The sequence below is a fragment of the Cryptomeria japonica genome, chromosome 11 (genome assembly GCF_030272615.1).
Source record: "Cryptomeria japonica chromosome 11, Sugi_1.0, whole genome shotgun sequence".
Taxonomy (NCBI): domain Eukaryota; kingdom Viridiplantae; phylum Streptophyta; class Pinopsida; order Cupressales; family Cupressaceae; genus Cryptomeria; species Cryptomeria japonica.
Genome location: NC_081415.1, coordinates 2,286,491 through 2,358,579, shown reverse-complemented (window position 1 = coordinate 2,358,579; position 72,089 = coordinate 2,286,491).

The following is a 72,089-nucleotide window of genomic DNA, read 5'->3' as shown; positions in this document are numbered from 1 at the left end:
ATGGCTCCATAAGCAATCCAAATTAATCCATTGGTAAACATAATAAAATATAGACCAGGATTTATATAGTTTTTCACACTCTTCTCCCCAATAACTTCTATCTGAATAAAAATAAAGTTAATTTTCACTATGAAAAAGGCAAAAAAAAATAAAAATGCTGCACTTACCATAATAGACAATGGTGACACACATTAACACGTTATATAAAATGCACATAGCCCCTACGATTGTGTATCGCTCTGAGTGAGTATGAAATATCAAAAGTGAAGAAAGTGCAACAGTCGCAAAGAATGAAGATATCAAAATGATTACCATCACATTCTTTATCTGTAATACAAACAGAACAGAACATGAATGAATCATCCACTTTGCAATATCTTCTGAAAATTTAAACAGAAACCCTACAAAATACTCACCCTTCTGTCTTTATCTTTACAAAAAATAAAAAAGATAGTGGTGTATATTATCTGCATGCCGAGACCTATGCCATTTATGGTAGACACAAGTATGCAATTCGGTTTTACAATAGGCAAGCCGTACAAAACCCAGAGTGCACAATTCAAAATCCTCGTAACATATGGAAACCCTGAATAGTCTCGTGTGCTTCTCCATTTGCAAATATTGCAGAATATTTTACTAGTTGGGAAGGCCTTGACAAAGATGGATAACAACTTTAGGTTTTCTAGTTTTATAACCATTCACATGTATGTGCTGAGAATGACGAGGCACGTACGGTAAACTCACCGTACGATGGTTGTTCACCGTGCGGTGAGACACCGTACGTGATGTGTTGTGAGACACCGTACGGTCATATGGTGATGTGACAGTTAAAGCACTAGGTTTCATAATGGATTGCAGTGTGTATAAACTGCTACAAGTTTCATTGGGAAAAAGTCTTTGTGTATATGTGCATGGTCTTTATATGCACTCTATTCTTCTGCGTAAGTCATCTTAAGATTCTGCAATTAGGAAGTAGAAAGATATTGTTGCTTACATCCTCGCACAATAGCTTTCCTTACAAGAGGTATTAGAGCCTGGCCAAATTGAGATGGCTGGCACATCAGGGAGAATAGACATTGAAAAGTTTAAAGGCACAAACTTTGAGTTGTGGAAACTTAAAGTTGAAGACATGTTGGTTGACCGAGATTTGTGGATCGCTGTGTCTGGTAGCAAGCCTCCAGGCATGAAGTAGGAAGATTGGGATCTAGCGGATCGAAAGGCCAGAGGACTGATAAGATTGAGTCTTGCAGATTCTGTTCTATTGAATGTTCATGAAGAGAAAACCGCACATTCTTTGTGGAAGAAGTCGGGAGACGTTTATTAGGGCAAATCCTTAGTAAACAAGCTCTTCGTGAGAAAGAAGTTGTACTCTCTGAAGATGGACGGAGGAACGTCTATGGCAGATCATCTAAATGCGTTCAATATGGTGATTGCACAGTTAACTTCTTTTGGTGTGTCCATTAGTGAAGAGGATCATTGTATGTTATTGCTGAGTTCTTTGCCTACTTCGTGGGATCACCTTGTGATGGCCATCAGAAGTACTACTACCAAATTTAAAATGGATGAAGTAGTTGCTGCACTTCTGTCAGAGTAGATGTGAAAGAAATCCTCTGAGGTGGCTAAAGAGGCTCTCATTGTCCGAGGCAGATCTAAGGACAAAAGCAAGAAGAAGGACAAGAAGTCAAAGTCACGGGAGAGATCCTCTACTCCCGGAAAGAAGTTCAAGGCAAAGTGTTGGAATTGCGGGCAGAAAGGTCATATCTGGAAGGATTGCAAAGAGGAGAGAAAAAGAAGAAATGTACTTTTGACACTAAATCTTCTGTGAGTGACGCTGATGCCTTTGTAGTAGCCTTGGCAGTGCCTGTATCCGATGATGTATGGCTAGTCGATTCGGGATCATCATTCCACATGACATCTCATAAAGAGTGGTTCTCAAAGTATGAACCGTATGATGGCGGAAAGGTGTTTCTGGCAAGCGATTCCACACTGGAGATCGTTGGAAGGGGAAGAGTCAGAATTTAGTTCCCCAATGGTAGAGTAAAGGGAATTGATGGCGTACTTCATATACCTGGTCTGGCTCGAAACTTACTCTCGGTCAACAAACTGAATGATGCTGGAGTTCAGGCAACTTTTGTGCATGATGGTTATAAGATGACTAGGGGTTCTATTGTTTTAGCTAAGGGTGAACACATTGGAACACTATATAGGTTAGATGCCAAACCCGTGTGCTGTAATACTGTCTCGGTAAAGTCCAATCAAGCTGCTATGGTAACACATGATGTGAATTCAATGGAAGTTAAACTTCCAACAGAGAAAACAATGCTCTGGCATTATAGACTTGGCCATATTGGCGAAAAAGGTTTAAAAACCTTGAAGAATAAAAACCTGGTTGAGGGGTTGATTGACTATAATCTTGAGTTCGATTATTGCAAACATTACATATATGGAAAGCAAAGTCGTGTTCAGTTTTATTCTAGTTCTCAAAAGTCTTCTGGTTTGCTAGACTATATTCACTTTGATGTATTTGGTCCTACGGATGTTCCTTCTTTGTCTAAATCAAGATATTATGCGTCATTTATAGATGATTATTCAAGAAGAGCATTCGTTTATTTTGTGAAGAGTAAATCAGAAGTGTTTAGTCGGTTTAAGGAATTTAAAAGCCTTGTAGAAAATCAAACTGGGAGAAAGATTAAATGTTTAAGAACGGATAACAATGGTGAGTTTTGCAATGCATATTTTGAAAAATTTTGTGTAGATCATAGAATTAAGAGGCATAAGACTACACCTTATACTTCGTAGCAGAATGGAGTAGCTAAAAGGTTGAATCGATCTTTGATGGAGAGAGCAAGAAGCATGTTGAGCAATGATGGTTTGGAGTAGAAGTTCTAGGTTGAAGCAGTGGCTATGGCGTGTTACTTGTTGAATTGTTCTCCTACTGCAGCACTAGTCGACAAAATGCCTATGGAAGCATGGTCTAGTAAGAAGCCCTCATTGAGACATTTACATGTCCTCGACTGTGAGGCATATGCTCATGTACCTAATGTGAGAAGGTCAAAATTGGATAACAAAGCAGTGAAATACATCTTCATTGGTTACGAAATTTGTGTGAAGGGATACAAATTGTGGAACCCTCTCACTGAAAAGGTGTTGTACATCAGGAACATTATCTTTCATGAGATGAAACCTGTGTCTACAGATCTGCAACCAGGGAAAACATAAAAAGGAAAAGAAGCAGTTGAAATCCCTTTCGGTTCTAAAAGGGAGATATTACAAACCCCAAATGTGTTTGAGACTGAGGACTTGAATATGCTTGAGGATGAGGAGAGCATGAGTGGTTCTGTAAGTTCAGAAGAACATGATCATGAACCTCATGTCGAACCTCATGAAGACTCACCACAGGAAGTAAGGAGATCCACATGGGAGAGACGACAACCTGATAGGTACGGTTATTCACCAGAAAGGTTTAATTACTCAATTTTGAATGTTAATTGTGCCTATTCGTTTCTTACTGATGTTGATGAGCCTAAGACTGTGAACAAAGCAATTAATGTGCCAGATTCAAATTCTAGGTTGGAAGCCATGAAAGATGAAATGAAGTCATTGGAGAAAAATGGAACCTGGGATCTGGTACCCTTGCCTAAAGGTAGAAAGCTTGTAGGCTGTAAGTGGGTATTTAAGAAGAAGTATGGTCCAGATGGAAGCATTGACAAGTACTGATAGACACAATGCACCACTGAGAGGGGGAGGGGGTGAATCAGTGGTTCTCAAATCTTTCCCTTTAGCTATCCTATGTGAGCATACCGGTTAATAGATCTAACTCAATACAGACTTACAGGTTAGTGGGGAGACCAATACAAATGCAATCACACAAAAGGGGACATCACATAACACGAGCATATACGAGGAAAACCCAAGATGAGAAAAACCTTGGTGAGCAATGCCACTAGAGTCTATTGCTCCAATCCAGCCTCACAATCAAAAAATCAGTTACAATGTTTAGGACACCAACCCAAGGAGCTACAACCCCTGACCTATTTATGGGCTACAACCCAAAGGAATTACAATCCCTGATATAGGGCACCAACCCAAGGAGCTACAACCCCTGACTTTAGGGCACCAACCCAAGGAGCTACAATCCCTGCACTGAGCTTCAACTCAGTGTTCACAATATAAACATCAAATACATAAGTAATTATCTTGTTACAAGTGAATCTTGCAACCTTATCATATATCTTATACTGCTGGTGAGATACCTTTTCTACTTCACCGACTCACTCTTCTTGCTGCTCTTCACTTGCTGCTTCTTTGACGATAAGTCATACAGGTTCATTTCTCTTCTGTTCTGCTCTTGGTGAATCTTCTCCTCACTACACTTCTCTTCACCTATTCTACTCTTTTCCGGTTCTCTTTCTACCTTCTCTGCACCCTCCTTCACTCCACCTCTACCGGTATGAACAATACCAATTCTTCTCTCCAACTGGTTGAATGCTTCAACTAAGTTCTCTCTCACTCTACCACTCTCTTCTCAGATGCTCGTTGAGCACTTAGCTGATATGCTCTACTTGCAAAAGTCTTCCACTTTGCAATAGCATGATATCCTTCTATTCAGCAGCAACAAACAATATCTTTTGACTTCACAATTACAGCCGGGTTTTCCTGCCAAAACAAAATTCAAAATCCAGGCGGTTAGGGTTTCCTCACCATCCTCGAGGAAAACCAAATCCAATCAGATCTTCTTGACATCCATCTGCAAAAGTCTGCCATCAACGCGCCTTCTAGAACACACCTTCCTTCTTCAGCAACCTGCATCAATATGTCAGCTACTCTGATATGCTCAATCAGTCCATCCTCGATCCTCTCTTGTCCATTTGATCTCGAGTCGTGCACTTCTGGTCTGATCCACAAATCACGAGATCCAAATTTAATGCACACCTGTTGAGATACCTAACTCCACATGAAACTTCTCCAACCTCTGCGAGCTTGCCACCTTGACACCATGTGGCATCCACATCAACCAATTACTAACGTGCCTCTTCAAGTTGGTGTAGATAGGATCATCTATCAAACATCCTACCGGGTCCTCCTTTCTATCGGTTTACTAACGCTGTCATTATCTCACATTCTACCGGTTAACTCCTTATGTCTGCACTCACTGAATTGCCGGTGGAACACCTAAACCGGTCGCCAGACATGTCTAACGTAAGCATGCACATTCCCATCAACTGGGAAGTCTTCTGCATCTGCACCTTTCTTATATAACCGGTGGACTTACATACCGGTTACCACTCTTGATGACACCATGTCATCTGTTAGGTTCCAGAGACAACTGAGAGGGGGGATGAATCAGTTGTCCAATAAATTCAAACCAAAATCAACCTACCAAAACTTAATGCATAATACTTGTAAACCAAACTTTATGCCGGTAAACAGTTTTATTAGTTAATTGCAGTACTGGTAAAGATTAATGCATGAAACAGAAAGACAATAACATCCACAACACATAACACAAATATTTGTACGTGGAAACCCTGTAAGGGGAAAAACCACGGTGGGAAACCTTACCTACAATCAGATGCTACTACTGTAGTTAGTATGTGTGTACAATATGTATTCTGCACATGCAGAAAGGCCAACTACCTAGAGCTCACTGCTCAATCACAAAATGGGAGTCACACTGACTACAATTGGATGGTTAAATCCAATGATAATGTACTACTCAAGATAACATCTTCATATGTTGGATTTAGTACCAGTTTAGCTTTGATTTTCCTTCTTCAAACATTTCTTCAATCTTCAATGATGCCTGTGTGTATAGCTCTTTTTATATTCACATATACCTTATTAGAAACCTTCTTCCAATCCTATATCAATCTCACAAATGAGATCTTACATTTATACCATAACCTAAGACCAAATGAGTAGGCCGGCTCAATAAGAGATATTACAATAAAATCAATTACAAGTGAATCAATATCCAATGCATCATGTCGGCTCAATGCATTTACAATAATAACAAATCATCTTCATGACGTGTCATGCTGATGTGGAGTAGATATGCTTGCTAGTGCATAACCTGGACCTATTTGCCGGTAACAACAAATATGCAAACCCGAATAGACCAATGAACAAATCACCAAAACAAAGTGTCCAAACAATGTCTTCGACATAACCAAGTAATCTCTAAGTCATTCCAAGTGCTGGTGAACAATATAATCTGCTGGTAAACCAGATACCAGTGACTGTGCATAAGTCACTGAAGATGCCGGTGATCATAACCAAGAATCTCAAGTGCTGATAAGTGTTGACAAGTGTTGACATCAATGAAAAAACCATATCAACATACCCAAAATACCAACAATCTCCCCCTTTGGCATTGATGGCAACACAAGATGGAAAAACCATCAAAGTGCCAAAACAGAAATGCCAAAAACCCAAAACCAACAATCTCCCAAAGAGATTATTAACCAGAAATCAAAATACAGAGAGTAATAATCTCTCCACCAAAGCTAATGCATTTTTCCATAACAATCTCTCCCCCTTTGACATCAAATGCCAAAGAAATACAAAAACCAGATTCAAATAGTTCATACAAAATACCAACTCATTACAAAATACCAATTACTCCCCCTGAGAAGCAGCTCTCCTCATCAAAGTCAGAAAAAAATATTTCTCTGTTAATTCTGTTGGTTGATGACAAACATCAATTGTTTAAGTCTCTACCGGTGGGCGTATAACCCCAACCTTCTCTCTTAGATATTCAAAAGTCTCCTTAGGCAAAGGCTTAGTAAAAATATCTGCAATTTGCTCTTTAGTATTCACATAAACCAATTTCACTTCTTTTGCTTCAACATTCTTTTTCAGAAAATTTAATTTGATAGAAACATATTTAGTTTTTGAGTGAAGTACCAAATTTTTAGATATATCAATTGCTGCCATATTATCATAGTAAATAGTTATAGGTTCCTTGCATTTTACCTTTATGTCCTTCAACATTTTCTTAATCCATAATAACTATGTGCAATTAGTTGCTGCAACAACATATTTTGATTCTACTGTTGATAAAGATGTGCAACTTTTTTTCTTGCTCAACCAAGAAATTAATCTGCTACTAAGAAAAAATGCTCCATCGGTGGTACTTTTTTTATCATCTACATCTCTTGCCCAATTTGCATCTGTGTATGCACATAAATCAAAGTTTTCATCTCTAGGATACCATAAGCCAAGATTTGTAGTACCTTGTAGGTCCAGAAAATCTTTTTCACTGCTGATTCATGATTTTCTTTAGGATTACTCTGAAATCTTGAAACAATACATACTGCATTCATAATATCAGGTCTTGTTTGTGTCAAATACAGTAAACCTCCTATCACAGACTTGTATCTAGTCAGATTAACAGGTGTTGATTCATCCTTCAAAGATAATTTATCAGTTGTAGTCATAGGTGTGCCTACTAGTTTAGAGTTTTCCATGCCAAATTTCTTTAGTAATTCCTTCAAATACTTAGATTGACATAAGAATATACCTTTACCAGTCTGTGAAATCTGCAATCCTAAAAAGAATTTTATCTCCTCAATCATAGACATTTCAAATTCTTCCTGCATCTTTTTAGAAAAGTCTTTACATAATCCATCTTCTCCTCCAAAGATTATATCATCAACAAAAACTTATATAACCAAGATGTCATCATCAGTCACTTTGTAATATAAGTTGCTGTCAGCATTACCATTAGTTAGACCAATCTTCAAAAGATATTTATCCAATCTAGGCATACCAAGCTCTAGGAGCTTGCTTTAGTCCATATAATGCTTTCCTTAACCTACAAACCATATCTTTGTCATTTGTTAATAAAAATCCATCAGGTTTTTCAATATAAACTTCTTCTTCAAGATCACCATTCAGAAAAGCACATTTAACATCCATTTGATATACTTTATAGTTCTTGTGTGCTGCAAAAACCAAGAATAATCTGACTGCCTCAATTCTAGCTACCGGTGCAAGGGTTTCATTATAATCAACTCTTTTTTTCTGTGAATATCCCTTACACACTAGTCTTTCTTTATTTCTGATTACCTTACCATCTTCATTAAGTTTATTTCTGAATACCCATTTAGTTCCAATTACATTTTTGTCTTTAGGCCGGGGAACCAATGTCCATGTGTTATTCTTTTCAATTTGTTCCAATTCATCTTCCATAGCTTTAATCTAGTATTTATCTTCACATGCCTCATTAATTGATGCTATTTCAATTTGCGAAATAAGACATACCTCTTCATTTGCTAGTCTTCCTCTAGTCGTAACACCTTGATACTTGTTCCCAATTATTTGACTTTCAGAGTGGTTCAATCTTACATACCGAGGTGTTTTTACTTGCTGCTGTTCTTCAGTCACTGTTGAATTTTTAGATGATGCCGGTTTAACTGGATCAACATTCTATACTGGTGTACTCATTGTAAGTTCATTTGATATTATCTTTGTTGTCGGTTCAGAGTCCATGTACCTTGAATTACCTCTAAACTGTTCATCAATCTTCACATTTGCACTCTCAACAATTTTTTGCAATCTCTTGTTAAAACATCTATATGCCTTGCTCTTAGATGAATAAACAAGAAATATTCCTTCATCACTTCTAGGATCAAATTTTCCAATATACTCATCTCTTCTAATATAGCATTTACTTCCAAATATTCTGAAATATTTAAGAGTAGGAGTATTACCAAACCATAGTTCATGAGGGGTCTTACCGGTTTCACCTTTGATGTGAACTTTATTGAATATGTAAACTGTTGTACTCACTACTTCTCTCCAATATACATGAGGTATATTTTCTTCTGATAACATACTTCTAGCTTCATCCAAAATAGTTCTGTTTTTCCTTTCCACAACTCCATTTTGTTGGGGTGTCCAGGGTGATGATAACTGTCTTCTGATTCCATTGACTTCACATAATGTATTAAATTCTTTAGATGTGAATTCACCTCCTTGATCTGATCTCAGACATTTGATTTTCTTACTGGTTTCATTCTCTACCATCACCTTGAATAGTTTGAATTTCCCAAAAGCTTCTGATTTCTCCTTGAGAAAAGTAACCCAACACATTCTAGAATAGTCATCAATGATTAGCATAAAATACCTATCTCCTTGTAAACTTCTAGTTCTTGCTGGACCACATAAATCGGTATGAATTAAGTCAAGAACATTATTGGATTTATCTGGTATACTCTTAAAATATGCTCTAACTTGATTTCCAAATTGACATTCCTTACATACCGGATTGTGAGGCTTAACAATCTTAGGTAAATCCCTTACTGCCCATTGGTAAACAAATTTGTCACTGCGGTCGTTCATCTGAAACCGACCCTGTTTGCCCTATGTGCAGTGACAAATGTTCCAACAGTTGGAGAGATTATTTTGTGAAACATGATCTTTCTCTGCGTTTCAGAGGGGTAGCTCCCTCGTATGATAGGGGTGTTTAGGATTTTCTGTACTTTTAACCTAAAAGTACATAAAGGAGAAAACATAAAACTAAAGAGAAATAAAGATAGAAACCCCAACAATAGACATACGACCATCGATTGAGATTTCCCAACATTAGCAACAAATTACAAGGGGAATTCATAAGGTAATATGCTTAGCCATGACATGACGATAAAGAAGAATGACAAATCTCAATATACGGAGAGATAAGATACTTCAACACATTCAAACTGAGATACCAAAGGTTGCTTGTGCATCATCACATCAACCATACAAATCACATATGCATAAAAAGACTACTAATTTGACATACGAGAAATCGACAATAATAACACATGAATACATTTAGAACATACGAACTAAGACGTATTCTTCATTATCCTTTTCGAAATATACGAGTCCAAAATCCTTTCTACACATTGTGCAAATCAAAATATCATTACAAGTTTCTCCTACAATTCCAGCAGAGTTTTCCATCTGTAAAAAGTTCTCGCCCTTAACATTACAAAAAGCCTTGCCTTTATAGGCTTGTAGGATAACTACTTTGTAACCAACTTCAATCCTGGTTTAATAACTAACTCTTTTCTGCGTAAATTTCAATGAGTTAGTAACTTACACTTTTATGCGCAGAAGAAGTCAACTTTCTAACCTTGGGTTACAGTATGTGACATAAGTCACTTTTTACAAAAATAATATCAAATCTATTACATTGAAGAAATAACTCATTGTCAATTTTGTCGAGGTGACCTCCAAGTCTTTATCTAATCTGCGAGTTGCTTTCTCATCAATAATTTGATCTTCAAACACAAGTGATTTGACTTCATCTACTGATCATCTTTTCCTCTCCGAAATGTGATGAATTTTTGAAAGATGAGGCACTTGAATAGGACATCATTACTTTTCACATACTCATTTTTGTTGTATCTAATCAACCATGTTTGATGGAATTTTTATCATCTCAAAATATATTTCATGTCGCTTACACTATTCCATGATCCCTTTAACACAATATTAAATGAGAGGAATCATCACCTCTTCACTGAATGAAAAACCCATATCCATCAATACATTCTTTACAGTGGTGGCATCTCATGACTCATCATAAGCTGCAACTATTAACCTATTTAATACATTGACTAATGTCTTCTCCCACCTTCTAAGAGATTAAATGATGGCATCCTTTGTCATATTGATTTAAAAACTTTAACTTAATTCTCAAAAGATGTAATTGGCATGACTTTGATCCTCGATCTATTCACTTTATGCCAAAATAGATATTGTAGTGTGAAGCAAAAATAAATAAAAATAAGCTTACAATACACCCCCATGAGAAATATACATTACATCCCCCCATATCAATATCTCACAAATTTAATATGAGGATGGCCATGGTGTACATCTTTATCTTCTAAAACCGAACTAAGATGAATGCTCGTTTCATATAGGAGGTTTTTCTCATTTCCTTGTGTAATGCTTTTGACTGCTCATACTAGGGCTTGATAGCTTGTTGTCTCTGCCAAGGCGGGAAGGATGCTAGTAAAGCTTGTGGAATTTGGCTTTACACCCATTAATTGAATTAGCTTGAAACTTTCTAAAGCTTTTTTTTGATCATATTCATTTCCTCCACATTTTGCAAGCATATTGGCCATTGCGTTGACATTCATATTTGGGTATCTAAAAACCATGGAAGCATATCTTGCACACTGTAAATCAATGGCGACCTTGAGTCTCCTCACGCTGCTAATATTACTTATTCCGATTATCCTTCTCGCTGTTATGTGGCTCATAGTTCAACCATGGTCATTAAAGGTCCTGATCAATGGCCGCCATGTGTTCATAACGGGAGCATTAGCGAAATCGGCTTGGCTCTATCCCACGATTTGTAGCATCATCCCCCAGAGTCGTTGCAACTACAACTGACTTGTCTCGGCCTAGCCATCCTTTTTTAATCTAACTGTCCCATCCTTTCACGCGATCGTATAGTGATATGTGTCGCCCAGCTTGGCTTTATCGTGAAACCAGTGATTCCTTTTTTTAACTAGATAGCAACCAATGGAATAAGCTGCATCTTACGCGGGTATGTATTCTTGCCTCTGCACCTGGTAATGCTTTTGAAACACCCATTCCCATTAATGAATCTACTATTTAGTGCCCCATAACTTTGTAGGGTGTAGGCGCCCTGTGAACACCCGGCTAGACCCCCTATCGATAAATGGCCAGAACCCCCGAGAATCATAGGGTTCAACCCCGGGTGGCCCCCAAAAATCGTAGTCTCCGTATAATCCGGGCACGCACTTAGCACAATCATCATAGTAGCGGGCTAAGGGTTATGATGGAAATGGCAGAGTCAACCTGATGGATTCTTCTCACCTAATGAAGAGTGGTTTGGTATATGCGCCCACCCAGCCTCTATGGATTCTGTGCCTCGTCCCTTTCCTGCCCCAGTGGTAATAGATCCATTGAGCAGATTCATCCACTGGCTTTATCCTGCTCCTCCAAGCGCCTTCTACATCAAACAGAAATCCTCTAGCTTCTGCGATTATTGCATGTAAACAAATCCCTTTTGTGGATATCCTACAATCATCGCATTCCATAAGACCACATTTTTGTGATCATCGCATGCCATGAGATAACGTTTCTTTGAGGAATTTTGTCAAACTGTTCACATGCGTTGTCTGTGCATCCATATTTCACATGATTTGCAGCAGTTGTCACAAACAAACCCTGTTGGAAGCGATGTTTATAACTATCCACACGCGTTGTCACCTTTTCATGCCTTATGACCACGTGACCATGAGGGACTCTGTCAAACTATGGTGTGCGCTATTTGCAGCCAATAGCTAAGACCATGTGACTGTGAGGGATGACGCCAAATAGTTTATGTGCACTGCTGATAAACTCGGTATTCTTTGAGGAACTTATGCCAAACAATTAACATGCGTTGCCTATGCATTCCTTATGCTTCCCCGATGCATTCATATCTGCCACGATATTCTGTCAAATAGTTCACATGCATTTCCTGTGCATCCATAACCTGCAGGATAAATGGTATTCTTGTCAAGCGTCTCATGGATATTGTCTATTCTTCCTCATTCTGCAACATTCAAACATGTTACGTGTATTGGCTATCAGAGTAGTCGCGACTACAACATCTGATGCAATTTCCTCTCTTCTTCAATGCTTTGATGAACACTCATAACCTGTTCTTTGAATCCTTCTTTTATTTATTGTTTTTCTTTAATATCTTCCCTTTCTTTGATAAAATCAATAAGAGGTTAAGAATGATCAGAAATTGAGCATTTCTAACCTTCTTGACAAAGTGGGGCCCAAAAGGTTAAGAAATGGGGTTAGAAATGCTCAAATTTTGAGCATCCTTAACCTTTTTGAGATAGGTTAGAAATATGGGTTAGAAATGCTCAAAAAGCGAGCATTTCTAACCTTTTTGGCAAAGGTTAAGAAAAGAGGTTAAGAATGCTCAAAAAGTGAGCATTTCTAACCTTGAGCTTCATGAACTATGCTTTAGACCTTAGAAACCATTGATCACAGAGAGGAAACAAGGAAGAGTGCAACTGATGCTTTTGAACAACTTTTTAAGCACAAAAGATCAAACATATTAAAATAATTTAAAATATTAAATTATTATTTGAGAAATAATTTAAATATTTCAAATATATTGCTTTGGCCGGAGAAAAATGGCATAACTTTCAAATGGTAGGGATTTAGGTCCTAAAATTGAAACACGTGTTAATGAAAGAAAAAAAGGTCCACATGATTATTTACACCTCATGAAGAAGCCTAGGATGAGATATTTAATCATTTTTGGGGCATCTGACATGAAAAATGGAAAGTTTAAAATATGACAAAGTATGAACTGGGCTTAGGTGAATGTTGGCCACACGACATAAAATGACGTTTAGATCCTGACTGTCAAGCGATTTCCCTCAATTTACGGTAATTATCAAAATTCTTTCATTTTTCAGATTCTGACTAGTAATGACCTTGGACGACGCGCTTATTACTTACGCGTAAACACTCATTGGACCTTTTCTCGACACTGAGACTAATTTGAAGTTCAAATTTTAGGTTGGCCAAATATGGGGGCGACAACTGGCTCTGATTGGGGACAAGGACTACAAAGGACGCAGAATGAACTCAAAAGCTCTGGTTCGCAGGCTAGTGCATTATTCATTAGGCAACAGACTCACAGAGGAAACAATATATGGAAAAGCTAGAGAAACTAGACACAAAACAAAAATGGGACGAACACAACAAAATTGCAACTAAAGTATGTACATGGTAGGCAAAGCCCACCTCAAACTTCTCCAGGATTATCATACAAAACCATTCACAGACTGTGAGAAATAGGCACCTTTGCGGAACAGTGGAGTGCATCCATGTGATACCTGTAAGCTCAGTAGGTTGGCAAGATCAACATGTAAAAGATGAGAAATGTATTTGAGCAATGAACCAAACAACCATATCTTATCATAAATCTGCAAGCTCTATTGAAAGATTTGGGTACCATTTTGAACATTATTGGCAATTTGTTGAATATTTCCAAGTATACCTATATCCTCTATCTGAAGATCCCTTTGATAGTCTGGTTTGGAAGAAATCAAGCCTCAAATTGGACATCCTTCATATAATCTGTGATGTGAAGAAACTTGAGTAGACGCAACCATTGAATCAGGTTCATGACTATCATCTTGAAAATCACTTGTAGAAATACACTCATCTGAAAAAAAAGGATTGAGGCACACACTTTCACCATAGAAGAAGTCATCATTTGAAGCCTTCAAACACCAATCTGGAATACAATCATTATGAGAATCAACTTCATGGGCTTCCTTCATTAGATCATCCATTACCTCATTTATCTCTGCATTCTTGGTATAGTTCCCAAAACTATCCTCTTTGATAGGGGAGTCTCCTTGATTTAAAGATTCAAAAGGAAGATTGCTTTGAACCCTGGAAACTTCACAAGGCATAGATTGCAATTGCATCAAAATAGGGACATTTGTTGTTATACCTTCATAGATTTCATTTTCAACCTGCTCATGAATATCTGCATTACTTTTTGTGTTTTCTTGTCCCAATGATTCCTCTTTATCACACTCTTCATGGAATTTGAAAACTTCATAGTCAGGTGGCATGCATCATAAAGGGTGGATACTTGATATATATAATCTTCATCATCACTTTCACCGTCATTTTCCAACTTTCCTTGGTACCAAACCATTATTCTAAATTCAATATTTCAGACAGAGTCACCAACCTTCAATCTGAAGAAGGTACCTTTCAATTTCGAAGGAACAAAGCACACTAGCATGTCGATCCCCAGCAGAGTCGCCAAAAATCTATTGGTAAACCAATTTGTCACTGCGGTCGTTTACCTGAAACTAACCCTGTTTGCCCTATGTGCAATGACAAACGTTCCAATAGTTGGAGAGATCGTTCTGTGAAACATGATCTTCCTCTGCGTTTGAGAGGGGTAGCTCCCTCGTATGATAGGGGTGTTTAGGATTTTGTGTACTTTTAACCTGAAAGTACATAAAGGAGAAAACATAAAACTAAAGAGAAATAAAGATAGAAACCCCAACAATAGACATACGACCATCGATTGAGATTTCCCAACATTAGCAACAAATTACAAGGGGAATTCATAAGGTAATATGTTTAGCCATGATATGACGATAAAGAAGAATGACAAATCTCAATATATGGAGAGATAAGTTACTTCAACACATTCAAACTGAGATACCAAAGGTTGCTTGTGCATCATCACATCAATCGTACAGATCACATATGCATAAAAAGACTACCAATTTGACATACGAGAAATCAGCAATAATAACACATGAATACATTTAGAACATACGAACTAAGACATATTCTTTATTATCTTTTTGGAAATATATAAGTCCAAAATCCTTTCTACACATTGTGCAAATCAGAATATCATTACAAGTTTCTCTTGGAATTCTAGCAGAGTTTTCCCTCTGTAAAAAGTTCCCCCCCTTAACATTACAAAAAGCCTTGCCTTTATAGGCTTGTAGGATAACTACTTTGTAACCAACTTCAATCCTGGGTTAATAACTAACTCTTTTTTGCGTAAATTTCAATGAGTTAGTAACTTACACTTTTATGCGCAGAAGAAGTCAACTTTCTAACCTTGGGTTACAGTATGTGACATAAGTCACTTTTTACAAAAATAATATCAAATCTATTACATTGAAGAAATAACTCATTGTCAATTTTGTCGAGGTGACCTCCATGTCTTTATCTAATCTGCGAGTTGCTTTCTCATCAATAATTTGATCTTCAAACACAAGTGATTTGACTGCATCTACTAATCATCTTTTCCTCTCCGGAATGTGATGTATTTTCGAATGACGAGGCACTTGAATAGGACATCATTACTTTTCACATACTCGTCTTTGTTGTATCTAATCAACCATGTTTGATGGAATTTTTATCATCTCAAAATATATTTCATGTCGCTTACACTATTCCATGATCCCTTTAACACGATATTAAATGAGAGGAATCGTCACCTCTTCACTGAATGAAAAACCCATATCCATCAATACATTCTTTACAGTGGTGGCATCTCATGACTCATCATAAGCTACAACTATTAACCTGTTTAATACATTGACTAATGTCTTCTCCCACCTTGTAAGGGATTAAATGATGGCATCCTTTGTCATATTGATTTAAAAACTTTATGTTAATTCTCAAAAGATGTAATTAGCATGACTTTGATCCTCGATCTATTCACTTTATGCCAAAATAGATATTGTAGTGTGAAGCAAAAATAAATAAAAATAAGCTTACAATACACCCCCATGAGAAATATACATTACATCCCCCCATATCAATATCTCACAAATTTAATATGAGGATGGCCATGGTGTACATTTTTATCTTCTAAAACCAAAGTAAGATGAATGCTCGTTTCATATAGGAGGGTTTTCTCATTTCCTTGTGTAATGCTTTTGACTGCTCATACCAGGGCTACATAGCTTGTCGTCTCTGCCCAAGCGGGAAGGATGCTAGTAAAGCTTGTGGAATTTGGCTTTACACCTGTTAATTGCATTAGCTTGAAACTTTCTAAAGCTTTTTTTTTATCATATTCATTTCCTTCACATTTTGCAAGCATATTGGCTGTTGCGTTGACATTCATATTTGGGTATCTAAAAACCATGGAAGCATATCTTGCACACTGTAAATCAATGGCGACCTTGAGTCTCCTCGCGCTGCTAATATTACTTATTCCGATTATCCTTCTCGCTGTTATGTGGCTCATAGTTCAACCACGGTCATTAAAGGTCCTGATCAATGGCCGCCATGTGTTCATAACGGGAGCATCTAGCGAAATCAGCTTGGCTCTATCCCACGATTTGCAGCATCATCTCCCAGAGTTGTTGCAACTACAACTGACTTGTCTCGGCCTAGCCATCCTTTGTTAATCTAACCATCCCATCCTTTCATGCGATCGTATAGTGATACATGTCGCCCAGCTTGGCTTTATCGTGAAACCAGTCATTCGTTTTTTAAACTGGATAGCAACCAATGGAATAAGCTGCATCCTACGCGGGTATGTATTCTTGCCTCTGCACCTGGTAATGCTTTTGAAACACCCGTTGCCATTAATGAATCTGCTATTTAGTGCCCCATAACTCTGTAGGGTGTAGGCGCCCTATGAACACCCGGCTAGACCCCATTACCGATAAATGGCCAGAACCCCCGAGAATCATAGGGTTCAACCCCAGGTGGCCCCCAAAAATCGTAGCCTCTGAATAATCCAGGCACGCACCTAGTACAATCGTCGTAGTAGCGTGGCAAGGGTTAGGATGGAAATGGCAGAGCCAACCCGAGGGATTCTTCTCACTTGATGAAGAGTGGTTTGGTTTATGCGCCCACCTAGCCTCTATGGATTCTCTACCTCATCCCCTTCCTGCCCCGGTGGTAATAGATCCATTGAGTAGATTCATCCACTGGCTTTGTCCTGCTCCTCCAAGCGCCTTCTACATCCAACAGAAATCCTCTAGCTTTTGCGATTATTGCATGTAAGCAAATCCCTTTTGTGGATATCCTACAATCATCGCATTCCATAATACCACATTTCTGCCATCAACGCATGCCATGAGATAACGTATCTTTGAGGAATTTTGTCAAACTGTTCACATGCGTTGTCTGTGCATCCATATTTCACATGATTTGCAGCAGTTGTCACAAACAAACCCTGCTGGAAGCGATGTTGATAACTGTCCACACGCCTTGTCACCTTTTCATGCCTTATGACCACATGACCATGAGGGACTCTGTCAAACTATGGTGTGTGCTGTTTGCAGCCAATAGCTAAGACCACATGACTGTGAGGGATGACGCCAAATAGTTTATGTGCATTGCTGATAATCTCGGTATTCTTTGAGGAACTTATGCCAAACAATTAACATGCGTTTCCTGTGCATTCCTTATGCTTCCCCGATGCATTCATATCTACACGATATTCTGTCAAACAGTTCACATGCATTTTCTGTGCATCCATAACCTGCAGCATACATGATATTCTTGTCAAGCGTCTCATGGATATTGTCTATTCTTCCTCATTCTGCAACATTCAAACATGTTACGTATATTGGCTATTAGAGTAGTCGCGACTACAACATCTGACGCGATTTCCTCTTCTTTGAATCTTTCTTTTATTTATTGTTTTTCTTTAATATCTTCCCTTTCTTTGATAAAATCAATAAGAGGTTAAGAATGCTCAGAAATTGAGCATTTCTAACCTTCTTTACAAAGTGGGGTTAGAAATGCTCAAATTTTGAGCATCCTTAATCTTTTGGGGATAGGTTAGAAATATGGGTTATAAATGCTCAAAAAGTGAGCATTTCTAACCTTTTTAGCAAAGGTTAAGAAAAGAGGTTAAAAATGCTCAAAAAGTGAGCATTTCTAACCTTGAGCTTCACGAACTATCCTTTAGACCTTAGAAACCATTGATCACAGAGAGGAAACAAGGAAGAGTGAAACCGATGCTTTTGAACAACTTTTTAAGAATAAAAGATCAAACATATTAAAATAATTTAAAATATTAAATTATTATTTGAGAAATAATTTAAATATTTCAAATATATTGCTTTGGCCAGAGAAAAATGACATAACTTTTAAATGGTAGGGAGTTAGGTCGTGAAATTTGAAACACGTGTTAATGAAAGGGAAAAAGGTCCACAAAAATTTTTTCACCTCATGACGAAGCCTAGGATGAGATATTTAATCATTTTTGGGGCAACTGACACCAAAAATGGAAAGTTTAAAATATGACAAAGTATGAACTGGGCTCAGGTGAAAGTTGGCCACACGACATAAAATGACGTTTAGATCCTAACTGTCAAGTGATTTCCCTCAATATACAGTAATTCTCAAAATTCTTTCATTTTTCAGATTCTGACTAGTAATGACCTTGGACGACGCACTTATTACTTACGCGTAAACACTCATTGGACCTTTTCTCGACACTGAGACTAATTTGAAGTTCAAATTTTAGGTTGGCCAAATATGGGGGCAACACTACCTTAGTTGTACTGATTTTCACAATGCAATCAAAATTTACATGACAAAGTCTCTTATGCCATAACCAACTTTCATCAATATCTGCAATCACTATTATTCAAATAAAAAATATTACCTCTAGTCTGATTACCGGTTGCAATTTGCAAACCAGTTCTGTTCATGATTTTGCATTTACCATTCTTGAATTGTAACTAAAAACCTTTTTCAACTAATTGACCAACACTCAAAATATTATGTTTCAAACCTTCAACATAGTAAACATTATCAGTATTGTGCTTACTATCAAAAGATATAGTGCCTTTTCCTTTGATCAAACAAGCTTTATCATCTCCAAATCTCACTAGATCTCCATTGTATTCCTGAAAGGTTAAGAATTTACTTTTATCACCAGCCATATGATGTGAACATCGTAAATCAACGATCCATTCATCATTATCTTCAATTTTAGCTGCCAGGGCCTGCTCTACTGGTTGAGCAGTAGGTGCGGGTTGATCTTTTGTTATAGCAACAAAAACCCATCCATTGTCTGTTGGTTCCTCATCAGAATCATCAGTAACTCCTTCATCAACATAATTACAAGATTTATCTCTATTCTTCTTAAATCTGTATCTTTGATATTCAGGATTAGGCTTATATGTTCTTTTAGCTTCTTCTTTCAATCTTGCAGTCTATCAGGACACCTAGATGCCATGTGACCAATCTTATTGCAATTAAAACATTTAAAGGGTGCTTTACCTTCATACTTACTTCCAAATGGATCTTTAGGCATTTTCCTTGCAAATAGTGCTTCAAGTTCTTCCAGTTCTTCATTCTCCTTCCTTCTTTCTTCAAGTTCTCTTGCATAAAAGGTTTTCCAATCAGATTTATCAAATGATGATGATGATGATGAAACAGATGATGTTCATGCCTTGAAAGCTAAATCTGTCTTTATTGTAGCAACATGACCAAATTCCTCAAGTTCAAAAGCTGAAAGTTTTCCAACCAAAGTGTCTCTAAATACTGATGTATTAGGCATTTTTCTCAATTCATTTATAGCAGTAACTTTCATTTTATATGCCAGTGGCAATACTCTTAAAACTTTTGAAACAATTTCATCTTCACTTAAGGTTCCTCCACAACATTGTATACCCAAAACAATTTCATTTACTCTTTCCATAAAAGCAGAAATCCTTTTATCTTCTTCCATTTTAAGATTTTTATACCTGACTCGGAAGCATTCCAATTTTGCAATTTTGACTGTGGTATCACCTTCATTCAATGTTTCCAATTTGTCCCAAATAGCTTTAGCAGTAGATCTATCTAATAATCCCATGATTTGTTGATTTGACAATGCACTCAAAAGTGCTTCTCTTGCTTTGCAATCATTTTCCTCATCTTTACCCAAAGTTGGTGGATTAGGTTGACTTTGAGTAGGAGCAACATAACCAGTCTTTTTAACCTCCCATATGTCCTTTCCAATGCAATTCAAATCCCGATCTTCCATATGCCATAGTTAGTTCCATCAAGTTTAGAACTATCCTTCCTGAAATAGTTAGAAGACATTGGATCTCCTCAAGCTGTTAAACTTCTACAAAAGGAGGACTAAGTTTTGATACCAATTGTTAGGTCCTAGAGACAATTGAGATGGGGTGGGGTGAATCAGTTGTCTAATAAATTCAAACCAAAATCAACTTAACCAAAACTTAATGCATAATACCGGTAAACCAAACTTTATGCCGGTAGATAGTTTTATTAGTTAATTGCAGTACTGATAAACATTAATGCATGAAACAAAAAGAAAATAAATGTAGTCACATAAATCTGTCCACTTAATTAAATGAATACTTAGTATTTATTTGATTATTTAACCATCAATTAATAATTAATTAAATTAATATTTAATTAATTCATCTTAACCCTATTCTCCTATTAATTAAATAAATTATTCAATTTATTTGATTTAATTCACTTAACCAAATTCAGACCATTAATTAAATAAATAAATCATATTTATTTAATTAAATCTCCTCTCACATTTAAATAAATAAATCATTTATTTAAAATCACCTTTATCCTCCACCCACTTGCATTTTCCTACAAATACAAGTTGCACAATTATTTTAAATAAATCATTTATTTAAAATCACCTTTATCCTCCACCCACTTGCATTTTCCTACAAATACAAGTTGCACAATTATTTTAAATAAATAATTTATTTAAATCACCTTTATCCTCCACCCACTTGTATTTTCCTACAAAAGCAAGTTGCACAACTATTTTAAATAAATTATTTATTTAAAATCCTATTTATCCTCACCCACTTGAAACCTTTAATGGTTTCCCTTAAAGTATTCAAACTTGATGGCTTTAAAGTCTTCAAACTTGATGGCTTCCTTCTATAATCTTCTTAAGACTTTAATGGTTTTCCTTAAAGTCTTCAAGCCTTTAATGGTTTCCCTCAAAGTCTTCAAGCATTTTAATGCTTTATCTTCCTTTTTTCTCATTTAAATAAATTAATATTTATTTAAATATTTATCCAAATTCAACTTACACCATTTAATTGAAATAAATGATTTTATTTTAATTGAAAATACCAAAATTTCTCCCACTTGCATTTTCCTACAAAATCCACTTGTATGCCTAAACCCCTTCTAGATTCTTCTAAACCCTTCCTAATTAGCCTAATCCATCCCCTAAATATTGTCACATTCCTAAGCAAATTAGAGTCACTTCTCAAAGACTCCAAAGTCTTTGAAAAGCAATTAATGCTTTGTGTGTTCAACAAATTAACCCTCAAAGTCTTGGATAACCTTTGAAAGCTTCCAACCTTCAACCACTAAATGGCTCAAAGTCTTTGATAACCATTGAAGGCTTTCAACCCTCAACCACTTAATCCCCAAAGTCTCCAATAACCATTAATGGTTACCTCAAACCCTCCCACATGGTTAAAACATTTGTTTTGACTCAACCTCTACCCAACCCAAAGGTCTCATCAAGCCTTTAATGCTTTGACCATGATTATCTCTTAAACATTTGCACAAAGGTTTATCCTTGGATTAACTCTTAATCCAGTGTGTAATCTTAATTTAGACTTGACCCTTACCTTCTAGATAACCATGAGGTCTTCTCAGGCCTTTAATGCCTCCAACCTCTTCTCTCAACCCAATCCTATGTTGACACTTGTCACCATTTTATTGGTGCCAATTGTGCACATGGATCCCCAACTTTCAAACTTGGCCCTTGATTAAACCATTCAATCTTAACCCTTCATTTCCCCATTTCTTCTATAAATAGAACCCTTCTCCTCAAGCAAGAGAAGCATTTAGAGTATTGTTGTTATACTGGCATTAGCATAGAGCTTTTTCATAGCATCACTATCTACTCTTGCATAGTATTTGCTTATCATATTCAACCATCTTGAATCTCCATATGGCATCCATGGCTAGTGCTAAAAGCTGAGAGCTACACTCATTTGGGACTTGGAGAGGAGAGAAACAAGGGAGGAGCAACTATGAGCATCTTGATTAGCTATTTCATTCTATGTTTATATGCTTTCTATTTCATGCTTAATATCTCTCTTGATATGCCTGTTTAGGATAATCTTTTGTTGCTAACACTAATGTTTGTTTCTTGTGCTCTTGTGTGTGTTGCCATCAAACAGATTTTCTAATCCTTTTTGCAGAGCATCATTTGGTGAACCCGACGTGAATCCAAACACCAAAAAGATCATTTTTTTTTTTTTAACCAATAACATGTTTGAATGTTGAAAATGTCACACAGGTTGCGATTTTGACACTGTTTTGGTGCGTTTGGCATTATTTTGGCGCTATTCCCCCTGTTTCAGTGCTTTTCCCTTCTCTGTCTTTCCCTTTCTTTTAATACGTTTGTGTTAAATAGTGCCTCTGTTCAAACGCAGACTAGCGCTATTGTAACAAAACGTTGTACAAATCACCTTGTAACCAAAAAAAAATAAAAAAATTTAGGCTTGTAGAAGCCCACCAAATAGGCAGATTTTACTAACTATTTTTCTCTTTTGTGCAGATTTAAATTAGATTAAAGAGTAGATTTATATTTTTTACTAACTTGTTTTTGAAGTTGGTTTTAAAAATGAATTCACTTTTTATTTTGGTTTAAAATTAACTTCACATTTCAAATTTGGGCTTTTAAAAAAGAATCACACATTTGTTTGGGGCTCTTAAAAAGAATTTCATTGTTCAAAGGTAAAAAGAACCACAAACTTATACAAAAACAACTTTATTTTTTTTTGCAAGTTAGGAAACAAACTTCGTTTTGGTGCTTAAAATCAACAAGGAAAATTTTATTTCTTGCATCAAGATAAAACTCACAATCCACACTTCCATTTTTGGTGCAAATAAAATTCACAATCAACTTGTCTCATTTTCAAAGCAATTTTACTTCATGCAAACGTGTTTTTCATTAAGTTGACCAGGATTTCAAATTCTAGTTTACTCAAACAATTGCCTTTGAAAATTAAAAAGAACACCATGATTGTTGGAGCAACATCTCCAAATAGTTAGATCACATTGCAATGACAGATTAAAAAGAACAAGTGTTTTTCGTGCTTGGCACACTTGTGCAAAGAGTTGGTCGAGTGGTCCTACTTCTAACACACACTATCCTCTCCCTTGGCTTTCGTGGTCCTAGGTGCAAGAGAAAAGTGTTAGTAACACTCAAAATTTTATCTTTTTAAGAGAGGCCTGCCAAGAGACACATCACTCTTGGGAACGACCTTGAGCGGTAAATCCTTCGAGCCGCTATAGAAATCAGGTGTGAGCGAAAGCTGTAGCCTTGGGTATAGCTGTTCCTACAGTGTAACTGGCCGAAAGGACAAATGGGCCCCACCACCAGTTACAAGGCTCTTAAGTGAGTCACTGCAGAATGAACTTATGTCCAAAAACATCGAACATGACTAAACACCTTTAAGTAGTAGCCCACCCGTTCTATTGATTGAGGATATTTGAGGTATAATTTAGTGCAAGAGCATAGATGGTTTTGCTCCCAAGATACTCACCATACATATTTCCTTGAGTAGAAACATAGCTTTTTGAAAGGTCACTTGTGGCTTGATAAAAGTGGTGACTCCCCCATCATAGGGATCATCTATTTGTTATGCTCGTGCAAGACTTAGTATATCACATCCTTACCTGCCACGGCGGGATTCATAAGGTATGTAGTACCAAAGTCGAAGAAATATCAAGATGTGGGCTAAATTTATCACAACTGGCCATTTGACCTTAGGGATAAAGAGTGTTTGAAGTGTGTTCGCTTTACAGACCTAGTGCAAATTGAGCCGACTTCAGGCTTTGGAATTACACCTTAAAATAAATCTAAAGGAAGGGTCAAAAACAAGTCCAAGGATTGGGTTGATCTAGACCCATACTCATTTGTGCCTTTTGAGGCAACATTCTTGTGTTTGTGTGCTTGCTTTGTTTTCTTGTCAAAGAAAAATCAGAAAATCAATCCCAAACACAAAGTATTCATCCAACATCTGTCAACACAACCAAAAACATCAAAAACAAGGTACAAACAAACAAAGAATCAAAAATTTATGACCATTCTTCACATCTTGCGAAAGAAGAAGTGTCATCAGAATATCACCTTGAAAAGGAGACCACTAAGCTCAAAGGCTTTGATCAAAAGGAGGAAATTCTTCTATATCAATCGACAAATCTTTGTCTCCCATAGAGTCTTTCTACATCGCATGCGTCTCTATCTTCAAGGTAAAACAAACGAGTTTGATTCCAAATCATTGAACCGCAGAGCTTTTATGCAATATAGAGCTCTGAGTTATCACAAAAATCAAGGAGGAAAGATTAATCCCAAATTCTTCCCAAACATTTGTATCACCTACAACACAGCTCGAGAAGTGCCACCAACACCTGAAAGGGAAGAAGAAGAGTTTGTTCCATTTGTGACACAAAGTTTTTATTGAAAGATTGAAAGTTGAAAACAAAAACATCCATCATCTCATTCATACATCATTATTCCATCATCAATCCATTCCAAAAATTCTCAAAGCATTAAGAGGTTCTTGTCCCAAATTCTCTTTTTAGATATTGCTTGAAATCAAACACATCACATCACTTTTTAGATTGTTTCTACATCTAGGATAAGCTCATCCTAAGAGACACATCTACGCAGGTTAAAACTAGTTCATGAGTGAATCCTCTCATTACTAGGTAGTTAAATCTGTAACACATCTCAGATTTCTCTACACCTTATCGCATCCAAAAATCATCAAAACAAACAAGCAATTCAAAGAAGGAATTCTGGTTACATCTACCTTTAGAGTACTAGAGATCTACATATCATACAATCCACTAATCATCCATCTTTCCTCAAAACAACTCATCATCATCATCAAATCAACTTCAAACATAAACTTGCAAACAAAATGGCTCAAACCCGATCGCGATCAAGGCAACGAGAAATAGAAATTGAGGAAGAAGAGGACAACCTCAATGAATTTCAAGAAGCACTTGGAGGAAATGGGAATGATGAAAACCCAGGTACACCCACTCCTTCAACAATCGAAAGGGTTCAGCATAATCCTCATTTTAACAGATTATTTGATGAAATACTAAGGAGCAACGCAGATGCTCACTTCTTAAAACTCGCTCAAGAAGGAGCCAAACTCCCCTCAGACTTTGATCTTGCCCAATTAAGACAAGCATCAGAAAGACAAAGTCGCCATGAGGAAGAAAGGCGTAGAGATCCCATCAGATATAACATCCCTCGAGGTAACCCACCACCTCCTCCTCCTAATGAAATGGAGATGTTGCGGCAACAAGTCGAGAATCTCGCCCAACAACTTCATAGTGGTGTTAAGACCAATCAATTCTCACTTAACGACATCTGTCCCTATCCGTTTGATAGGAATCTTTATATGCCACCCTTTCCACGCGGATTCGAAACACCAAAATTCGAAAAATATAGAGGAAAGGGAGATCCCCGCGATCATGTCCGAGAATTTCATTCCGCTTGTCTCGAAGTTGCATATGAAGACACATACTTAATGCACCTTTTTCCCCAAAGCTTGGGAGGAACAACCACATCATGGTTTTCCCGACTACCAGGTGGCATTAGAACATTTGAGGAACTCATCCAGAAGTTCCTATCTCATTACTCTTATAATATTGAACGCGACATCACCATGGCTGATTTGTGCAATACCAAACAAAAACCAGGTGAACTATTCTCAGTATTCCTGCAACGATGGCGCCAAATGTCTAGCAGACGTTCTCTTCAGTTACCTGAACGAGAACTAGTGGAAATTTTCATTTCCAACTTAAACGAAGAAATGGAATTTCACCTGGATGTCAAAGACACAGACTCCTTTAACGATATGATCACCAAGGGTATAAAATGTGAAAGGGCACTCATCAAGAAAGGACTCATCAAAATCTTTAATAAACCAAAAGATGGTCCTCGCCCGCGATTCAATAGTGATAAACCAAACTTCTGGAACAAGAATAAAAATATCGTCAACGATGGGGTTGTGGATGCTCGGACTGTCCAAAATGCACAACCTATGGTTTGGTTTGCAGGACAAAATCCTCCACCTCAAAATAGCACAAATGTTCCTCTTAATCAAGGTCGCATCACATCTCATGATGAACCAAGACCTCGTCCACAAAAACAAAAACGCACATACACTCCCTTAGGGGAACCCATTGAAACAGTGATGCGACAACTCATTTCTCAGAATTTGATCACTTTACCTAAGTTATCAAATTATGAGCCTCAAGTCAAACCGGCATGGTGGAGAGATACTGAACATTGTGAGTTCCATCAAGGAAGAGGACATAAGACAAGTAATTGTCATCGATTGAAAGATCTCATTCAGGATCTTATTGACCGAGGAGAAATTGAAATTGAAGGACATGACCCAAAAACAACCAATAATGATCATCAGATGTTCAAGAATCCACTTCCATCACAAGATCAAAGGGGTCCTTCCACTTCCAGACGAGGTCCTGATACCACTGATTATACGCAGGCTGCGTATAATTACACTGTCAATCACCTGTATGATGCCAGTGAACAAATTGCAACTATCACCTTCAAAAATCCCACCTCAAATTGCAATGTTGTTACGCGTCGCGGCAAAGTTACCATCAAGGCAGCTCAACAAGGCACCACCTCCATCCCAAAGCAGTACAATCTTGTGGAACAATTAGACAAAACGCCTGCGCTTATATCCATTTTAGAGCTGTTACGCCTATCGCCATCTCATAAAACAATCTTGGATCAAGCACTCCAAGAGGCGTCAGTCCCTGCAAACTTGAATACAGACCAATTTCAAGCCATGGTTGGAAATCTAAAGTCATCACCTTGTCTCACTTTTTCTGAAAGCGACAACTCTTCTTTCCAACAACCTCATAACGCCTCACTCCACATTGAAGGCTTTGTCAACCAACACAGGATCAAGCGAGTCTTGATCGATAATGGAGCAGGCCTAAACATTTGCACACTTCAGTTGGTCACAGCATTGGGATATGCAATAGAATCAGTGGATCCTCGTAAGAAGATCACCATCAAAGCCTATGATGATGCAGAGCGTTCATCCAAAGGAGCTGTGGTACTACCAATCCGAGTGGGCCCTGTGGTAAAGCATATCATTTGTCAGGTTCTGGACCTTCCTCTGCCATATAATTTATTATTAGGGAGACCTTGGATACATGCCATGCAAGCTGTTCCATCTACCTACCATCAATGTATCAAGTTCCCACATAACGGGGTCGAGATCACAATCCTGGGCGATGCAAATCCCTTTGCATTTTGCCATAATATCAACCATCAACCAGAGATTACCGTTCCTAATAATAGAGAAGCCATTTCCTCCACATCATATATAAACCCCGCCTCTCTTGCTAGTTCAAACACCCCTATGCCCAAGCAAGAAAAGCTAAAGATGAAAGTAGCAGAGGAAGGTCCTGGAGAATATAACTTGAGTCAGCTCTTTTGTGTGGGACAAATGCCCACTTCTCCTAGAACACATGGTAAACCACAGCAGTTGCTCCAGCAACCACTAATCATGCCTCCATGTGCCTTAACGCCTTTCATTCTTGGAAAGAGTCAAGAGGAAGAGACACAAGATGAGGACCTGGCGGACTGGATCTATAAAGATCCCATCACCACTGACAAATCGCAAGTTACACTTCCTACGGAACAATATGGCAAAGGCCTCCTCATTATGCAAAGAATGGGATATGATGGTCAGAGTGCTTTGGGATACTGCAAACAAGGACGACACAAACCTCTACTACCAGAATTCAAGCCCAAAGGTAATACAGGCCTTGGCTTTGAAAAAGAGATCCTTCCTAAACTCCGATTCAAAGGAAAACCCAGCAAACCATTTTGCCCACCTACTGCAAAGAGGATACCTTTCATAATCAAAGCACCATCAAGCACTATCCCCACTGCCCCCTCAAGGCTCACAACTCCACCATCACCAATGTCACTCATCCCATCAAACGAACTAGTAATCCTATCAGCAACACCATTTGTAGCAGCAACTATATTGGAACCTGCAGCAGCATCTATGGCACCAGTAGTTCCAGCAGAAGCCACTGAGTCACCATTACCGATACTTCCAGTGACAAATCCATTAAACCCCATCACAATTCCTGCAGCACCGATCACTACAAGGATACATAAACCAATCACACCTGCCGTGTTTAACTCCAAAGACATCCCAGTATGGTATAGCAATCGGATGCTGGAGAGTGATTCAGAGACCGACTCACATGAGTGGGAATTCGATTCAGTGCAACTTAACACTTCAGATGAGGAAGACACATCACCACCTCCACCCCGCAAAGACATCCCTGTTTACGGAGAAGCACAGATAAAGACCACTTGGGTACCTGAGCTAGAAACATCTTCCACAGACCCTACGTCTCATCCTACGCCTGATTCTGACAGGGAGAGTACCATCAACGACCTTCACCACACTGTCTTAACCCTCACTGATACATCTCCCGCACTTAACTTAATCGATGAAGTAATGCCCATTATCCACCCTGAACTCATCGAATGGAACCAACCAAATCCCCCATGTCTTGACCTCTTCCAAAATGATGAGGCTATCATTGACTTTTTGGAATTAAGGGATAATCTACCAAGCGGGGATCACAAAGCTGGATTCGCCATTGAACTTAATAGCGCAGCATACTTCGGGGCGGATGCCAAACCCTTCAGCTGCAAAAATATAACATTAAAACATGGATCTTCTAGTGAAAACCACATTGTGGCACTGTTTGATCCAACAAAAGTAAAAAGAAAGAGCGTATCCAACGGTGAAAACCTCTCTGAGGCACTTGAGGATGAAGGGTTTGACATTCTCCCTGCTAGTACACAACAGGAATGATCGACGATTCTCATTGAGGAGACTAAAGAATACAATGTGGGGACTCCTGAAAATCCTCATATCATACATCTAGCATCTCTTCTCACTCCAGAGGAACAGCCTCAATTTATAGAGTTCTTCCAACAGCATCAGATCAACTTTGCATGGTCATATGCAGACATGCCTGGGCTTGATCCTGATTTAGTCATGCATCATCTCACAGTAGCAAAAGGAGCCAAACCTGTCAAGCAGAAGCTTCGTAAGATGCATCCTCAGATTGCCGTGCTAGTCAAAATAGAACTCAAGAAACTCCTGGATGTTGGTTTCATTAGACCAATTGATTATGCAGAATGGATCTCCAACATTGTACCAGTTGGCAAACCAAAAGGGGGCATCCGCATTTGTACAGACTTCAGAGATCTAAATAAAGCATGTCCTAAGGATGACTTCCCTCTACCAAATATTGACATCATAGTAGATTTGACAGCAGGACATGCCATGCTTTCACTCATGGATGGCTTTTCAGGATACAATCAAATAAAGATCGCACCAGAGGACCAACATAAGACAGCCTTCACATGTCCATGGGGCACATACTGCTGGAATGTAATGCCTTTTGGTTTAAAGAATGCAGGAGCGACCTATCAAAGAGCAATGACCACCATCTTCCATGACATGATGCATACTATAATGGAAGATTATGTGGATGATTTACTAGCAAAATCACTTACTAGAGAAAGACATCTTCACATCTTAGATAAAATCTTTGATAGACTGGAATAGTACCATGTTCGACTCAACCCAAAGAAATGTGTCTTCGGAGTGACCTCCGGGAAGCTTCTAGGATACATTGTCTCAAGCAAAGGTATTGAGGTCGATCCAGCAAAGGTTAAGGCAATCATGGACATGCCACCTCCAAGGAATATCAGTCAGCTAAGGACACTACAAGGACGGCTTCAATCCATCCGCAGATTCATTGCACAATTGGCTGATAAGTGTCACCCCTTCACACACCTGCTACACAAGAACATCCGCTTTCAGTGGGATGCCCGATGCCAGCAAGCATTTCAGGCGCTTAAAGACTATCTCATGAATCCACCATTGTTGATGCCACCAGATCCAAGTAGACCGTTGTTACTTTATATCTCAGCGACAAGTACAGCATTAGGTGTGCTACTGGCACAACATAATGAAGAAGGTAAAGAGTGTGCTATTTACTACATCTCTCGCACACTGGTTGGCTATGAACTCAATTACACACCTATTGAGCGAGCTTGCCTAGCAGTAATCCTGGCAGCCACTAAATTGCGGCACTATCTATTAACACACAAGGTACAACTCATTGCAAAGATTGATCCACTCAAGTACTTACTCAGCAAAGCAACATTGACAGGTCGCTTGGCCAAATGGGTGATGATTCTAAGTGAATTTGACATCGAGTATGTGGACCGTAAAGCTATCAAAGGGCAGGTCATTGCAGATCAGTTGGCTGATGCACCACTCATAGGCGATCATCCTCTCATTTCCAATTTTCCAGATGAAGAGATATTCATGATCACAACAGCACAACCATGGAAGCTATATTTTGATGGTTCATACACTAGGCACGGCTCAGGGGTAGGCATTCTGTTTATCACACCTCAAGGTGATAGCATCCCGAAGTCTTACAGGCTCACATTTCCATGCACAAACAACATAGCAGAGTATGAGGCTTTGATCACAGGACTCAGGCTAGCCATACAATGGAAATTAAAAGAATTGCAAGTATATGGCGATTCCCAACTAGTCATTCGACAAGCAACAGATGAGTATCAGACCAAGGATGATAAACTCATGCCATATAAGCAAATGGTGGACACTCTAAAGACATCATTTACTACTATCACTTTTGAGCAGATACCAAGAGATCAGAATCGAGCTGCTGACGCCATGGCTACCATCGCATCTCTCTTAGATCTTCCACAGAATTCAACACGCTACGAGTTCTTGGTAGAACAGCTTTGGATTCCCGCTTATGATATCCCCGAATCCGACATGATATGTCACCTTGTCAGTTCTGAATCCCCATGGTACGGTGAGTTCTACACCTATCTCCGCGATCACACCCTTCCTCCCAACCAATCAAATAACCAACGTAAAACCTTCATTCGCCAAACTGCTCGATATACCATTATTGCCGAAACCCTATACCGACGCGGTCTTGATGGTACTCTCCTTCGATGTCTGGAACAAGGTGAGATAACAAAGGCTTTGGAAGAGGTACATGAAGGAATTTGCGGGACTCACTCAAGTGGTCCATCACTAGCCAAGAAGATCATGCGAGCAGGATACTATTGGCCATCTATGGAAAAGGATTCCTACTACTTTGTCAGGAAATGCAAGAAATGTCAAGTTCATGGTGACCTGATACATGCACCAGCACAAGAACTGCAACCAATCACAACACCATGGCCTTTTTGTCAATGGGGTCTTGACCTTGTGGGTAAGATTCATCCATCTTCATCCAATGGCCATAAATTCATTATTACCGCCACCGAATATTTCACCAAGTGGATCGAAGCTGTTCCACTTACCCAAGTCACCGGCAAGCAGATCGCCTCATTCATCCTCAATTACATCATCTGTCGGTATGGTGTACCCATGTCCATCATCACAGATAACGGTCTTCCTTTCAAAAATCAGGATGTCCGTGAGCTTTGTGAGAAATTTCATATCCAACACCGCTTTTCCACTCCCTATTACCCACAAGGCAATGGTCAGGCTGAAGCATCCAATAAAAACATATTGAGAATCCTAAAGAAGACAGTCAATGATGCCGGTCGTGATTGGCATGTTCAATTGAATCCAGCATTATGGGCATATCGCACTAGCATTCGGACCCCTACAGGTGCAACTCCTTATTCATTGGTCTATGGTGCTGAAGCTATCTTACCTATTGAGGTCGAGATACCATCCTTACGAGTTTCATTGCACAATCTCATCGATGATGAAGCATACAGAGTATCCCGTCTTCAGGACTTAGAGTTACTAGATGAGAAACGACAAGCTGCATACAATCACCTCAAAGCCTATCAGCAGCGCATGAGCAGAAGCTACAATCACCGAGTTAGACCTCGTACATTTGAGGTAGGTGATCTTGTTCTACGAGAGAATCCTCGCAACCAACCAAACAGAGAACATCAAGGCAAGTTTGAATCAAATTGGCTCGGCCCATATGTTGTCACTGCTGTATTCGGGTCCGGGGCATATCAGTTGGCTACATCAGAAGGAGAACCGCTTGCAGATCCAATCAATAGCATGCACCTCAAAAGGTTTTATACCTAAGGTGTACAAGGCATCAGGCTCCCTTGCATATCAGAAAATACCAAAAACATTCAGAAAATGTCCTGAAGAAAATACCAAAAACATTCAGAAAATGTCCTGAAGAAAATACAAAAACATTCAAAAAAGTAAAGAAAAATCATGCATCCAAACGGTGAACAACCACTCCGGTGGCACCTTGGGTAAGTGCGATGGTGAAAACCTGGCAAACAGGCGCCACTCGTAAAGGCAATGGCTCCAGTATCTTTCAGGCTCGTTGCGATCACATTCATGCACATATGCATCCATCCATCCCAACCATGGCTTGTTATTCGATCTACAACTAAGAACGTACTCCACGCGTCTTGCATCCCGCTTTTTCATAGTCATGTCTAAAACTGGGGGCAATGCCTTTAACCTATTGATGGAAGTGGATTCTACATTGTCTTATGATTCATTAAGTTCTTCATTCAAACAATCATCAAAAATCCAAAAACATTCAAAAATATCTCGCAAAAATACCAAAAACATTCAAAACAATTCAAAATCCAAAAACATCGACAAAACCATTGAAAAATCACACAAAAACATGGCAACACCTTGTACATACTCATCCATGCAGATACCAAAACAAACATTGCGACAAACTACTCACACAATGACCATTTACCAAACAACCACACAATCCACATCAACAATCCAAAACTGTCTTTAAAACAAGGATGCATCCTTCCTTACCAAAACAAAGACAAGATGATGTTTTCTTTGACAAGAAAATTCTGTTAGGCTATCAAATACTTGGTTGATTTGTGAGTAATTCATTTGTTTATCTATATCGGGATCTTTTCAACATTGTTTTGTATCGTTTGTGCATTATTTCCGATGAAGTTCTGGGGCATGTACTAATGGTGTCTACGTGGGAAGTTCACTAAGCTATGTGATCATAGGCAAAAATGCAGTCCTAGATCATTACGGCTTGCTGACTACAGCGTATACCTCGACCATATGAACATGAACCATTACCAAGGATCCATATTCTTTATTCTTTATGTATATACTATTTGTTTACAGGTACACTGCTCATTCTTTGGTTCCTCCTCATCCAATTTGGATAAAGGTTTTATTTCTTAGTACGGTATGCACTTGTCTCAGGATATGATCAGCCTAAGATCAAGGAGGACAATCCAAGTCATGCATGAAAGGAGATAATCCTTATCTGTTCCGCAAGAAATACTCTGGTCATCTTGAATCTTTATGTCAAGTTGCTTGTATTTTCTTCCAACATTTTAAAGCTCAATGATGAAAAATAAAGCACCATGGATCGTCATTCCATCTCATTTGTATATATTGCATTTCGTTGCATTCCACCCATCCATACATTCATAATAGCTGCATATCATGCATACGTAGTCATAATAATGCATACTCTATTTTACTCATCTTCTTCCATAGGACTCGATCCTAGTCCTCCATATCTTCTATCTAACATCAAATCCCCCCTCAACCTCCCTATCTTGATCATCAACATCATCCTAATCCCTTCATCGCTTCCCATCCTCACTCATCCACAAAATTAAGCCAGTTACTCTATCTACACAGATACATCGACTCCCACACACCTAGACTATCAACAGATACTCTGATCAAGTATCTTCGGGTCTCAACAGGTAATCGATTATGGTAATCCTAGACTACATCAGGCATTTATCACAATGACCTAGTCTCAACGGGGTTGCCATGATTCCCCACAACCATCCATCACATGCACACACTATCAATTGATCAACCAATCAAACACAATCCAACGGACAATTACATCAATTGTCTACGTCTCAACGAGTATTTTGCTTCATATACCTTGACTTCATCGGGCAATTACATCAATTGTCTAAGTCACATCAGGTCACTTTGATTCACTTACTCAGACTTTATCATGTCCAAGTGACCAACTGACATCAACTGTCACGCTTTGACTTGACCGGGGCAATTAAACCGATTGCACCAGATTGTCCAAACAATTTTGATCAATTGTATAGCATCAATCCAAACCCCACACTACATCTGCTATGTATCTCTTGCATGACCTCAGGGTACTCGCTGGCTTGTTGTTTCTTCATATTCACTCCATTTTCTCCCATTCTTTCATCATTAGTTCTAATTTCTTCTATTCTACCTCCCCTCCACTTTTCATTCTTTTTCGAGAGATCGCCCGATTTTTCAAAAAAAAAATCGGCCCATCTCTCGAGGGGGCATACCACCCATTAAATTTACATTTTATGGGGCATTTCTTCACACCTATTTTTCTTTCTTTGAAACGACGCGATAAACTGCACCGTCTCAAAGAGGGGCAAATGTAGTCACATAAATCTATCCACTTAATTAAATGAATATTTAATATTTATTTGATTATTTAACCATCAATTAATAATTAATTAAATTAATATATTTAATTAATTCATCTTAACCCTATTCTCCTATTAATTAAATAAATTATTCAATTTATTTGATTTAATTCACTTAACCAAATTCAGACCATTAATTAAATAAATAAATCATATTTATTTAATTAAATCTTCTCTCACATTTAAATAAATTAATATTTATTTAAAACCCCCAAAATCCCACCTCTCACATTTAAATAAATAAATCATTTATTTAAATCACCTTTATCCTCCACCCACTTGCATTTTCCTACAAATGCAAGTTGCACAATTATTTTAAATAAATAATTTATTTAAATCACCTTTATCCTCCACCCACTTGTATTTTCCTACAAAAACAAGTTGCACAACTATTTTAAATAAATTATTTATTTAAAATCCTATTTATCCTCACCCACTTGAAACCTTTAATGGTTTCCCTTAAAGTAGTCAAACTTGATGGCTTTAAAGTCTTCAAACTTGATGGCTTCCTTCTATAGTCTTCTTAAGACTTTAATGGTTTTCCTTAAAGTCTTCAAGCCTTTAATGGTTTCCCTCAAAGTCTTCAAGCATTTTAAATGCTTTATCTTCATTTTTCTCATTTAAATAAATTAATATTTATTTGAATATTTATCCAAATGCAAATTACACCATTTAATTGAAATAAATGATTTTATTTTAATTGAAAATACCAAAATTTCTCCCACTTGCATTTTCCTACAAAATCCACTTGTATGCCTAAACCCCTTCTAGATTCTTCTAAACCCTTCCTAATTAGCCTAAATTCATCCCTTAAATATTGTCACATTCCTAAGCAAATTGGAGTCACTTCTCAAAGACTCCAAAGTCTTTGAAAAGCAATTAATGCTTTGTGTGTTCAACAAATTAACCCTCAAAGTCTTGGATAACCTTTGAAAGCTTCCAACCTTCAACCACTAAATGGCTCAAAGTCTTTGATAACCATTGAAGGCTTTCAACCTTCAACCACTTAATCCCCAAAGTCTCCAATAACCATTAATGGTTACCTCAAACCCTCCCACATGGTTAAAACATTTGTTTTGACTCAACCTCTACCCAACCCAAAGGTCTCATCAGGCCATTAATGCTTTGACCATGATTATCTCTTAATCATTTGCACAAAGGTTTATCCTTGCATTAACTCTTAATCCAGTGGGTAATCTTAATTTGGACTTGACCCTTACCTTCTAGATAACCATGAGGTCTTCTCAGGCCTTTAATGCCTCCAACCTCTTCTCTCAACCCAATCCTATGTTGACACTTGTCACCATTTTATTGGTGCCAATTGTGCACATGGATCCCCAACTTTCAAACTTGGCCCTTGATTAAACCATTCAATCTTAACCCTTCATTTCCCCATTTCTTCTATAAATAGAACCCTTCTCCTCAAGCAAGAGAAGCATTTAGAGTATTGTTGTTATACTGGCATTAGCATAGAGCTTTTTCATAGCATCACTATCTACTCTTGCATAGTATTTTCTTATCATATTCAACCATCTTGAATCTCCATATGGCATCCATGGCTAGTGCTAAAAGCTAAGAGCTACACTCATTTGGGACTTGGAGAGGAGAGAAACAAGGGAGGAGCAACTATGAGCATCTTGATTAGCTATTTCATTCTATGTTTATATGCTTTCTATTTCATGCTTAATATCTCTCTTGATATGCCTGTTTAGGATAATCTTTTGTTGCTAACACTAATGTTTGTTTCTTGTGCTCTTGTGTGTGTTGCCATCAAACAGATTTTCTAATCCTTTTTGCAGAGCATCAACATCCACAACACATAACACAAATATTTGTACGTGGAAACTATATAAGGAGAAAAACCATGGTGGGAAACCTTACCACAATCAGATGATACTACTACAGATAGTATGTGTGTACAATATGGAGTCTGCACATGCAGAAAGGCCAACTGCCTAGAGCTCACTGTTCAATCACAAAATGGGAGTCACATTGACTACAATTAGATGGTTAAATCCAATGATAATGTACTGCTCAAGATAGCATCTTCATATGCTAGATTCAGTACCGGTTTAACTTTGATTTGCCTTCTTCAAACCTTCCTTCAATCTTGAATGATGTTTGCGTGTATAGCTCTACTTATATTCACATATACCTTATTACAAACCTTCTTCCAATCCTATATCAATCTCACAAATGAGATCTTACATTTATACCATAACCTAAGACCAAATGAGTAGGTTATCTTACGAAGATATATTACAATAAAATCAATTACAAGTGAATCAATATCCGATGCATCATGTCAGCTCAATGCATTTACTATAATAACAAATCATCTTCATGACGTGTCTTGCTAATCTGGAGTAGAGATGCTTGCCGGTGCATAACCTGGACCTATTTGTCGGTAACAGTAAATATGCAAACCCGAATAGACCAATGAAAAATCACCAAAATAAAGTGTCCAAACAATGTCTTTGACATAAACAAGTAATCTCCAAGTCATTCCAAGTGCCGGTGAACAATATAATATGTCAGTAAACCAGATACCTGTGATTGTGAATAAGTCACTGAAGATGTCGGTGACCATAACCAAGAATCTCAAGTGTTGATAAGTGTTGACAAGTGTTTACATCAATGATAAAACCATATCAACATACCCAAAATACCAACATCATCAACCTTCACAAGACTCCTTCAGTCAAGCCATCCTTTCTCTATCTGCATCCGCTCAGCTATGCCTTCTCCTTGGCCAGCTTGGACCATATCAAAACCGGTTTGTCAAGATAACAAACACACCACACTTCTTCTGAATTGGCATCTCAACATGCCTTCTTTGTCGGTCTAGTGCATAACCCTGATCTCATGCTCTTAAGGTATTTACTCAATTCACGGGTAGATCCGATGTGAACCTTCAAACACCTGCCTTTTCCTCATCTACCGGTGTTCTGCAACACAAGGTGATATGCAAGATATCACATCCTATACTTCTCCATAGTAGAGTTGCACAACCATCTCTTCTACCGGTGGTCATCCCATACCGGTTGACATCAATGACAACACAATGCCAACAATCTCCCCCTTTGGCATTGATGTCAACACATGTAGTATCTAGCATACTACATAATCCTTCTCCCCCTTTCACTGAAATTAGGATTCACAAGATATGTAGTATGTAGTATACTACAAAATCCTTCTCCCCCTTTGACAACAATGACAAAGGGCACTATTAGGATAACATTTCTCCTTATATTTACCAATCTCTAACAAATATATTTCACCCCCTTTGTCTTCATTGGATGTAACACTTCCTTGATACCATTTGTTATTTTGTCACCGATTGTTACATCTTCTCAAGTCACAACACTGGAGATGGGGGACTTAACCATCAACTGACACCAATTGGGCATGGAAGTCCGATGCAATTTGATAGAGCACTCAATTTGTCGAAAGACTGATACCAATTGTTGATGTGTCAGTGAATACTACTCACCTGCCAGTCAGCCTACAATACCTCTGCAATTTCCATCTCCTATAGTTTGGGCAATCAACATCCATACAAGTTCAAGCAAGCCATCTTTGCATCATGAGCACTTGAACTCCCCCTGAGTCATACACCTTAGGTCCTTATCTCCAGTCAGGTACAATATCGAGACTTCAATACTCACCATATATCGATTTAGCTGTGCATAAGTGATCATCTGATCATCCTTCAACTCCATTGTATCCACCACAGCCTATGACATGATTATGGATCCCCACAATGCCAGACAATGTTATCATCATGCCATAAAGTAAACCAGTTAGCCCAAAAATAATGCATGCCTACATGATCAACCATGGGGCTAACATATGTCATTTAGGTATTTTCCAATACCACCCGAGACATAAACTCAACATTCCATGCTACCAGTGTTATTGCAATGATCTCCAACTTCATTGTCTTACATAACCTGCAAGTACCTGTTAGTATACAAGCCAGTAACATTCTGCACAAACCGGTTAACACCTGAAACCAATTGTTAACCTTCACTCTTTGAAACATGTAGTGGTGATCCAACACTGATCTGTAGGTGTTTAATCAGTGCAACTCCTACACACACTTATCACTTTCTTCCTTTACATCAGCAATAGAATGTTCTTCCATGTTGCCTTCTTCACTGAGGGGTGAATGATAAATTCAATGTCCTACTCCTCCTAAGATCCTGCATCTCATTTAGGCCTTAGGAGATATCACATGTGCATTAGATGCACAATGCTAGTCCATGGTCTTCTTCCTCCACACCTGCTTAATCTCATTCTTCTTCTCACTTTCAGACTTGGGAGTAGGGCTTGCCTTCTTCTGCTGATGGGTCCTTTCTTTTCTGGACTCTGCAGTACAACCAAAAATAGTACAATAGTAGAACACAAAATCCATGCTAACCTCATGACAAGGGAACCTTCTATTGTACTATTTCTCTCTTCTTCTTCTTCTTCTTCTCATGTCATTGTAGCCATTTGTCAGTCTCCTTGGATACCTTGCTTGAGCAGGAACACCACTCATCTTGTTCCTTGCAGGTTTTTGTTGCTTGTATTCTCTGTAACTTCTTCCATGTTGAGCATGACTATTCCACCGGTTGTTGTAGCACTGGAGGTTTTTTCTCCTGCAATCATAACTTCTATGGCCAGGTCTATTGCAGTTAAACTATACAAAATTGGCAATACCAGAAGAGGGGGTATGCATGCTTCTACCTCTAGATGCATTATGCTCATATGCACAAAATCTATAGCCATATGATTTATTATGCCTAGGAAGAACACTCTGTCTATTCCTAGACCTCATTTTACATTCTTCTACCCTATGGGCATAACCTTTGCATCCAAAACAATAACCAGAAAGAGGAGGCTTATTACTTACAAACTTATTTTGCCAAACATGAGGTGTTCTTGTCGGTTTGGCATCTGAATTTTAGCTTCTCTGGGAATGGATCCAGGGTTGTCCATTCTCTACAGATTTTCCATTTGATATCTTCTTCTGCCATGCTTGTCTTGACTTGGTGGCAGCAACATTTCTTTGTCTTTTACCAGTAGGAAATTTTCTCCTATTCATGCTACCGGTAACACTGTCTTCTCTCATCTTTCCTTTTGATTTTAGATCTGCATTGTTTCTCCATGCAGATCTATTCTTAACCCTCAGTTGAGCTCTTCTTGACATTTCTCAAGTTCTTTCTTGAGAAAATCCATTTCAACTATTATTTGCCGATGCTTTTTATCCTTTGTCTCTAGCTCAACTTTTATATCTTTACACTTGCATTCCTTGGTGTCTTTTTGTTGAGTCTTTAACTCGGAGGTATATTTCTCAGACTCTTCAAGGCATCTGATCAACCAATTTTTCTCAACAACTATATCATTCTTAAACAAGTTGTATTCATTTCCAAGATTCTCCATTTCACTTCCCTTGGAGTCCAAGACTGATTTCAAATAATTAGTCAATATTTTTGTCTCTTCTAGTTGAGTGGTCAATAAGCTAACCTTTTGATTTGATACTTTAAGGCAGGTTCTCAATTGCCTGCAATCCTCTTGAATTGATCTTTTGTAGTTTCTAAAATCATTTCTAACATTTTGAATTTCTTCTAGAGAACTTACTAGTTCACACTCAAGATCTACTTCTGTATCTTCTTCTTACTCATCATCTCTTCCAAATAGATCATGCCAGCTAGATCTATCTACCTTGTCTCCTTCCTCTTCTATGATGTTGTAAAACACATCATGTCGATGGGATCTATCTTCATTATCCCTTTTTTATTTGTGACCTTCAATGTTTGTCTCATGGGCCATGAAAAGATGAGTCACCTCATCAACATTGCAACTGCAGCAATCTGAACTGCCTCTATCATATGCACATGAATCTGCTGTAAAGTTCTTCTTACTCTCACAAGTTGGTTCAGTGGTGCAGGGTTCATTTCCATATAGCATCTCCAGTCTATCCAATAGAATCTTTTTTGATTTGCACTTATCCGCTTGTGAGGAAACATCACCGGTGAGCCCACTGAATATAGCCTTCAAGGCTTCTTCATTGCACATGCATCTTCTTTCATCTTCTGATTCGGAGGGAGGACTGACTTTCTTAGGGAGACCATTTACAATTGACATCCATACATCAAACCTTAGAGAGGATAGGAAGACTTCCATTCTGCAACTTCAAATAACATAGTTTGATCCTTAAAAAACTGGAGTAGGGATTGACAGTAAACAAACCATTCTATCCTTAAGCCCGAATCTACCCAAGCTGGAGAAATCTCGTCTGACTGGGAACCTAGGCTCCAATACCAATTGATAGACACAATGCACCACTGAGAGGGGGAGGGGGTGAATCAGTGGTTCACAAATCATTTCCCTTTAGCTATACTATGTGAGCATATCGGTTAATAGATCTAACTCAATACAGACTTACCGGTTAGTGGGGAGACCAATACAAATGCAATCACACAAAAGGGGACATCACATAACACCAACATATACGAGGAAAACCCAAGATGGGAAAAGCCTTGGTGAGCAATTTTGTTGGAGCCTACTGCTCCAATCCAACCTCACAATGAAAAACTTAGTTACAATGTTTAGGGCACCAACCCAAGGAGCTACAACCCCTATCTTTAGGGCACCAACCCAAGGAGCTACAACCCCTGCACCGAGCTACAACTCAATGTTTACAATATAAACATCAAATACATAAGTAATTATCTTGTTACAAGTGAATATTGCAACCTTATCATATTTCTTATACTGTCGGTGAAATACCTTCTCTGCTTCATCGACTCACTCTTCTTGCTGCTCTTCACCTGCTGCTTCTCTGCCGGTAAGCCCTACCGGTTCATTTCTCTTCTGTTCCACTCTTGTTGAATCTTCTCCTCACTACACTTCTCTTCACCAGTTTTACTCTTTGTCAGTTCTCTTTCTACCTTCTCTGCACCCTCCTTCACTTCTTCTCTACTGGTATGAACACTTCTGGTGCTTCTCTCCAACCAGTTGAATGCTTTAACTAGGTTCTCTCTCACTCTCCCACTCTCTTCTCAGATGCTCATTGAGCACTTAGCTAATTTTCTCTACTTGCAAAAGTCTTCCACTTAACAATAGTATGCTATCCTTCTATTCAATAGTAGCAAACAATCTCTTTTTCCTTCATACTTATAGTTGGGTTTTCCCGCCAAAACCCAATTCAAAATCTAGGTGGTTAGGGTTTCCTCACCATCCTCGAGGCAAACCAAATCCAATCAGATATTGCTTGATCTGATCTTCCTGACATCCATCTACACAAGTCCACCATCAACGTGCCTTCCAGAACACCCCTTCTTTCTTCAACAACCTACATCAATATGTCAGCATACTCCTTGGTCAATCGTCATTAATGGCATGATTGGTTTCTTCAACTACTCCGATATTCTCAATCATTCCATCCTCAATCCTCTCTTGTCTATTTGATCTTGAGCCATGCACTTCTAGTCTGATCCACAAATTATGGGATCCAAATTCAATGCACACCTATCAAGATACCTAACTCCACACGACACTTCTCCAACCTCTGTGAGCTTGCCACCTTGACACCATGTGGCATCCACATCAACCAATTACTGACTTGGATCTTCAAGTTGGTCCACATAGGATCACCGACCAAACATCCTATCGGTTCCTCCTTTCTACTGGTTTACTAACCCTATCATTATCTCACATTCTACCAGTGAACTCCTTATGTCTGCACTCATTGAATTGCTAGTGGAATACCTAAACCGGTCGCTAGACATGTCTAACCTAAGCATGCACATTCCCATCAAGTGGGAAGTCTTCTGCATCTGCACCATGCTTATATAACTGGTGGACTTACATACTAGTTACTACTCTTGATGAAACCATGTCATCAACCTTCACAAGACTCCTTCTTCAGTCAGGCCATCCTTCCTCTATCTGCATCTGCTCAACTATGTCTTCTCCTTGATCAGCTTTGACCATATCACAACCAGTTTATCAAGATGACAAACACACCACACTTCTTCTGATTTGGCATCTCAACATGCATTCTCCGTCAGTCCAGTGCATAACCCTTGTCTCATGCACTTAAGGCATTTACTCAATTCACTGGTAGAATCGGTGTGAACCTTCAAACACCTGCCTTTGCCTCATCTACTGGTGTTTTGCAACACAAGGTGATATGCAAGATATCACATCTTGTACTCCTCCATAGGAGTGTTTCACAACCATCTCTTCTACCGGTGGTCATCCCATGCTGGTTGACATCAATGACAACACAATGCCAACAAGTACAAGGAGAGATTGGTTGCAAAGGGGTATTCTCAAAAGGAAGGGATTGACTATGGAGAAATCTTTTCTCCTGTAGCTAAGCTAACATCCATTAGGTTCCTATTGTCACTTGCAGCAGCACATGATTTTTAAATTGAGAAGATGGATGTGAAAATACCGTTTCTACATGGTGATCTTAAAGAGGAAATATATATGTCCCAGCCAGGGTATTTTGTGGATAAAGGTAAAGAGAACTTGGTTTGTAAGCTTAAGAAGTATCTTTATGGTTTAAAACAATCACCCAGAAAGTGGTATCAGAAGTATGATTCATATGTTTTATCTTTGGGTTTTATGAGGTCTAAATCAGATCATTATGTGTACTATAAAATTGAAGATGATCAGATACTTATTATTGCACTATATGTAGATGATATGTTGTTTATAGGCAATAATAAGGGAATGGTCTCAGATTTAAAATCTCAGTTGTCCTTGAAATTTGAGATGAAAGATTTGGGGGCAGCTAAATTTATTCTAGGGATGGAAATAAGGAGAGACAGGGCTAGTAGGAAACTTTGGCTCAGCCAGAGAAAATATATTATAAATATTCTTGAGCGGTTCAATATGATTGATTGCAAGAAGCAAGTAGTTCCAGTTTTACAGTGAATGAAGTTGTCAGTTAATGATAGTCCAAAGTCTCCAGATGAGGTTGAAGATATGAAGCAGGTACCTTATGCAAGTTCTATTGGAAGCGTCATGTACGCAATGGTCAATACAAGACCAGACATTGCCCATGCAGTGGGATTATTGAGTCAGTTTATGGCAAATCCAGGCAAGCTGCATTGGGATTCTGTGAAAAGAGTGCTTAAATATTTGAAGGGTATGACATAGTACACTTTTTGCTATCAAGGTAACTCAACTAGATCAAGTAGATCAGTTAGCATTCAAGGTTATGTGGATGCTGATTGGGCAGGGGATGTTGATAGAAGAAGATCCACCAGTGGATATGGGTTCACAGTGAATGGTGGTGCCATCAGTTGGATGAGAAAATGATAGAGTGTAACTGTGTTATCTACAACTGAGGCAAAGTACATGGCATCTACTCGTGCGTGTCAAGAAGCGGTTTGGCTTAAGTGCTTCTATTCTGATGGTTTTGATGCAGGGCAAATCACTATCTTATGTGACAACCAAAGTACAATTTGTTTGGTGAAGAATCATACTTACCATGCCAGAACAAAACACATTGATGTGCAATATCACTTTGTGCGTGACATGGCTGAAGATAGGAAGGTGAAGCTGGAAAAGGTTGGCACTGAGGAGAATGTTGCAGATGCATTGACAAAGCTGGTGAGCATAGTTAAGTTTAAATGGTGCACAAGCTCGATGGGGCTTCAACATGTATCTTGTCAAGTGGGAGATTGCCAACAATGATGAAGCACGTACACTATACCGTGGTTGTTCACCGTGCGGTGAGACACTGTACGACCATATGGTAATGTGTTGTGAGACACCGTACAACCTATGCAAAGAGTGACCATGCAGACTATGCGGAGGGACACATCGTACAGACTGTATGGAAAGATCCAGCAGTGTGGCATACGGACATGCCCTCATAGTGTACGAAGGTGTGCAGTGGAGCTGTAGGGCGTACAGTGATACCATACTAGATAGTGATGTCTGTGTAGTAGTATCTAGCATGTGGTGATGTCCACACATAGTTCGGTGACTATCAGATGGAGGAATGCCAAGGCTATTAGTAACTGTTTTTGTGTAGTGATAGTTAACGCACCAGGTTTTATAACGGATTGCTGTGTGTTGCTATGAGTTTCATTGGGAAAAAGTGTGCTAGAAATTCAAGTTGATTGTAGTACAATCTGAGCTTGTGCAAAAAGTCCGTTGTCAATTGTATGTAATATTGTTTACTATAATACAAAAGAGACGCTCAGCTTTTTAGTGTGTGAGTTTTTTCCTGAAAGGGTTTCCACAGTGAAAATCTTTGTGTATATGTCCATGGTCTTTATATGTGCTCTATTCTTCTGCTTAAGTCATCTTAAGATTCTACAATTTAGGAAGTAGAAAGATAGTGTTGCTTACATCCTCTGCGAATTGGCATTAGGAGAGTGTTTTCGCACCGTAGCTTTCCTTATAGTATCTTGTTGAATAATTTTTGGCCAAAGGATGGTTTAGGAGTCGTAGAGGAAGACTATAGAGATGAATTTGTCAAGGGATTTATCCAGCATATTCAAGTCAGCACTACTAAATGACTCATCAAAGGAACTAAAACTTTGTAAAATAAAATATGACATTTTTCTAATTTAAGAGAAGGAAATCTTGCAATGAGATGAAATAATCCAACAAAGAAAAGCATTAAATGACCTAATACATAAAAAGAAGTGTTTTTTTAATTTTCTCTTTTTCTTTTTTAATAAAAAATAAAATGAACACATAGATGAAAATAAATGTAATATGATGCAATTATGTGTATAAACAAATTAGAAGTAAGATGCTAATAGTCAGGTTCACCAAAATGTGATGGTTGAAAAATAAGATAGGCCAGCTCAGTTTAGAATCCCCTCTTCCAATCACATTAGAATACAAAGCCACCAAAAGATGAATATGAGGGACTAACCCCTTATCAAAAAGACTCAATTCAGTGTCTATGCTCTTAGGTCTCTAGTATTTTGTTGTTTGGAGATGTCAATATGAGTGATATGCAAGCTAAGGTTTTAAGATTCAATCTACAAGTTATTGTGACAAAAGTCTATAAACTACAAATCAGATGTAGAAAGGAAATGGAAAGAGTATAGTACAACTATGATCCAAATCTACATTATTTTTGCTAAGACTAGGTCACCCAGGGTAACTTGTTCTTGAGATTGAGAAACTGACTAAGATTTGGATATGGTTTCTTAGAGGTCTGTTTTGAATTTGGGTAAAATTTGAGCTAACTCTGAGGGGACTATGGCACCTAGAACACCTTTTTCCTAGGACTAGGCCACCTTGGGAGACTAGCTACCTATAGCTAAGGCTAAAACTTGAGACCTGGGTCTATGATAGTGTCGGAAGATGATTTCTTCTACTAATTCTAAAAACTGATGTGTGTGTGGCTATACAGGGGTTTTCCTTAATCAACCCCCTATTTTGATGATATTCACGTCTAGAATTAGCCAATTTCAAAATTGGAATTGTGTTTTCTCTTGAACCTTAAGTGTGCCTAAGATATCTATGAACTAAATATGCATAAAAATATCCTAGAGATCTACTCAAATGTATTAGAGGAAAACCCTAAATAATATTGAAAACGAGATTACATGAATCACATAACTTGAAACTTAAAACTTGAAGCTTGTATTTAGAAAGATGACAATAACATGAAATCCTACCACACCCAAAAGGAGAGGTACAACCCAATCATCAGTCAGTAATTTCATATTATCCTCCAACATCTCTTGAAGGTTCCATGTTGACGATGAAAAATGGATCAATTGAAGTCTTGACGTTTGTTGATTTTCGTTAATTTGCAGATCTTCACCTCATAGGATGTGTTCAAATTACAAATTAATCTTTCACAATTGTTTCCCTCCTAAAATGAGATGAGATAACTTTCATTTCTACCTCACTAAGCATTTTGGGGTCTAAAACTTAGAGTAAGCCGACGTGAGTAATGATTTCCAACTTAACCAAGCTAACCGTTATGTAGTTCAAATTTGACCTAAAACAGGTCGGGGAGCGGGCCGACTTGAATATCTTTCTCTTGGGAGCAAGTTAATTTGATCGACTTGCTCCTTGCAATGCGGGCCTAACTTTAAACCCCATGTCTGGAATGCTGAGTAGAAGCTAGGATTAAATGTAAATTGGGATACGATTCTTAGATAAGCAGCAAAATGCCACACATGTTAAAATAGGACCTAGGTAGGTAAAAATAAATGAGGAGATGAAAGAGTTAAAGGGCACACCTATGATTAAGGACCCATGTAAGATTTTTTTTAGATTTGAATAGGAGATGACTCATATCTTTGAATTAATCATTAAATAAGTGCAAAATGAAGTCCTATAATGCATACTAGAATGAGACACACTAAACTAAGTGCTAAACAAGTGTTGAATTAGACACCCTAACAAAGGCATACAATTTATGATGCTACAATAATAGGAGGCATAAACGTTTTAGGAGCAATGGTGGGCGAATCATGAGCATCAAAGGAAAAAAAACCCTATCTGTTGAAGAATTTTGCAGAGGCAGCATCACGGGAATTAAATTATATCTTTGTTGATTTTTTAGGTTAAGTGCAATTTTATCTATTGTTGATTTAATTATTATAATATATTTTTGACATAATTTAAATATATTATTATATTTTAAAATTCTATTACATCATATTAATATTATAAAATTTATAATAATTTTTTTCATAATTATTTTATTTAATTATGATATAATATATAATGAATTGTATATAAATTTCTATTTGATATATAGAATATGATAAATATTTATTTTATTTAATCTATTTTAAATATATTTGATTCTTGGAATACATTCAATGTACAAAAATGGTTGTAACACAGTAGCTACTCTAGGATGAATGTTTTTATGTGGTGCTAATGATTTAACAACTATCTTGGTATCCTTTAGAATGTTAAGTCTATGTTCTTATCTATTATCTGGATATACCAGAACAAATGTACTATCTAATAAGGCTATTATGAATATTTACTTAGGGGTGGAAAAAGTTCTTCCATTCTTGCTTATGATCTTTCTTGACTATATGGTCTATCTAGAGGAGAGATTGAACTTCAAGAAATGGTTCTTCCACTCTTACTTATGGTCTTTCTTGGCTATATGGTCTATCTCGAGGAGAGATTGAACTTCAAGAAATAGCTAATGGTCTTATAAATATACAAATGTATAACTCTCAAGGAATTTGGATTGCACTTCTTATATAATTTCTTTGATGTTTTCACAAATTAATTTCTTATCTAGTTTGTTTAATGTATTCACAAAAGTGATATATAAAAGGAAAGTTTATATAAATTTTTCAAAGATAATTTTTTTTTCTATAATATTCATATAGAAAAATATTTTAGAGATAATCTTAAAATAAATTATAGAAACATTAAAAAAATATTATCTGACATTTAAAATTACCATGTATAAAAATAGCATTTTTCTTTTTCTTATATGTGAATAAGGATTAGAATTTTAAATAGCACTTTCCCTCCAAACCTCTCCTTGCTATTCTAAAATATAAATGCCTTAGCTGCTAGATTTTATAGCTCCTTCTCTAGCTTGGGCTTGAAAAAAATTAGAAATGACTGTTTTTTAATTGTTCTACTCTTACATAAATGATTTAAAAAATAGAATTAAGTGTTGTTGAATATTTCTTAATTTAAGTTAGGTTTTGTAAACAAGCTGATTGATTTTTTAAAATTCATATTATTTCATTTTACAAATGATTATTATATTTCTCTATATAATATTGTTGCCTGCTTGGATTGCACTGCATGTAGATGAGGTGTTTCCTAAGAGATGACCTTTAGAGTTAACATTTTTTTATTTTAATTAAATGGTTCAGAAAATATCTATTTTGAATAAATTGTTTGTGGAAAGCTAATTTAATATTATATTATTTCATAAGCAATAGTATGATGCCAATCTTTGTAAATTAGTGTTGTAAATTTTGTTAGACATCCATAGTTGGTTTTGCAGTTGGTTAATGCCACCTATCTTCATCTCTTGTTTTGCTGATTTATAACAATCTGTGTTGTTTCAAGGACTCATGCTTTGAAAAAATCAAATGCTTTGTTTTGTTCTATATAGTTATGTACTAACATTTTAAAAGACAGTCTTTGAATTTCAATATTAATGAGTTAAATATTCTTACCAATTTTTATTATTAATTTTAATATTATATTAATATGTCTTTTTAATTTTTTATTTAATATTAAAGATTAAATAATATTTATTTAATAATAATATTTTTTTATAAAATATATTTTTAATGATAAAAATTGTATATTTTTCTTATTTTTCATTTTAATTTTATGTTTTATTTTGAAGAGAATGTTTAGAAACACTATTTATTAGGAAATGATATAATTTTGTATGAAGATAAAGCTTTTATATCGTGTTAAAGGTCATGTATCAAATTCAAAATATTAAATTTTAAATTTAGATCTCTCATTAACATTTTTTTCTCTAAGACCAACTCATATAAATTTACAAATCCTATTGTTATATCCTTATTTAATGCATTACATTTAGATATCTTTGATTGCAGAGATATTCACGGAGATGAATTTGAATGCCAGAGACATTGGATGGAGTTCTTGTGTGAGTATCACTTCGAGGTGAAGTTCATATAGGATAAGGAGAATGTAGTGGCAGATGCACTGAGCCGTAGGAGACATGAGATAATAGCGATGACTTTGGAGGTCGATTTGAGGAGTCACATACTTAGAGCATTACCTGCAGATGCATGGTACCAGGAGGTTACTTCAAAGATAGCATCGGGTAGAGCCTTGGAGAGCAGGTACATAGGTTACACAGTGGATACAAATGGTATTTTGAGGTATATGGGACCCATTTATGTTCCACCATCCCATGGACATCGAAAATTGATCATGACAGAGGCCCATTGTGCATCTTACTTGGCACATCCTGGTGTCAAGAAGATGCATGTAGACTTGAGACAACTCTATTTTTGGGTAGGTATGTGGAGAGATGTAGCAGATTTTGTTGCATGTTGCCTTGAGTGCCAGTGCAGGGTTTTGCAGTTTGTATTTTGTAGTCGGGTTACCTATTTCCTCTGGTAGACATGATGCCATTATGGTCATGGTTGATCGGTTGACCAAGGTTGCACATTTTTCATGGATTAGATCCACATACACAGCATCCATAGTTGCACAAATTTTTGTTAGAGATGTAGTCAGGCTACATGGTATTTCACGTAAGATCATATTAGATAGGGATCCTGTTTTCACTTCAGCATTTTGGACAACATTGCAACATGACATGGGGTTTGTTGATGGGTGCTACATTTGAATGTATTTAATGTATTACATCTAGATATCTTTGATTGGAGAGATATTTGCATATCTTTCATTCTTTCACCTTTTTCTCTCATGTTTTCATAAAATGCATTTCTTCATAGGCAACTATAAGAATGCCATAGCTATATGCGTTGTTGGACGAGGGACAAAGGATGATACATTTTCTTTCATGATGATGAAAGATTATTTTAAAAATTGATATTAGAGTTTTTCTTTAGTTCTTCAATCATACATCATATGATTTAGATCAAATATTTTGCAATGATAGGATCATTTCTATTACTAAATAGTAGATGAAGTTTGCAAGAAGAGAAGAATTGATTAAATTTGTAGAAGGTTGCACCAACTTTGTGCAATTCAAAGATGAAATCTTTAAATGTTAAATGATTGAAATATCTTATAATATTTAAATTATACTAAAAATATTTTGAGTAATGTTCTATTTGGAAGCTTTTTATTTAAAAGTTTTTACAAATACAAAACCAAAAGAGAGTTTAACATTATGGACTATAAAATATAATTAATTTATTATTATTAATTTTAAATCTATCAATTTCACAAATGTAATTGATCAATTTCAAATGAACTTGATACCCCGCAACAAAAAAAAAGACCTCCCAAATTGATTTCAAATTTTCTATTCATTTATGCTAGTCCTAATTTGACAAGCCTACTCCAACTACAAGCCAACTATAATATTTCTCACCTAATTTAACCAAAAATAACTTTTCTAGATCTGTGTATTTTTTAAAGACCATGTCTCTGATGGTGTTATCATTCAGATTAATGTACAATTGTAAATTCCATTTTTCCACATTTTCAATTTACAAATTCACTTGGTTGACAATGTCACCATAACGCTTACATTAAGTTGAAAATCATAAGAATGATCTTACAAAATCCATAGATTGATAGATAGCTTGTTCTTATCATGTATGAGTTTTGATGAAAGAGTAAGAATTAAATAATATAAAGAATCTATGAATGAAGTGATTCTCTAAAGGTTGGTAAATGCAAAACTAATGAATGGGGAATAGTTTAAAATTTGAAAGAGAAAAATTTAAATGGTACAAGCCCACAAAAAATATTTTCTCAAAGACTAGTTTTCAAGGATGGAAACAATAAAGAAAATAGAGAGTAGGGGTGTTTTGAAGTTCTAAGTGTAGAAAAATATATTGAAAATAATCTTAAAATAAATTATAGAAATATCAAAAAGACATTATCAACATTTACATCTACTAAGTATGGAAATAGAATTTTCGGTATTAGAATATTAAATAGCACATTCCTTAAACCTAGTTGTTATTCTTATATAGAAACAATTTTATCAATACTTAAAGCTACAAAATATGAAAATAACATTTTTCTTATATACCAGTAAGAATTAGAGTTTTAAATAGCACTTTCCTCAAACCTCTACTTGTTATTCTTATATATAAATGCTTTTTTTTTTTATAAAAGTGGATAAAACCACTGAAATTTATTAATGTTTTTTTTATAGTGTCTCATTCAAAGAGAACTGAAGGGAAAGAACCAATAAGAAAACCCTTTAGTATTTCTCAAGTAACACAAGCCTATCTACCCATTACAAGAAGCCCATTGGCATAATTCATCCAAAAACCCATCCCAATTACATAAGCCTCATTAGATATAAAGGAAGCTGCTAGTGGAGGCATACAGAAATAAAAATATTAGAGTGAGATCTTAGGAAGAAGTATATCCATCCAATACACCAGAAGAGCTGCCAAAAACTCAAAGCTAGACCAACCCTGTCTATGAAACACAATTCTCCAAACCATTGACTAGGACGATACCAAAAAGCAGAAGGGAAATCAGAATAAGAGATCCTGTCAATACAAACATTGTGAGTAAACATAATATAACCCAAATAAGGAGAAGGAGAGGATGCTGAAGACCTCGTGGAGCCAGAGTAAAACCAAACCACAAAATTGCCCATAGAAGCAACCAAGAAAAGAGAAAAAAGAGGAGAAGCCATCTCATATACCAAACAATCTGCAAGTTCCAAGTTCTTAAAGACAACCACCAGCCTCCAAACCTAACCAAAATCTTCTAGATAAAGCAGAGCATCTTACTATATAATAAACAATACCATAGATGAAAGAAACATAAGAAGGCCAACATCAGAGCCCCAATATATATCACTCCCACAGAGGAAGCATTATGAAAATACCAAATCCACACGCGAGACCTCCTCAAATGTGCAAAGATCAACACCAAAATATGATAACTAAGGAACGTTCCACATAATCATATGGAGGAAAAGAAAAACTAGGCTGGCATAATGAAATCACCCAATTATAATGAAGCACGATCATGGTACAGAAACACGACCCCCACTGATTACCCAAACAAAAATCAATCTTTCAACTCAAGGTAACCATCATTAAATAGCCGAGCAAGTGAATGGTAAATAGAAAGCACACTCAAGAAATGATACGCGAGACAACCTTCCCAACACATCATAACATGATTAGCACATGAAGCCACTAGAAAGTTATGATGAAAGGAATATGCCCTCACAGTACAACAAATATACAACTAATGAGTACATCCTAAGTAATACGCTTAACAAGCCCGAGTACTCATACTACTATCATATTCAGAAAACGGAGCATTAACATTAGAAATAGACAACAACAGACCTATGAAGAGAAAAATAATCACATGCCAAGCCAACATGGCACATGATTGTAGTCCCCACACCCTCCTTGCTCCATGCAGAGATACTTATCGAATATTGCATTAACAAGGGAGTTATCATAAGGCAGACAACACCCTCCTCAATGTCACATGCGAAAGAAAAACCACACACAACAAGGAGTATAATGTAGGCTACAAAATTATGCCCAATCTATTTTACTACTGCAGGGCACACGATTGCAGCCTCCACACCCACTTGATCCATACAGAGATACTTACCGAATATGCCATTAACAAGGGAGTTATGATAAGGCAGACAACACCCTCCTTAATGTCACATGCGAAAGAAAAACCACACCCAGCAAGGAGTGTAATACAGGCTACAATCATTCCCAATCTATTTAAAAGAGAATACAAATACAAGAGGCAGGGATATCTCGAGGGAAACCTCCAAATACTCATCCCCTTCAACAACAGCCTTATTAGCCAAGTAGTCTGCAATAACATTTATCTCCCTATAACAGTGAGATAAAGCAAAGGTAGAAAAACACTTCAACTATGTAAGGATGTTCTCTAACAAGTACAACAAATGCCAAGAGACACATTTCTTAGCAGAAACTAACTGAAAGACCAACATTGAGTCCCCTTCAATGATAATGTCCTTAATTCCCAGGGATATGGCAAGATCTGGACCATCAGCAACATTATTGGAGTTGACACCAATATATTTGTCGACAACTTTAACAATATTAGAATTATGATTAAAAAAATGACTACCCCAACTCCAGCCTTCCCTGGATTACCCTTAGCGGCCCCATCAAAATTTAACTTGAAGGAGAATTGGGGGGGGGGCGGGGGGGGCATCCATTTGGCCATCCTATGTTTGGCAAGCGAGGACAATCCAGTTGTTACCGCCCCATGAGAAGGGATGACTCGAAGTGATCTCCATTTCCATGTAACCCAATTATCCCAATGAGAAAAGGACTTAAGATATTCCAAATTTTTATAGATATAAGAAAGAACCAGCTCAGAAATGAAGGATTTTCTACTCAACAAAAGATGGCATTTTTGCAAGAGCTAGACAATAAATTGCTCAATATTATAGCTTGAGCTTCAACTCTATCTATAGGTCGACCTTCACCTCCACCATCGTCACCTCCCACAACTGAACATTTAGAATTGAAGTTGTGGGAGGTGAAGGTTAACGTACAAAGAGTTACAACATTTAGCAATTTAATTTAATGCCCAGGTCTTTGCAAAAATGTCATCTTTTGTAAGTAGCAAGCAGCCAGGAATTTATATATATGAATAAATATTTAACAAGGCTTCATTGATGTCCTCTTCTTGGCCAGTTTGGTAGAATTATCTCTTTCATTAGATTAGTTTTTGTGTTCATGCAGATTTCTACAATATTTTTATAGCAATAAGCATTTGGGGGATTGTTGTTTCCTCTCATCCATTTACAGTAGAGGTGTTTACTATTAGAATAAATTAATTATCCAATTTGTGAAGTATTCTTCTGTGTTTGGTTTATCTACGTGTTTCTGTGTTATTTTCATTGTTAATGAGTTAATATAATGTTGGTTGCTTGGAATGGAATGCAGGTGGATGAGGTGTTTGCTAAGGCCTTGAAGGAGGAATTATTCATACATGATCTAAAGCCATTCAATCCCTCAAACAATTTTATTGACAGTCAATATTATTGAAGCAAATGACTTGCAATTTCAAGTTGACAAGTTATTACCCTCTTTAGAGTAAATAATAGTAGATTTTATCACTTGTCACTATATATGCTTATAGTAACAAGAATTTTCATGCATATTCCACACCTATTAGGAATATCCATTGCATAGCCAAGTGTGATTGCTAGTTGTAATTCATGACATAATTATGTAGTGTGTAAGATGATTCAAAATATCATGATTATTTATTATTTTTAGTTTTATCAGTCAAATTAAAGATGTTTAGAATATTACTTTTACAAAAAAATTGAGAAAGATACATTCAATTTGTGTTATGGTTCAATAGAATTTATTTTGGTTTAGCATTAAGATTAAGTTCGATTTCTTTTATTTTTTTTTTGATAAAAGTGGATGAGACCACTAAAATTATATTGATTATATATATTTTTACATGTGTCTGGTTTAAAGAGCACTAAAGGGAAAGAACCAGTAAGAAAACCCTTCAGTATTTCTCAAGAAAACATAAGCCTATCTACCAATTACAAAAAGCCCATAGGCATACCAAAACCCCCCAAATACATTGCAATGCATTTCCATCTGCATTAGATATAAAGGAAGCTGTAAGAATCAGTCTAACAGGGAGCATCTGAAGATGGAGTCAAGAATGTCCACCAAAGATTAGAGCCATCACCCCAAAATCCAACCTGTCTAAACACCACAAGATTCCAAAGCTCTGAAGAAAACAAAACTTAGAGCCATGAGAGAACCAAGAATAAGAGATCCTGCCATCACAAATATGGTGAGAAAACATAGACAGATCCAAATAAGAAGTAGGGAAGGATATTGAAGACCCTCAGGGAGGAGGATGAGACCAAACCAAAGAATAATCCAAAGTAGTAACCAAAGGAATAATATCAAAATAAGAAATCCTCTGCAATACCACATTAAATGCTCTTTCCAATTCCTCAGAAAAAGCCACCATCCGCTGAATTTGGCAAGAATTCTCCATAGAAAACATAACATGATGTTAGAGTGAAAATCAAGACAAAGATTGAATGATAACCATAAGTGCCCACCAACAATTAATATAACTAAGAATAGGATGACCATGTCATAATTATCACATCATGAAAAAAACCTGCTAATATGAGGATGATCACACAATGATAAAGACAGTGAATAGCATAATATCCCCAATCATTAGAACAACTACCCGAATCACCGATAGATCATGATACCAAATGAAGCGAAGAGGAAAAAACAAGTGCTTAAGGTACAAAAGCCTGATGGGAAGGCAACCAACAACCAGTCGCAATGAAAAATGATTACCAAAAACAGAGGATCAAATAGATATTATGCAAGTACCCCCGCCGTACAAGTACTGATTAATATGTAATGGTTGCCATAAGCCAAAGAGATCCCAAACTTACAAAAGAAATTCAAAACAGCCCACCAACCAAGATAACCAAACCAAACCAAAAGATACCCCTCCAAACCAAAGAAATATCTACCATCCAGACCAAAGATACCCCTCCTACTTCTAGACTTTGTGCAAAGAAACTACCAAATATGACTACAACAAGAATGCTGCCATAAGGTAGGACAACATCCCCCCTATAGCCATATAGGGAAGTAACCATCACAGAAAGCAAGGAGATATGAGAAGGTACAAATACATTAGGCATCTTAGACTAGTAGAAGAAACCCAACCAATTTCCTACCCCATGAATGAAATCTAACATAAGGTATCAATAGCACAAAATTGTCATGAAGGCCAACATCTTTACTACATATACTAATGAAGCATAGATAGTGAAGTAGAATTTCAAGAAGGAGGACCACCTATAAAGAAATCATCTTCATGCAAGATGTAGGAATGTGCGAGGGAGAGACCTCCAGGAAATTGACACCCTCCACAACAGCCTTATTAGCTAAAAATCCGCAATGACGTTGATCTCCCTAAAACAATGCAAAATAGAAAAAGTGGAAAAGCATTTTAACTGCTAAAGAATGTGATGTAAGAAATATTGAAGATGCCAAGATAGACATTTCTTGGCTACAACTGCTTGAAACACGACCATAGAATCGCCTTCAATAACAATGTCTTTAATGTTTAATGCAAGAGTGATATCGAGCCCAAAGGATAAAGCTTGAAACTCAACTGTGTTGCTGGTACCATGTCCAATTTGTTTACCCATAGCTTTGATGACTTTTGAAGAATGATAAAAAATAACTACTCCAATACCATACTTTCCCGGATTCCCCTTTGAGGCTCCATCAAGCTGAAGTTTGAATGAAGGGAATGGAGGGGGAGTCCATTTGGCCAATTTTTCGTTTAACCAAAGAAGATAGACCTCCTGATACAGCCCAATGGGAAGGCATCAGACGAAGTGCAGACCATTTCCAAGTAACCTAATTATCCCAATGAGAGAAAGAACTGAGATGATCTAAGTTTTTATGAATGAACGAAAGAACCACCTCACTGATGGAGGTTTGAATTTTACCAATTACTTCATAGAAAGTGGCATTTTTAATTCTAGAATTTCTTTCAAGCCACATATTCCAAATTATCAGTGATGGGGCCACAACCCAAAGGGATGAATAGTATGATGAGGAAAACAACAAGGGCCAGGCCATGAAATGCGAAAGAAGATTGGGACCTATCGCAGAAGACCAGCCAAGCATGGCAAATAACCAATGCCAGCACTCAGAAGCAATTGGATAAAACAAGAAAAGATGATCCATGGATTCCATACAATGACCACAAAAAACACAAGGAAATATAGCCGTAATCCCAAGTCTGTCCAAGCGCATTCCGCTGAGAACCTTATCTTGGACTGCCAACCAAGCAAATGACCCTGCTTTAGGAAGACAAGCTGGGTGCCAAAAAAGCTTAGTAGGCCAGCAAGGGGATGGAGAAGTCTGAAGTAAAGAATTATAACCTTCTTTAACTAAATAAGAACCAGCAGCACTCTTAATCCAAACCAAGGAGTCCACTTTATTTTGGAAAACAAGGGGTCTTTTGTGAAGTTCTTCCACAAAAGCCAGAATAAGATTAATATCAACTGACAAGGGAGGGATAATCTTCCAATTCGCAATCACACAAGGACCAGAGGAGACAATGTCAAAATAATCGGCAACAAAAGGCCCCCAAAATTCTAATAGAATACCAGACAAAGCGCACCAGTCTCGGATAACTAAAAGGGCAGAGTGCCCATTCCAGACTTCATCCCGAAACCAAACTTTCTTCCCATTATTGACAACCTAGGATAGATGTGGTAAAATAACCATCCTACATCAAACCAAAAAATTCCAAAAAGCCGAACCTTTTGGAAGAGATGAAGCAGTAAAAATCCTTTCTCTGGAAGCACCCCTTAAATACTTAGCAAACATGATGGCAGCCCATTTACTATGAGGGTCGGCATATAACTTTCAAACCAATTTTGCCCCCAAAGCTTTATTCTGAGCAGCTAAATTATGAATGCCCGCACCCCCTAGCTCTTTAGGACAACAAATTTTGTCCCAAGCCAAGAGAGGAATCCTCGGCTTATCACCCAAGTTATCATTCCAAAGAAAGGTCCTAAGGGAGACCCTAATGTTCTTAATAACTTGGGGGGGAGCCTCCAAAACGGACATCAAATATGTGGGGATGGCATTCAAAACTGACTTAATTAAAAGAATTTTACTAGCCATCGTCAGCCACTTATGATTCCAGGAAGAGATTTGGGAGGATATTGAATGAACAATTTTGTTCCAAAAGGAAGCCTTATCCAACCCTAGAAAAAAAGGAATGCCCAGGTATACACATGGAAGGTTCCCAACTTGAAAACTCCAAAAGAGGACGAGTCTATTTTTAACTAGAGGGGAGACATTCACAAAAAAGATTTTGGATTTATGATTATTAACACTTTGTCCAGAAAAGGCTACATAATCATAAATAATTTTCTCAATAAGAGCCTCCCTTAGAGAGGCTGCCCCGAATAGAAATGTATCATCCGCAAACAAGCAATGAGATTGTGGAGAAGGGAGGCCATCTATTCTAATACCTGACCATAAACTAGAAGCTGTAGCACTAGAGATGGCCCTACTTAATGCTTCTGCCAAAAGGATAAATAGAAAAGGAGACAAAGGATCCCCTTGCCTAAGTCCCTAAGAGGAAGCAAAAAACCCTAACGGGGAACCATTAACCAAAACTAAAAAGTGAGTAGAAGATATACAAGAAAACACCCACTTAACCTAGCAACGCGAAAAGCCCAGATGATATAAAACAACCCTAAGAGCCTGCCAATTGACCCGATCATAAGCCTTCAGCATGTCTAGCTTAAGTATCATAGTCGGAACCTTTTGTTGAGAAATGGAGTGTAGAACTTCGTGAGCTACAATCGCACCTTCAGATGTTTCCTGACCAGGAACAAATCCTCACTATTCTAGGGAGACAATCCAAGGGAGGAGCTTAGATAGCCTAACCGAAATTGCCTTAGTAAAGATTTTATACAAATTTGTACACAAGGCAATCAGACGAAAATCCGAAAATGAAGTAGGATTATCCACCTTCGGAATGATAGCAACAAGACTAGTATTAAGCTCTCTAAGAATAGATTTATTTCTTCTAGATTCCTCGAAGGCTAGCAATACGTCATTCCCTATAAACTCCCAACACTTTTGAAAGAATAGTGTTGTAAACCCATCCGGACCTGGGGCCTTCTCCAGATGCATGGAGAAGACTATCTCTTTTAGTTCAGCTAGAGGAAAGGGAGCCATAAGCTTCTTATTATCTTCTTGAGAAACTAAAGAGGGGATCGATTGTACAATATCATTATCTAACACAACTGGATCCACTGTAAGAAGTGAATTAAAGAATGTAACAGCTTCGGAAGCAATCTCTTCCTCATCTACCAAATTATTTCCATTAGAGTCAGTAATGCAGGAAATTTGATTACGCTGCCTCTTGAGCTTGGTCGGGGAATGGAAAAACTTAGTATTTCTATCCCCATCGGAAAGCCAAAGATCTCTAGACTTCTACCTCCAATAAGATTCTTCCCTAGCCAAAGTCTCAGAAAGTTGAAAGTTCAACAACTTCAACCTATCATACAAAAGAGGGGACATTCCTAAATCCATAATGGTCTTATTAGTTTGTTCAATTTCTTCCTGAATCCTAGCCTTTTCCCCGAAAATGTTCTTGAAATGTGATACATTCCACACCTTAATCTTATGTTTTAAGAAACCCATCTTCTTAACAAGCTGAAACATCCAGGATCCAGGAAAGAATGGAGCAGAGCACCACCATTGCTTTAATGAAGGTAGGAAAGATTGATACCGAAACCACATTGGCTCAAACTTAAAAGGTAACTTCCGAGGAGCCCTGTCCTCAAAAATAGTAAACTGAATAGGAAGATGATCAGAGCTAGTAAATGGCAAAACTAAGGAAACAAAGTCGTGTCCCGAACTGAACCAGTTTTCTGAAACTAGAAAATGATCCAATCTCTCAGCAATTTGGCAAAAGTCCCTATGCATGTTGGTCCATGTAAATGTCCCATTAAGCGGTTTACAATCAACCAAATTTAAAGACTGAATGAAGAAGCAAAAATCTAACATAGAATGCTTGTTAGGGATGATTCCTGTAACCTTTTCATTCAAACTAGTAATTGCATTAAAATCCCCCCCAAAAATTAGAAAAACATTGAGCAGTTCGATTTCTATTTATTGTTGATTTAAATATTAAAATATTTTTTAACATAATTCAAATATATTAGTATTATAGTGTTATATTATTATATTTTTAAATTCTATTAATACCACATATTAATGTTTCACAATTATTTTATTTAATTATGATATAATATATAATGAATCTATATAAAAATCTATAAGACATAGAAATATGATAAATATTTATTTAATCTACTTAAGTTAAAATATAGTAACATGTGGATTCTCATTAATTTTTTATATAGCTTCTCTAATTTATTCATAAAAGATTGTATATAATAGGGAAAAAAAAACTTTGTATAGATTTTTAAAAAATAATAATTTTGTTATAATATTTACAAAGTATAGAAAAATATTTTGAACATAATCTGAAAATGAATTAATTTCTCTCTAGTCTCTCCCTATTTTTGTGCTTCGGTGGAAGCATGAATTTCTCATGCGTCATACTTTTGGCATAGCAAGATGTCATAAGTCTCTAGTCTTCTAACCTTTGCATTGGCAATATGTCATAATTCATGACATAGAAGGTGTCATAACCTTCTTCTTTCCACTCAATTTTCCCATTTTGAAATCAATTGCCTCTAATATCAATTTCATGCTAATCTTGTCTTTTCTCCAATTTATCTATAAATTGGATGAATTTCTTCAATCAAAAGGCCGAATCAATCACGCTTCTAGTATCCTTACGCTATCATCTTGTCTTGTCAATCTTGCTTTCATATTATGCTTATGCACTTGTAGGTGAGATCCACAAAACAAAGCCATGTGAAGGAGAAAGAAGGACAATGGAGAATTCTTGAGGAGACATTTCACATTTGTGATGGTTTGCACTTGAATTGATGTCTTGTTTTCATGTCTCTATTGAATGTAATTAGGATTTATCATTGCAATTTAGTTTTCGTGATTGAGCTAGGCTAATGTTTATATTTGCTTTGATGATTTCCGATTTCCTAGCTACAATTATTATATTTTTAAATTCTATTAATACCACATATTAATGTTTCACAATTATTTAATTTAATTATGATATAATATATAATGAATCTATATAAAAATCTATAAGACATAGAAATATGATAAATATTTATTTAATCTACTTAAGTTAAAATATAGTAACATGTGGATTCTCATTAATTTTTTATATAGCTTCTCTAATTTATTCATAAAAGATTGTATATAATAGGGAAAAAAAAACTTTGTATAGATTTTTAAAAAATAATAATTTTGTTACAATATTTACAAAGTATAGAAAAATATTTTGAACATAATCTGAAAATGAATTATAGAAACATCAATACAACATTATCAGCACTTAAAAGCTACTAAGTATGGAAATAACATTTTCTTTATATACTAAGCACTAGATTTCTAAATAGCACTTTTCTCCAAACTTCTATTTGTTATTTTCGTATATGAACATTATCTTCAAATAAATTATAGAAACATCAACCAAACATTATCAACACTTAAATTACAAAGTATGAAAAATAGCATTTTCCAATAAGCATTAAAATTTTAAATAGCACTTTCCTTCAAACCTCTACTTGTTATTCTTATATATAAATGTCTTGCTGCTTGTTGTTTGATACTTGACAAAAGATGAATTTCTACAAGAGCTGGGCTGTAAATTGATATGAATGTTGTAGCCTTGCTCATTATGGAAAGGAAATTAAGTGAGAAGAGATTGGGTTTAGGAGTTTATCTAACTTTTTATTTTAGTTCCCAGTTTCTCACCTTAACCCTGAATTTTGTAGCATCATCATATAGGCATTTGGGGGATTATTGTTTCCTCTCATCCACTTGCATAGTACATTAGAGGTATTAATTCTCAGAATAAATTAATTATTTAATTTGTGAAGTGTTCTGTTAAGCTCATTACTTTTAAAAATCCATATTATTTCATTTTACAAATGATTATTATATTTTTTTACATAACAATATGATTGGTTTCTATACAGGTCATTCACAAAGAATTTGAAGGAAGACACTTTAAAGCACCCGGTTTGTAGACCTTTTGTTTGTGTCTCATATGGGGTTGTTTGTTAAGGTGCTAAATTTTATACAAGCAGCTTCAACTCTTCCTATTACTGGACCTTCACTACCTCCCACAGAGAATGATGGTACAAGATGATGGCCGATTGTACCAATACGAAAATTATTCTATAGTGTTGTTAGCTTGTGTTGCTCATTATGGAAGAGAAATTATTTGAAAAGGGGTTTATTTAACTTTTTTTAAGTTCTCTGTTACTTTGATGTCTCTTATTAAAACATTTTTCAAGGTACAACCGGGCTTCATTGATCTCCTTTTCTACTCTATGCTAGCCAATTTGGCAACATCATAAATTTCATCAGTGCTTGTGTTGGTGACGATTTATGCGACCAATAATGCAGTCGTTGCCTTTTTTTTTTTTTATAGCAATAGGCATTTGGGGCATTGTTGTTTATTAATTTTTTAATACTTTATCAATATGTTTTTTAATTTTTTATTTAATATTAAAGATTGAATAATATTTATTAATAATAGATTTTTAAAAATATATATTTTTAATGGTGAAATGTGTATAGTCATTTCATTTTTTATTTTAGTTTTTACTTTGAAGAGAGTGTTAAGAAATACTATTTATTGAAAAATGATATAATATTATATTAAGTTAAAACTGTTATATAATATTATATTAAGTTAAATCTTCTGCAATGAAAGGATTATTTCTATTAATTTCTATTACTAAATAGTAGATCTAAAGTTTGTAAGAAGAGAACCATTGGTATATAGTCATGATTAAATTTTTAGAAGGTTACATCAACTTTATGCAATTCAAAGATGAAGACTTTAAATGTTAAATGATTGAAATATCTTACGAGATTCAAATTATACTAAAAATATTTTCAGTAGAATTCTATTGGAGAGTTTTTTATTTCATTTAAAAAAAAAAAAAAAAACTTTGTATGAGAATTTTTTTATGGCTTAAAACAAATTATCATAGACTATAAAATACAATCAATTAATTATTATTAATTTTAAATCTGCCCATTTCACAAATATAATTGATCTGTTTCAAATGAACTTATACCCCAACCAAAAAGAAACCTACCTCCCAAATTGATTTCAACCTTTCTATTTACTTGGCCTACTCCAACTACAAGCCAAACATAGTGTAACTCACTCAACTTAAGGAAAATTTATTTTTCTAGTGTAGATTTTCAATAATCTGTGCATTTTTTGAAGTACCATGTCTCTGATGGTGCGGTCATCATTCAGGTTAATGTGCAATTCCGTTTACCACATTTTCAATTTAATCAAGAAGTTAAAAAAAATATGCAAAAGACTGACAGTGAGTTATTATAAATAAACCAATTATTATCTAAAATATGAACTGTAGTTATTGAAAAAAAATAAAAATAGATAAATAATCTCAAAATAGAAAAAGACGTAGTATCCACGCAAACCTCTATAAGTATCTGAGGAATGTCACTTTGCCATACTGAAAAACAAGCCTGACAGCTCTGTTGATTTTGTTGTATACGAGAATTTGAGCCATGAAGCTCAAAAACTATACCAAATCTGTGACGCAGACATTCAAAATGGTGAGGAAAAGCATTGCGCGCCACTCCAATAAATGTGAGTACAGGCGTGTTAGCCCCATCAATTGGGCAGACTCAGACTCAGAGGAAGTTGAAAAGAGGTCTACAATTGCATTTGGGTTTGGTTGGAGAAAGAAAGGACGTGTGCCCATCTGTGTTGGAGAACAAGGGAAGAAGTTTGTAATTCCCATACTCTACTTGTCACATCCCCTTTTCACCAATCTTCTTCAAAAGGCGAGAGAAGAATATGGGTTCCACCAAACTGGAGTTTTGGCTATTCCATGCGACGTACACGAGTTTCAGCAGATTCTATGGCAAATCACCTTCGCTCACTCCTCTTCTCAATAGAAAGACGTGGAATTATCAATGTCTTTCATTTGTAAAAATGCTGTTCAAATTTTCAATAAACAATGAGATCATTTTTGTCCTCTTAATGATAAATAAAGTTAATTTTCACCATGAAAAAGGCCAAAAATTAAAAAAAAAAAAATAATGCTGCACTTACCATAATAGTCAATGGTGACACACACATTAACACAATAGGCAAGCCGTACAAAACCCAGAGTGCACAATTCAAAATCCTCGTAACATATGGAAACCCTGAATAGTCTCGTGTGCTTCTACATTTGCAAATATTGCAGAATATTTTGCTACATCATTTAAAAAGAACATGAAAAACTGAATTTTTTCTATAAAATCTCTAGAAATCCGAAATTCTCGCTTGTTTCTCCAATTTTGTAGAATATTTTGCTACATTATTTAAAAAAATTAATCTTTTTATAAAATCTCTTGAAAACCGAGTGTAAACTAATGCAAATCCATCAACAAATTTTAATAAAATCAGAAAAGAAAGCTTACAATGGAGAGAGAAATATTATAAACGAAAACATACTGCACACGAAATTCCAGTAAAAAATTGTTCTTAACACAAAAATAATAAAAATTTTCAAGTAACAAATTACTAAATCTTGCCTAAGATACCAAGAACTGTCCGAATTGTGTCTTCAATCGCCATTTCTTCCAAAAAAATTCAAAATCCAACAAACACACTAATTCCCTGAAGATCAAAACATAAAATTAATGAGTATGTAGAAAATAGATATCTTTCAAAAGAAAATGGCAAGAAACGGACATCTAAGTATGTTGCAGCAAAAATCGCGATTTTTTATGCGTTTACCTACTGCTTCTCCCAGTTAACAATTAGTTGTTTTTTATATATTTGAATTAAAAAAGGAAATGCATGCTCTTTACTGGATAGTGCTTGACATACAGTGGTTATGAGAGAAGTTTTTTATATAATGTTTCGTTAACCATTTTGTTTGAATCGAAAAGTTTCTTTATATTTTCATTTTTATAATACTTTTTTATTTTAATTTTTTAAAATTTATTGATTTTATAGATATAAAAATTGAAAAATAATCTCATCCGTTTATTTCAATAAATGAAAAATAAATGGTGATGCATTGATTGTGGCAAGCCATGAAGAATTGATTGTGGATAGCCATTATAGTTTGTGCATTTTAAGACTAATATAACAACAATAACATCATGTTCCCATGCGGCTGCTTAACTCTATTTTTTGCTTAAATTTAAGCAGTTAAGTGTTCCCGTGCAATTTTAAAATTGTGAAAAAAAGGATGATTTAGAATCTTTCCCTACTTTGGTGGAGCAGCTATTGTTTAGGAATTAAAAATAAGCCATGGAAGAAAAGGGGGGGCTGGAAATAAGCTGTGACTGCTTATTAAGAAAAGTGCCATGTGGCTCCACAATTTGCTCTCCCTCTTTTTTTTTAAGATTTTATTTCTATTTTGTTTTTCAAATTTTAAGTGCACAAATTAGTATTAATACTATTAATAAGTAATTAAAATGTTTTGTTTAAAAATAAGCAGCAAAGATAAATATTCATGGGGCCAGCTACTCCACAAATAATTCCTAAAAATATTGAGCAGTGGCTGCTAGCCAAAATAAGCTAAGCAGCCACATGGGAATATGCCCTAAGAGAGTAATAATGTAAGAAACAAGTGTCACATATTGGTGAGAAATTTGTCGTTTTAGTATTGTAATAAAAATATTTGCAATTGCGCTTTGGTGTGCAATGGGTATGTTGAAGAGGTGTGGAACGTTAACTTGAAAAAAATTGGTCTATTTTTTGGATATATTTGTGTAGTTCATGAGGTCAATTTATGGTCATGATGTTGTTTGTGCAACAAAAGACTTATTTGAGAGTTGATAGCTTAAAATCAACTATGCATCCACTTACAAGGACTCAATCATAACTGAAATGAAACCTTTGAATTGAGAAGATAATCAAGTTTTATTAGAAATGGGCTCATGTTATGTTTGCAATAAGGTGAGTGTGCAAGAGAGGTTGAGATAGGGCTAGAAAGAGGTATATATAGAGGGGTAAAAGTGAGAGAAAGATAGAGAGGGAGAGACAAAGAGGAAGAGATAGAGAGACATATGAAGGAAGAGGGAGAGATGAGAGAGATATATAGATGGCGAGGTAGAGCTAGAGAGTTAGAGATATAGAGAGAGGGGGAAAGGAAGAGACAAATAAATGGAGAAATAGAGATGGAGAGAGGGTGTGAGAAATAGGTGAGATAGATATATAATGGAAGTGAAAGAGAGATATCTAGAGATATACAGGAAGACAAAGGGAGAGAGATATAGAGATAAAGAGATAGATAGGGGATAGGGAGGGAATGAGGGAGGGAGAGATGGGGATAAATAGAGAGGGGGCTAAGCTAAAGAAAGGGATAGCCCAAAGAGAGAGTGCGGGAGAATTGATATAGATATTGGAAAATATTGATAGATAGAGAGGGACATGGAGAGATGTAGAGATATATGCATAGAAAGAGATAGATAGATGAGCCAGAGAGAGTTGGAGAGAAATATAGAAAAATTATATATTGGGCAAGAGATATGGAGTAAATGAGAGAGAGAGGGGGTACAAGAGTGAGGGAAAGGAGTTGAAAAAGACAAGTTATAGATAGAAAGGTTTAGACTTTAGAGAGTGAGAGAGATATAATGAGGGGGAAAGATAGAGAGAGGGAGAAACATGGAGTGTGTGTATATTGCATTGGAGAGAGAAGAAGTAGAGAGATATAAAAAGAGAGAGTAATGGGGAGATAGGGAGAGTTAAGATGGAAAGGGGGAGGAGGGAGAGAAGGGAGATATAGGGATAGAAAGGATCTAGAGAGTAAGTATAACTTGTTAAATATAAAGGGGGTGAGAAAAAGGGGGATAGGTAGAAATATCAATAGAAAGAGGGTGATAATTAGAGAGGTGAAGATAGAGAGATAGAAAGATAAAGATATAGGAAGTGATATATGGATAGGTAGAGAGGGATACAGAGAGAGTGAGAGAGATGAAGGAAAATGAGTGCATAAGATATAAAGATAGTGAGATAGAATAGAGATAAGGAGGGAGAAATAGGGTAGAGTGTGTGTTTGTGTGATTGAGAAAGATATAGATATAAAATAAGGGCTGAGAAAGAGGGAATGTGTGTGTGAGTAAAAGAGATATAATGATAGATATAAAAGAGGGAGAAAGATATACAAATAGATAATGAGGGGGGAGAGAGAGAGAGATGAGATAGAAGTTGAGAGATATAAAAAAAAGGGAATGAGAGGGGGAGAGAGAGGAAGAGATAGATAGAGTGGGAAAGATAGAAGGGGAAAAGAGAGAGATATAGGGTGAGGTAAGGAGATATAGATAAGGGAGAGAGATGGAGATGGAGATAATAAGCTAATATCAACATAACTCCCCAAGGACATATGTTATCCTTAAATTATTGGCATGAAATGAGATAAAAAATTAGTTTCTCCTTTTTACTCTCTCGCTTTAAACATTTAATTTATGTATTAAGTTGAAATTTATTTTATTATATAAATTAGAATAAAATTAAAATATTGTTATTCTATAATAATTAATTTTTAATATGATAAAATGTATAAATTCTAATATCTTTTTTTGTTATTTTGGTCGGTAATCATTTTTGACTGGAGCTTTGAACCAGATTACAGCTGAGGAATTAACACCCTTGTAGATTTGTCTCTTGTGGCATTAGCACAACTTCCTCTATGTCCATATTACTCCTTATATCTCACTACTCCTTATCACTCCACAATCTCCTTGTAAATCCCGCTCCTTATCACACCACAAGACTCCATTTCCTTATAACTCCCTACTCCTTATCCTCATAACTCCCTACTCCTTATCACTCCACAAATCTCCTTATAACTCCCACTCCTTATCACTCCACAAGACTCCATCTCCTTATAACTCTTGCTCCTTATCACTCTACAATTCTCCTTATACCTCCCGCTCCTTATCACTCCAAATCACTCCAACACATTTTGTCCCAAGCACCCTTATCTCTCCATCAGCTACGACCCCTTATCACTCCATCTGCATAGGCCCGAGACAACCTCCTTATTACTCCATCTTTGTTGCCAATGATGCACCACATCACCCAATAGTTTCATTTGTCATTGCGTCCGCAATCAAGCTGAAAGTCTGTAGGTCAAATTCGTTGTGCACCTACATGGGTGATTAGTCAGCCATAAATACCACATGCACGCCATCAGCGAGACAATGTAAACAACCTTCAAGCGAAGTGAGTCAAAACTGCGACCTCCCCAATCGGGGGCTCGTGACATTACCGTCACGCTGTGGGATGAAGCCCATAAATTCTAATATCTTTTAATTATTATATGTAATTCCATTAAAAACCACAAATAATTAAAACACAATTTTAACCTAATTTAAAATAATTAATCCTTAAAAGAAGAAATAGAAGAATTAAAATAAATAATAAAAAATAGAATATCCAATAAAAGAAGATGATATAAAAAGATACTCTTATCAAAAGAAAATAGTAATAAAAGAAATATTTTAATTTAAAATATAATTATTCTATCATAATTAAAATTTTAATAAGACAAATAATTATAGATTAAATTAATTATAATATCTATAAATCAATTATAATTATTTTAATTATTATAAAAAGACAAATGATTATAATAATTTTAAACTTAATGAAAAATCAAAAAGAAAAGAAGAAGAAAATTTATAATTAAATAAAGATTATTATTTCTTTATATATATATATATATATATATATATATATATATATATATATATATATATATATATATATATATATATATATATATATATATATATATATATATATATATATATATATATATATATATATATATATATATATATGTATGTATTGAAACTTAAAAAAGATAGGATATTCTAATAAAAGAAATAATATTAAGAGATATTTTGACTAAAAGTAGATAACAATAAAATATAGATTATTTTTTATGCATATTATATTTTCTAATAAATAATATTAGAATGCATATTTTTATGCTGAAGGCACTCCTATATGAATTGAATGCAAGACTATCTCCTCAATTTTGAACCATTTATTTCAATAAGTAGGTGGTTCACTTCATATAGGGAATGACTTTGACATAATGACTATAATATAACACGCATTTTATAATGAAAAAATATATTTTTCTTATAAGTATAATCCTAATTTAATTTTAAAAAATTATATAATTATAATTGTAATAATTAAATTAGTATAAAATATAATTATTAATTTGTAGTGTAATATTATATTATTTTGTATTTATGTATTATTAATTATAACTAGTTTTAATAAAATAAGTATTAATAATGATTTCCTTTTCTTAGGAGTAGGCTTCCTTGCCTTTTGGGTCGGGTCTTCTTCCTCTGTCTCTTCCACTGAAACCATAATTGTAGCCCTCTTTGCTCCCCTCTTCCTCTTTACTTTCTTTGGGGAAGCACTGACTTCAGCCTCCTCGGCTTGTATAGGAGCTAGTTCAGGGTTTGGTCCAACAGCGGGGGCATCCTGTAATTCTTGTAGTGGGGCAATTATGCTCAAAGGGATGGCATGGGTAACACCAGGGACACTTAAGCTAGCTCCAGCCTCTTGGGATTTCTCAATATAAAGGCTTGTGGTTTTCTCAATGGGGGATGCCATAGCTATCTCGTGGAGAGCAGGAAATAAAATCCTAGGGCTCTAAAAAACACCTACAATTCTCATGAACAATTCAACCAAATTCACATAGAGGGCACTCTAATTTTACTTACTAGTTAGCTGCTTATGATTGGATGCCTTGAGACTTCTTGAATTCACTTTCTGCTTTCTTTGCAACTACTCTCCGATCACCTAAATCGTTGGTGAAGATGAATGCAACAAAGTTTTATGTTTTATTGCTCCACCATTAATTTCTTCGTGCAAAGAAAAGTTGTCGTTGGCTTCAAAATTTGAATTTTCATCATAGATGATCAATTGGATGCCCACGATCAATCCTTGGCTTCCTCTGATCGTTGACTTGGTGCCCTTGTATTCCCCTTAGGCCACCTTTTCTTTTTATGTTATGTCAATCATCACACAAGGCAATAAATTCCATGAGTTCGCTCCATCCTCTTTCCTCATGCATCTGTTTGCAACTTCATTTGCTGCTCCGAGATAAAATCTTCACTATCTTCGGCTTTGTTTCTTATCCTGAGACCCATTTCTCTGATTCTTTTATCTCTCTGGGATAAGAATTACTTTGAATTCAATCCCCTTCTTATCCCAGAGCAGAGCTTTATCCCTCTTTATTTATTCTCACTAAAACCCAAAATCAAGTCCCCACCACACCTTGTGCTTCCCTAGGATAATCTTTTCACTTCGTCTTCCTTTGCCATTTTATTTTGAAGCATCGAAGGATGCACTTCCCAGTCCCATGAGATAAGACTTCTATTTTATTTCCTTCTGCCTTTTATCCCTAGCCTCTTTCCTTTGACCTTTGTGACCCTCCAGGATAAAGATTTCATTTCTTTTTTACTAATCCTCTTATCTTGGAGCCCAAATATCTATGTGCATACTTCTATTGAAAACCAAAGTATCATTCTAGATACGCTCTCTATTCCTCTAGCATAAATTTTTCGTTGTTTCATCCTACTCCTTATCTCGAGACCATAATAAATGCCTTGCACACCATCGCGGGATAATATATTCCCTCTCCAGAGCCTTATATTTTTATCCTAGGACATAACCTTTGTTCTTGATAAATCGCCTGGGGCAAACAAAACATTCTTTGTTTTTTCATAAAATTATCCCGGGGCCTCTCAATGCTATCTGAAAACCTCACTGGGGCAGCCTTTCTATAGTAATTTTACTCTTCAGAAGCTACACTGGGATAAAACTCTATCGCTTTGCAACTCTTTTCTAGGAGTTATCCCGGGTGGTCTCTGGATGCTGCTTTCTACTCCTTGGGATAAGTTTTCTCCTTTGTTTTCCCTGCTTTTGTTATCCTGGGAAATTTTTTGATGACTCCCACGATGCCGCGGGGCAATTTTTTGTGACTAGCCTCTTTGAAGTTTTATTCCAGAGCACAGACCGCCAAAGCTACTTCACTTAATATTTGAAATAAGCATGTGGGGAAACCTTAAGGTTTTAAGACCGTGGCATGGGGCCACTCGTTAGGACCTAGTGAATACTTAGACAATAATAGAAGGCCATAATTGAGACACATGGTTTTTAAGGGAAACCGATCTGACAAAAGGCTCTAACACTTGGGGCTGGTGAAAGAATGACACAGACCCCTCAACATAGAAACTTAAAAAATTGGGAACCTCCAGTAGTCGGTCAACTTAAAATTATAACAATGCCCAAGAAAAAAAAAAATTGAGACAAGGAGAAACCCATCCCCTTAAATCCTAAACCCTAATATTTTTCAAAGGTCTTACATGAACTACCCAAGGAAGGAAAAAATAATTCCAACAGATAATATCATAATGGTACCATAGTAGTAGCCGGACAGTTTTTCTGTGCAACATGTAGCTGATAGGCAATTCTTTTTAATCTGATTAAGATAAAGTGAAAGTGGGTGTAAAACCAAAATTGAAAGTGTATGTCGAAAATGTGGTGTCAACCTACAATAGGAGAAAACGATTCAAAAACACACATGAAACATTGCATTAAAGGT